Below are 72,089 nucleotides of genomic sequence, written 5' to 3' on the forward strand. Positions count from 1 at the left end.
TTTTTTTCTTGCTGGGATGGGAAATATTTAAATCTGAAGAATTTTTAGGCAACAAAATCTGTTTATGATTTATCTTTCTATAGCTATATATTAAATTAAGGATTAAATTAAAAAATTTTTTGAGTTTTTCAAGCAACATCAGTTACATTTTTAATTGAATCAATTAAAAAATTAATTGAAATTAATTAATTGAAAATTAATTGAAATTAATTTGTTTCTGATTTAATCAATTAATTTCGTGATTGAATCAGAAACAAATTTTGTGTGTGTGTGATGTTAGCATATACTCTGTAACAACCGTGCAAAAATTTGTCCATATTGGTTCATAATTACATATGGGACCCATATAAAGCGACCTCCAAGTTTGACTTATGGATTCTCATGGAGGAATAAATTTCATCCGATGCTGTTAAAATTTGGCTATCTAATAGCCATTGCCATTCATAATTATTTATAGACTACTTTTTAATGCCTTTTTATCTAACATAGACTCAATATGGACCAACATACATTATAGAAGACAATTTTAAGAAGGTTTCCTAAATCTTGCCATCGGTAACTGTTACCACAAACCAAAAAACTTCGATTGTGGATGACAGTCTTTAGTAGAACTCTGTACTCAATCCACGGATGTCAGAAAATTTAAATGTATATGCGAAAACTACGTCCAACAAAGGATTTTTGCTATATCACTTCAAAAGAACTTCTTGCGAAGTGAAAATTAAATCCATCTCTAGATGAGCATTTTGGGATGTACATAAAAATTAATGACTTTGGAAGTACTTCCAATTTTTTGCTGTGTTACCATACAGTCTGTGATGACTGCAAGGATATTTCCACCACTTGGGCCAATAATGACTATGTTGATGATATTTTCTCCCCAAATTTCAATTGTTGATGATGTTCATGTTGATGGTGTCTTCGTTGTCATGGGACTATGTTCGCCACTTGCTGTAGAATGTGAGAAGTAGAGCTCTGTAGTAGCAACAGGAGCATCAGATGCTTGATTCATTCATACCTAACCACAACAAGCAGCAAAACAGAACGCAGCAGTATGAGTCCCCATACAACCACCCCCCGCACATATAGCGGTTTGGTTGACAGTTTCAATGAAATTGCTGCTGCCTGTTGTTGGTAGACAATAGCAATCCCCTATCCTATACTAAGGTTTAAGAGTGTTGTGTGTCTATGTGAGTTTAGGAGTGTGTATAAGAAGAACATGACAAGTTAGTCTACTCTTTGCCTTAATAAAACACAACCATTAACCGCAGCAACAGTTTGACGGTGTTGTGTTGTTGTTGTTTTTTCATTTTTTTTGCCGTGGTTGTCTTTAGTTTTTCTTTTATCTTTGTGAAATACTTACATGAGCCCTCCCATCGTCTTTATCTCAAGTGCTCCATAAGCAATGCAGGTAGGGTGAGGATTGGCGGCTGATAATGTCTTACAGCTTTTATGCTTGGCAAATGAGAGAATCGAAAAAACATGTCCCGCACACCACTCGCACATCCATAACATACACACACACACACTCAACCTTACTTTATTCACATTCTTGTCATATCCTCTCACTTCGATGTTTGATTATGAATAGCAGAACAAGTTGAGCAGAAGGTTAACTCAATATCCATTCAACTTAAAAAGAATGAAAAACTCTGCAAATCAGACCATGGGAAAAGAGACATAAAACCATCTGAAATATTCCACAAGAATGTTGAGACTTTAACTTAAAGACTTTAATATAATGAAGAACGCAAACATAGGTAGAGAATGGCATTTAAATTCTAAGGAGTTATTTGAATAGTAGACGACAGTGCTTTTGAAAAATATTTTCTAGAAATAAAATTTTCATAAAATTTCCTATATGTCAGGAATGAAATTATGGCAAATTTTCTAGAGAAATAAATTTTTGACAAAATTTCTTATAGAAATTAAATTTTGTCAAAATCTCCTATAGAAGTGAAATTTTTACAAAATTTCCTATAGAAATAAAATTTTGACCAAATTTCCTATAGAAATAAAATTTTAACAAAATTTACTATAGAAATTAAATTTTGACAAAATATTCTATATAGATGAAATTTTGAAAAAAATTCCTATACAAATTAAATTTTGACAAAATTTATTATAGAAATGACGTTTTGACAAAATTTGTTATAGACATGAAATTTTGACAAAATTTCCTATAGAAATTAAATTTTGACCAAATTTCCTATAGAAATAAAATTTTAACAATATTTCCTATAAATATGACATTTTGACCAAATGTTCTATATAGATGAAATTTTGAAAAAAAAATCCTATAAAAATTAAATTTTGACAAAATGTATTATAGAAATGACGTTTTGACAAAGTTTGTTATAGACATGAAATTTTGACAAAATTTCCTATAGAAATGAAATTTTGACAATATTTTTATAGAAATGGAATTTTGACCAAATTTCCTATAGAAATAAAATTTTAACAAAATTTCCTATAGAAATGAAATTTTGAAAAAATTTCCTATAAAATTAAATTTTGACAATATTTTTTATAGAAATGGAATTTTGACGAAATTTACTATAGAAATGATGCTTTGACAAAGTTTCTTATAGAAATGAAATTTTGACCAAATTTCTTATAGAAAGAAATTAAATGTTGACCAAATTTCCTATATAAATAAAATTTTAACAAAATTTCCTATAAAAATTAAATTTTGACAAAATGTGCTATATAGATGAAATTTTCAAAAAAATTCCTATAAGAATTAAATTTTGACAAAGTTTCCTATAGAAATGAAATGTTAACAAAATTTAATATAGAAATGAAATTTTGACAATATTTCCTAAAGAAATGAAATTTTGACAAAATTTCTTATAGAAATGAAATTTGACAAAATTTCCTATAGAAATGAAATTTTGACAAAATTTCCCTATAGAAATGAAATTTTGAGCAAATTTCCTATACAAATGGAATTTTGAGCAAATTTCCTATAGAAATGGAATTTTGAGCAAATTTCCTATAGAAATGGAATTTTGACAAAATTGTCTATAGAAATGAAATTTTGACAAAATTTCCTACAGAAATGAAATTTTGACAAAATTTCATATAGAAATCAAATTTTGACAAAATTTCCTATAGAAATGAAATTTTGACAAAATTTCTTATAGAAATGAAATTTTGACAAAATTTCCTATAGAAATGAAATTTTGACAAAATTTCCTATACAAATGAAATTTTGGCAAAATTTCCTATAGAAATTAAATTTTGACAAAATTTCCTACAGAAATGAAATTTTGACAAAATTTCATATAGAAATCAAATTTTGACAAAATTTCCTATAGAAATGAAATTTTGACAAAATTTCCTATAGAAATGAAATTTTGACAAAACATCTTATAGAAATGAAATTTTGGCAAAATTTCCTACAGAAATGAAATTTTGACAAAATTTCCTACAGAAATGAAATTTTGACAAAATTTCATATAGAAATCAAATTTTGACAAAATTTCCTATAGAAATGAAATTTTGACAAAATTTCTTATAGAAATGAAATTTTGACAAAATTTCCTATAGAAATGAAATTTTGACAAAATTTCCTATACAAATGAAATTTTGGCAAAATTTCCTATAGAAATGAAATTTTGGCAAAATTTCCTATAGAAATAAAATTTTGACAAAATTTCCTATATAAATGAAATTTTGGCAAAATTTCCTATAGAAATGAAATTTTGACAAAATTTCCTATACAAATGAAATTTTAACAAAATTTCCTATAGAAGTGAAATTTTAACAAAATTTCCTATAGAAATGAAATTTTGACAAAATTTCCTATAGAAATGAAATTTTGACAAAATTCCCTATAGAAATGAAATTTTTGACAAAATTTCCGATAGAAATGAAATTTTGACAAAATTTCTTATAGAAATGAAATTTTGACAAAATTTCCTATACAAATGAAATTTTTGACAAAATTTCCTATAGAAATGAAATTTTGACAAAATTTCTTATAGAAATGAAATTTTGACAAAATTTCCTATAGAAATGAAATTTTGACAAAATTTCCTATACAAATGAAATTTTGGCAAAATTTTCTATAGAAATGAAATTTTGACAAAATTTCCTATATAAATGAAATTTTGGCAAAATTTCCTATAGAAATGAAATTTTGACAAAATTTCCTATACAAATGAAATTTTAACAAAATTTCCTATAGAAGTGTTGAACTCCGTTCCCCAAATATTATTTTTCTTTGAATTACTATTAAACTATTATCCATTTAATTGAATTGTTCTTTAAAATGAATTGTGAATTATAATATGAATTAATGAATTACTAGATACTATTGTACTTAGAAGATGGTAACCCTGAAGTTTTCTGAATACTTACTTAGATATTTGTCCTTTTCTGTATTGAATTCATTTATCTACGAATTTTGTTTTTATGTTCTAAAACACTATGTCGGAATTGACCTTTGATTTCTAACTTCACTTTGAATTCTGTCCTCCAGCCGGTAAGCAGCTCAACACACCAATAAATTGTACATTATATGAAATCTGAAACCTGCCATTCTTTTCTTTTGTTCTTGTTTCTTTATTGGTATCTTTTACATTTTCCTGAGCTGAACTAAATTACATACAGTCCACTTGCAGAAGGTCGATCAGGAAATTGTACATGGTCCTTCGAACCGGACCATTGGATGTCAAGACCCTAGCAAGAGCGGTGGGCATGAAGATATGGGTCTTAGTACGCTGACTTAGCCGCGTCTGCCACAGCAGGCATTTTCTGAAAGATTGTGCTGTCTTCTATCGCATGGACGTTGTTGAGCGTAGAAGTGCGGTAAAAGAAAAAGGATTCTGTTTCAGATGTCTGTGTTCCTCTCATACTCGAGACTGGTGCCGATCAAGAAAAACGTGTATGGTCTGTAATTATAATCATCATACGATGTTGCACGTTGACGATCATATGAAGCGCTCTGTTGATCGTGCTCACTCGTCCCGAAAAACAACACCTCTAACAACGTCAAATGGAATCTCCACTGTTACTCGATACCGGTTTACCCATAAAATACAGTCAACCTTACAGAAAAAACCTAGTGCTACCCGAAACTCCAACAAACGATCCGATCCATTAGTACATGAGCGGCTAAGTCAGCGTACTAAGACCCATATCTTCATGCCCACCGCTCTTGCTAGGGTCTTGACATCCAATGGTCCGGAAAAAGCGAGGCTATTGTTAAATTCTGCTGGTGTTGAGACTGTAATTCTTCAATCGCTGGTAGATCGCTTACGACTTCGCACAACTGTAACAAAGGGAAAAACTTATTGTACAATCAACCTTCAATCGTATCACGATCCGGCCGCCAAAGTACAGGTCACTGGGGTTGTGAGATCCAATTTAGGTACAGCCTTGCCGCAATCAACCGCAGAGAAGAAACTACAAAAAATATACGACCACCTGACGAATTTAGCCGATCCCAATTTTTTCAAACCTAGCAATGTGGAAATATGCATAGCGAACGACCAGCTCTCTAGAATTATCCTCCCTGGACTAGTTCAAACCTCTTCAACACAGCCGATTGCCCAAAGCTCCATCTTCGGTTGGATAATATCTGGGGTATGTCGATATTAAATTGCAATCCTGCAAAGGGGGCGGGATGTTGAACTCCGTTCCCCAAATATTATTTTTCTTTGAATTACTATTAAACTATTATCCATTTAATTGAATTGTTCTTTAAAATGAATTGTGAATTATAATATGAATTAATGAATTACTAGATACTATTGTACTTAGAAGATGGTAACCCTGAAGTTTTCTGAATACTTACTTAGATATTTGTCCTTTTCTGTATTGAATTCATTTATCTACGAATTTTGTTTTTATGTTCTAAAACACTATGTCGGAATTGACCTTTGATTTCTAACTTCACTTTGAATTCTGTCCTCCAGCCGGTAAGCAGCTCAACACACCAATAAATTGTACATTATATGAAATCTGAAACCTGCCATTCTTTTCTTTTGTTCTTGTTTCTTTATTGGTATCTTTTACATTTTCCTGAGCTGAACTAAATTACATACAGTCCACTTGCAGAAGGTCGATCAGGAAATTGTACAAGAAGTGAAATTTTAACAAAATTTCCTATAGAAATGAAATTTTGACAAAATTTCCTATAGAAATAAAATTTTAACAAAATTTCTTATAAAAATGAAATTTTGAGCAAATTTCCTATAGAAATGAAATTTTGACAAAATTTCCTACAGAAATGAAATTTTGACAAAATTTCTTATAGAAATGAAATTTTGACAAAATTACCTACACAAATGAAATTTTGACAAAATTTTCTATACAAATGAAATTTTGACAAAATTTCCTATAGAAATGAAATTTTGACAAAATTTCCTATAGAAATGAAATTTTGACAAAATTTCATTTCTATAGGAAATTTTGTCAAAATTTCATTTGTATAGAAAATTTTGTCAAAATTTCATTTGTGTAGGTAATTTTGTCAAAATTTCATTTCTATAAGAAATTTTGTCAAAATTTCATTTCTGTAGGAAATTTTGTCAAAATTTCATTTCTATAGGAAATTTGCTCAAAATTTCATTTTTATAAGAAATTTTGTTAAAATTTTATTTCTATAGGAAATTTTGTCAAAATTTCATTTCTATAGGAAATTTTGTTAAAATTTCACTTCTTGTACAATTTCCTGATCGACCTTCTGCAAGTGGACTGTATGTAATTTAGTTCAGCTCAGGAAAATGTAAAAGATACCAATAAAGAAACAAGAACAAAAGAAAAGAATGGCAGGTTTCAGATTTCATATAATGTACAATTTATTGGTGTGTTGAGCTGCTTACCGGCTGGAGGACAGAATTCAAAGTGAAGTTAGAAATCAAAGGTCAATTCCGACATAGTGTTTTAGAACATAAAAACAAAATTCGTAGATAAATGAATTCAATACAGAAAAGGACAAATATCTAAGTAAGTATTCAGAAAACTTCAGGGTTACCATCTTCTAAGTACAATAGTATCTAGTAATTCATTAATTCATATTATAATTCACAATTCATTTTAAAGAACAATTCAATTAAATGGATAATAGTTTAATAGTAATTCAAAGAAAAATAATATTTGGGGAACGGAGTTCAACATCCCGCCCCCTTTGCAGGATTGCAATTTAATATCGACATACCCCAGATATTATCCAACCGAAGATGGAGCTTTGGGCAATCGGCTGTGTTGAAGAGGTTTGAACTAGTCCAGGGAGGATAATTCTAGAGAGCTGGTCGTTCGCTATGCATATTTCCACATTGCTAGGTTTGAAAAAATTGGGATCGGCTAAATTCGTCAGGTGGTCGTATATTTTTTGTAGTTTCTTCTCTGCGGTTGATTGCGGCAAGGCTGTACCTAAATTGGATCTCACAACCCCAGTGACCTGTACTTTGGCGGCCGGATCGTGATACGATTGAAGGTTGATTGTACAATAAGTTTTTCCCTTTGTTACAGTTGTGCGAAGTCGTAAGCGATCTACCAGCGATTGAAGAATTACAGTCTCAACACCAGCAGAATTTAACAATAGCCTCGCTTTTTCCGGACCATTGGATGTCAAGACCCTAGCAAGAGCGGTGGGCATGAAGATATGGGTCTTAGTACGCTGACTTAGCCGCTCATGTACTAATGGATCGGATCGTTTGTTGGAGTTTCGGGTAGCACTAGGTTTTTTCTGTAAGGTTGACTGTATTTTATGGGTAAACCGGTATCGAGTAACAGTGGAGATTCCATTTGACGTTGTTAGAGGTGTTGTTTTTCGGGACGAGTGAGCACGATCAACAGAGCGCTTCATATGATCGTCAACGTGCAACATCGTATGATGATTATAATTACAGACCATACACGTTTTTCTTGATCGGCACCAGTCTCGAGTATGAGAGGAACACAGACATCTGAAACAGAATCCTTTTTCTTTTACCGCACTTCTACGCTCAACAACGTCCATGCGATAGAAGACAGCACAATCTTTCAGAAAATGCCTGCTGTGGCAGACGCGGCTAAGTCAGCGTACTAAGACCCATATCTTCATGCCCACCGCTCTTGCTAGGGTCTTGACATCCAATGGTCCGGTTCGAAGGACCATGTACAATTTCCTGATCGACCTTCTGCAAGTGGACTGTATGTAATTTAGTTCAGCTCAGGAAAATGTAAAAGATACCAATAAAGAAACAAGAACAAAAGAAAAGAATGGCAGGTTTCAGATTTCATATAATGTACAATTTATTGGTGTGTTGAGCTGCTTACCGGCTGGAGGACAGAATTCAAAGTGAAGTTAGAAATCAAAGGTCAATTCCGACATAGTGTTTTAGAACATAAAAACAAAATTCGTAGATAAATGAATTCAATACAGAAAAGGACAAATATCTAAGTAAGTATTCAGAAAACTTCAGGGTTACCATCTTCTAAGTACAATAGTATCTAGTAATTCATTAATTCATATTATAATTCACAATTCATTTTAAAGAACAATTCAATTAAATGGATAATAGTTTAATAGTAATTCAAAGAAAAATAATATTTGGGGAACGGAGTTCAACATCCCGCCCCCTTTGCAGGATTGCAATTTAATATCGACATACCCCAGATATTATCCAACCGAAGATGGAGCTTTGGGCAATCGGCTGTGTTGAAGAGGTTTGAACTAGTCCAGGGAGGATAATTCTAGAGAGCTGGTCGTTCGCTATGCATATTTCCACATTGCTAGGTTTGAAAAAATTGGGATCGGCTAAATTCGTCAGGTGGTCGTATATTTTTTGTAGTTTCTTCTCTGCGGTTGATTGCGGCAAGGCTGTACCTAAATTGGATCTCACAACCCCAGTGACCTGTACTTTGGCGGCCGGATCGTGATACGATTGAAGGTTGATTGTACAATAAGTTTTTCCCTTTGTTACAGTTGTGCGAAGTCGTAAGCGATCTACCAGCGATTGAAGAATTACAGTCTCAACACCAGCAGAATTTAACAATAGCCTCGCTTTTTCCGGACCATTGGATGTCAAGACCCTAGCAAGAGCGGTGGGCATGAAGATATGGGTCTTAGTACGCTGACTTAGCCGCTCATGTACTAATGGATCGGATCGTTTGTTGGAGTTTCGGGTAGCACTAGGTTTTTTCTGTAAGGTTGACTGTATTTTATGGGTAAACCGGTATCGAGTAACAGTGGAGATTCCATTTGACGTTGTTAGAGGTGTTGTTTTTCGGGACGAGTGAGCACGATCAACAGAGCGCTTCATATGATCGTCAACGTGCAACATCGTATGATGATTATAATTACAGACCATACACGTTTTTCTTGATCGGCACCAGTCTCGAGTATGAGAGGAACACAGACATCTGAAACAGAATCCTTTTTCTTTTACCGCACTTCTACGCTCAACAACGTCCATGCGATAGAAGACAGCACAATCTTTCAGAAAATGCCTGCTGTGGCAGACGCGGCTAAGTCAGCGTACTAAGACCCATATATTCATGCCCACCGCTCTTGCTAGGGTCTTGACATCCAAAAATTTCCTATAGAAATAAAATTTTAACAAAATTTCTTATAAAAATGAAATTTTGAGCAAATTTCCTATAGAAATGAAATTTTGACAAAATTTCCTACAGAAATGAAATTTTGACAAAATTTCTTATAGAAATGAAATTTTGACAAAATTACCTACACAAATGAAATTTTGACAAAATTTTCTATACAAATGAAATTTTGACAAAATTTCCTATAGAAATGAAATTTTGACAAAATTTCCTATAGAAATGAAATTTTGACAAAATTTCCTATAGAAATAAAATTCTAACAAAATTTCGTATAGAAATGATATTTTGACAAAATTTTGTATAGAAATGCAATTCTAATTGTGGTGGAAATCGTTTCCATGTATATGTTTCGGTATTTATGCACTTAAACGATTTGAATTTTATATACTTAGCTAATTGTTATCATTATTAGAACAAAGCTTGTTTACGAGTGCATGGCTAAAACGTAATCTCTTATCCCGCTTTTACTCACAAAGATTAAAATTCATTTGCCTGAATTTATCAACATTTTCAAATGCGATTACCATCATTAAGGGTTCAGTAACATTTGCACTTTCCATTGGTAAACAATGTTCATATATTTAGCGGTTGCTCTATTTCTAATATGGATTTGGAAAACATGTTGCACTCTCAAACGTTTAAGACAATCTGTAAGAAATATTCCGAGTACATTACCACCAAAAGAAATTTTAAAACTAATTTTGAGTTATAGTCCCCGAGGTATTGCCATGTTAATATATGCATATATTTTGAATTTATTTAAAACTAAATTTCAAATGTTATTCACCGCAGATGCATTACCTAATGCCCATGCTGCCTTTGCAAAATTTGGAAAAATCTTTAAAATATGGACTATGAACTCCTTAATTTTATTCAGTGCTGATATAGAATTAAATGAGCATATATTGGCTAGTCCTGTTAACACTTCCAGAGATTTGGGCTACAAAATGTTAGATGCATGGTTTGGTCGTACTATCAGTAGTGGTGACCAGATATGGCACACACGTCGCAAAATTGTTACCTCAGCATTTAATTTTAAAATTTTAGAGGGATTCCTTGAAGTATTTTATCGACAAGCAAATGTACTTTTGGAGTGTTTGACCGAGAAGGCAGATGGCAAGAATGGCTTTGATATTTATCCCTTTGTGAGTATGTTTACATTGGACGTCATAGCTGAAACATCTATGGGTATTAAATTGGCGGCTCAACCTAATAAAAATTCAATTTATACAACATCTGTCAAAGAGTAAGTTATAAAGGATATTTCAGTATAAAGTGAAACCTCTATTTAGTGCGACATTCGATTTTCTCCAAAGACTTTTACATGGAGTAACATTCATTGGAGATGTAGGCTCACTTAAATATAGTAGTGAATTTCTTTCTCACCACTGAATGCTGAGTGCCCGATTCCATGTAGCTCAATGACAAGCGACCTCCTCTTTATAGCCGAGTCCGAATGGCATTTAACATTGAGATGGAACGACTAAGAAAAGCTTTGAAACACTCAGAAATGTCAACAGCATTACTGAGAAGGGATAAACCATCGCCGAAAAGTGTATTGGTGTTCGTTCGAAACTGTGATATATTGGCCTTAACCCCACATTCTCGGTTGTGGTGAAATTCTGAGTCGATTTTACGACATCAACCCTCCTGATGGATTCACGCTAACTTCCGAACGAAACAAGCTATCGACTTGAAATTTAGCACTAGTAGTTGTTATTGATGAAGGTAGGATGGTTTTGCAAATGGGCCATATTGGATCTAGTTTAGATAAAGCCTTCATATAAACCGATAACCAAATTTGATTTCCGGAGTCTGGAAGAGCCAGGAAGAGCTCATTTCATGCTATGTTTTCGAAGTTTGATACGTGGTATTAACATATGTCTTCTAATTATCTTGCAAACATTTTACCACATTGGAACATAATACAGTGTGGCTGATATGTTGGTAGTAAAACTTCTGGTTATTCGGGACGAAATTCAAGCGTGATAGTGTAATTGCTCCATCGTTTAAATGTGACTAAATCTTTTGTTCCTCGTACCATTGACCCCTACAGTGATACTGACAGTTCTTCATCGTGGACAACATAAAACGGTAACAATACCAAAATCATCCGAAAATTGACGGCCTGATTTGATCGAAATCCAAGACGCTGTGGTAGCTGGACATACCTATGGCGAGAACGGTTGGAACGCGTATTACAAAATGAATTAGGACGTAAGCCATTGAAGTTCCAAAATGTGTAAGAGCTCAACGATGTCCAGAAAACACAAACCAAAGACTAGAAAGAGCTAACGAGTTTCTTCGATTGCTCAAAAGTGGGCAAAAGTTGAGCAAACCAAAGTTGAGCAAAGAAAGGAAAAGGGAGCCACCGTGGTGCAATGGTTAACATGCCCGCCTTGCATACACAAGGTCGTGGGTTCGATTCGAACACCAAAAAGTTTTTCAGCGAACACCAAAAAGTTTTTCAGCGGTGGATTATCCCACCTCAGTAATGCTGGTAACACTTCTGAGGGTTTCAAAGCTTCACGAAGTGGTTTCACTGCAATGTGGAACGCCGTTCGAACTCGACTATAAAAAGGAGGTCCCTTGTCATTGAGCTTAACATGGAATCGGGCAGCACTCAGTGATAAGAGAGAAGTTCTCCAATGTGGTATCACAATGGACTGAATAGTCTAAGTGAGCCTGATACATCGGGCTGCCACCTAACCTAACCTAACCTAACCAAAGGATCGGGTGAATTTGCCAAAGCGGTCACCTAAATATCTATACCTTAAAATTAGCCACCATGGTCCAAGCGTTGCCGCACAGTCATTCCAAATCGCTTGTTTTGGAAATAATGGCCCATTTGCAATACCATCCGACCTACATCAATAACAACTACTTGTGCCAATTTTCAAGTCGATAGCTTATTTCGTTGGGAAGTTAGCGTGATTTCAACAGACGGACGGACATGCTCAGATCGACTCAGAATTTTACCACGACCCAGAATATACATAAAGGGTGATTTGTTAAGAGCTTGATAACTTTTTTTTTTAAAAAAACGCATAAAATTTGCAAAATCTCATCGGTTCTTTATTTGAAACGTTAGATTGGTCCATGACATTTACTTTTTGAAGATAATTTCATTTAAATGTTGACCGCGGCTGCGTCTTAGGTGGTCCATTCGGAAAGTCCAATTTTGGGCAACTTTTTCGAGCATTTCGGCCGGAATAGCCCGAATTTCTTCGGAAATGTTGTCTTCCAAAGCTGGAATAGTTGCTGGCTTATTTCTGTAGACTTTAGACTTGACGTAGCCCCACAAAAAATAGTCTAAAGGCGTCAAATCGCATGATCTTGGTGGCCAACTTACCGGTCCATTTCTTGAGATGAATTGTTCTCCGAAGTTTTCCCTCAAAATGGCCATAGAATCGCGAGCTGTGTGGCATGTAGCGCCATCTTGTTGAAACCACATGTCAACCAAGTTCAGTTCTTCCATTTTTGGCAACAAAAAGTTTGTTAGCATCGAACGATAGCGATCGCCATTCACCGTAACGTTGCGTCCAACAGCATCTTTGAAAAAATACGGTCCAATGATTCCACCAGCGTACAAACCACACCAAACAGTGCATTTTTCGGGATGCATGGGCAGTTCTTGAACGGCTTCTGGTTGCTCTTCACTCCAAATGCGGCAATTTTGCTTATTTACGTAGCCATTCAACCAGAAATGAGCCTCATCGCTGAACAAAATTTGTCGATAAAAAAGCGGATTTTCTGCCAACTTTTCTAGGGCCCATTCACTGAAAATTCGACGTTGTGGCTCGTTAGTAAGTCTATTCATGATGAAATGTCAAAGCATACTGAGCATCTTTCTCTTTGACACCATGTCTGAAATCCCACGTGATCTGTCAAATACTAATGCATGAAAATCCTAACCTCAAAAGAATCACCCTTTACTTTATGGGGTCTTAGAGCAATATTGCGATGTGGTTCAAACGGAATGACAAAGTTAATATACCCCCATCCTATCGTGGAGGGTATAAAAATATAAAAAAGCGAGTTATAAACAAGTGTATACGGCCGTAAGTTCGGCCAGGCCGAAGCATATGTACCCTCCATCATGGATTGCGTTGAAACTTCTTCTAAACACTGCCATCCACAATCGAATTACTTAAGTTGCGGTAACGCTTGCCGATGGCAAGGTATCTTAAAACCTCCTAACACCATCTTCTAAATTGTATGTAAGTCCATACGTGGTATATATTAAATCAAAAAAGATCGATCCAATACGTATATAATTCAGTTTGACAAAGTAGACATAAAATTTTGACAAAATTTTCTACAGAAATAAAATTTTAACAAAATTTTCTATAGAAATAAAATTTTGGTAGACTATTTTTGGCTCTAGTGGCAACCATGATTATGAACCGATATGGACCAATTTTTGTGTGATTGGACCAATTTTAATATGGTTGTTAGCGACCATATACTAACACCACGTTCCTAATTTGAACCGGATCTGATGAATATTGCAACTCAAAGAGGCTCCGGAGGTCAAATCTGGAGAACGTTTTATATGGAGGCTATATATAATTATGGACTGATATGGACCAATTCAGGCACACTTGTTAAAGATCATATACTAACACCATGTTCCAAATTACAACCGGATTGGATGAAGTTTGCTTCTCTTGGAGACTTCATAAGCCAAATCTGGGGATCGGTTTATATCGGGGCTATATATAATTATGAACCGATGTGGACCAATTTTTGCATGGTTATTAGAGACCATATACCAATATCATGTACCAAATTTCAAGCGGATCGGATGAAATTTGCTTCTCTTTGAGGCTCCGGAACCCAAATCTGGAGATCGGTTTATATGGGCGCTATATATAATTATGGACCGATGTGGACCAATTTTTGCATGATTGTTAGAGACCATATACCAACACCATGTACCAAATTTCAGCAGGATCGGATGCAATTTGCTTCTCTTTGAGGCTTCGCAAGCCAAATATGGAGATCGGTTTATATGGGGTCCCTATATAATTATGGACCGATGTGGACCAATTTTTGCATGATTGTTAGAGACCATATACTAACACCATGTACCAAATCTCAGCCGGATCGGATGAAATTTGCTTCTCTTTTAGGCTCCGCAAGCCAAATCTGGGGATCGGTTTAAATGGGGGCTATATATAATTATGGACCGATATTCTTCTGTTAGAGGCTCCACAAGCCAAATCTGAGGGTCCCTTTATATGGGGGCTATACGTAAAAGTGGACCGATATGGCCCATTTTCAATACCATCCGACCTACATCGATAACAACTACTTGTGCCAAGTTTCAAGTCGATAGCTTATTTCGTTCGGAAGTTAGCGTGATTTCAACAGACGGATGGACGGACGGACATGCTTAGATCGACTCAGAATTTCACCACGACCCAGAATATATATACTTTAAGGGGTCTTAGAGCAATATTTCGATGTGTTACAAACGGAATGACAAAGTTAATATACCCCCATCCTATGATGGAGGGTATAAAAAACGAGTTATAAAAAATTAAATTAAAATAACTTCCTGAATAGTTAAAATAAAGAGCGTCTGTGGGAGAACATTTTTGGAAGTGCATTTAAAATTGTGTTTATAGAAGAACTTCCAAATTTTTTTTGCTGGGTATAGCTTTAGGTTTTTGCATTATGTTACATATCTGTTATCCTGTATTTTAAAATTTAAAGAGAATAATAAGTCCAACATAACATTTTTTCCTAATTCGAAATAAAATTTACAAATTTTATAATTTACGATTTAAAATTTATTTGACTTTTACCCTCCTGTAACTCTCTTTGGCAAACTCTTAAAACCTATTAAGACGTTTTCTAGGGCCCAAAGCTCATTAACACCATTTTCTTATATATGACATAGATCTTATATCTCACCAACGCTTGTCTAAACTAAAAAATTATATTTTTCAGATTAAACGAAATATTTGGATATCGAGTACCCAGATTTCATTTGCACTCCAACATTTCTTTCGCTCTACTGAAACCTCTATTGAAATTACGTCAAAGAAAATTGCTACGAATCGTTCATAGCTTCACCAGTAAAGTCATAGAGGAAAGACGAAGCATAGTGAAGAATATGGAAATGACACAATCAGTATATGAAAAACTACATGAAGATCTTGGTTTAAAGAAACGCTATGTACTCTTGGATACTTTACTTCAAGCCTCCGTAGACGGCAAACCCTTGACAGATAATGCGATACGTGAAGAAGTGGACAAAGTGATGATTGCTGGTAATGATACCTTGGCAGTGGCATTAGGGTTTACCCTCCATCTCTTGGCTAGACATCCTCGAGTTCAAAATAAAATTCTCAAAGAAATCTCTAAGGTATTTGGGATCGGTGATAACGAGATGCCATTCACATTGGCTACCCTAAATGAACTAAAATATTTGGAATGTGTTATACGAGAAGCCTTACGTCTTTATCCACCAGGACCAATGATTGGCCGTTTTATAGAGCAGGATTTGAGATATAGTAATTCAAAGTAAAGATATTAATTTTAATAATATTAATAATTCAATATCGGAAATTCCTTTCTTTATTCCTTAGAACACTCGACCTTGGGAGAAGGTTTAATACCACGTGGTACCAATGTCATTATGTTCCTCAATGGCTCTGGCGATATGTATGCTTATGCTAAAGAATTTATTCCTGAACGCTTTGAAGCCAATACGGGAGTTAATATTAATTATGGCAGACCGTTTAGTGCTGGCCCGAGAAATTGCCTAGGTCACAAATATGCCATGTATAGTATGAAATTGACATTAGTGAAGATTCTATCCAACTATGAGCTGTTACCTTTGGGCGAAAAGGTTCAACCTGTTTTGCATCTTGTCTTGCGTTCCGCTAATGGATTCCAATTAGGAATGAAAAAAAGATCTATATCATCTGCCTTGTAACTTAGACCCCATTAAAAAAAATGAAAATGAAATAAAGCCCCAAAATTATGTTATATTTCTCCATAAAATAAATTCTCATTTTAAGATATGAAATAAAAGTCCACAATATGAAAAACAAGCAAACCCCACCTACCCAAAAACTAACGCTACTTAATAACTGAAGGGTATTATTAAAATAAGTGCAAATTGCAAGCAAATCGAATAAAAATTGCAGTGTGCAGGAAGCTCCAGATATCAAATTTGTAGTTCGGGCAATATTGTGGCTATACCAAAATATATACCGAATCGCACCATATTCGGCGCACTTGTTTATAGACCTCTAGATTTCCAATTTCAGGCAAATCCGATAAAAAAATGGCAGTGTCGAGAAGCCCATATAGACTGATGTCCTGATTTGGCTTCTAGAGCTTCTAAGTGCCGCAATTTTGATCGGATTTACTTGAAATTGGAAATCCAAAAGTATTTAAAAATTAACATATTTAAGATAAAGACTTGAAACACACTTCTTTCTGTTCCTGAAAGGCACCTCCCCCTTGATTACAGATGGGACACATGTCAGCTACGCTGTCATTAATCAATGGGCCAAAACTACCTACAGGAAATTTACTAATTTCTATAGGAAATTTTCTCAAAATTTAATCTCTATAGGAAATTTTCTCAAAATTTCACTTCTAAAGGAAATTTTCTCAAATTAAATTTTTATAAGAAATTTTTACAAAACTTAATTTCTGTAAGTAATTTTGTCAACTTTTCTTCTCTATAAGAAATTTTTTCAAAATTTCTTTTCTATGGGAAAATTTGTCAAAATTTTATTTCTATAGGAAATTTTGTCAAAATTTTATTTCTATAGGAAATTTGGTCAAAATTTCACTCTAACATAATTTTTCCAAAAATTCATAGGAAATTTTGTCAAAATTTCATTTCTATACAAAATTTTTAAAAATTAATTTTTTATACAAAATTTTATCAATCTTTCATTTCTAACAGACATTTTGTCAAAATTTCATTTCTATAGGAAATTTTGTCAAATTTTCATTTCTGTAAGATTTTTTGTCAAAATTTAATCTCTATCGGAAATTTTTCCAAAATTTCATTTCTATAGGAAATTTTCTCAAATTGTATTTTTATAAGAAATTTTTCCAAAATTTAATTTCTGTAAATAATTTTGTCAACTTTTCTTCTCTATAAGAAATTTCATCAAAATTTCTTTTTTATGGAAAATTTTGTCACAATTTTATTTCTATAGGAAATACGGTAAAAATTTCGTTCTAATTTTTCCAAAAATTCCTAGGAAATTTTGTCAAAATTTCGTTTCAATACAAAATTTTTAAAAATTAATTTTTTATACAAAATTTTATAAAAAATCGTTCATTTTTAAAAGACACTTTGTCAAAATTTCATTCCTAAGGAAATTTTGTCGAATTTTCATTTCTGTAAGATTTTTTTGTCAAAATTTAATCTCTATAGAAATTTTTCCAAAATTTCATTTCTATAGGAAATTTTCTCAAATTTAATTTTTATAAGAAATTTTTACAAAATTTAATTTCTGTAAGTAATTTTGTCAACTTTTCTTCTCTATAAGAAATTTTTGCAAAATTTCTTTTCTATGGGAAATTTTGTCAAAATTTTTTTTCTATAGGAAATTAGGTAAAAATTTCATTCTAATTTTTCCAAAAATTCATAGGAAATTTTGTCAAAATTTTATTTGTATACAAAATTTTTAAAGATTAATTGTTTTATACAAAATTTTATCAAGCTTTCATTTCTAAAAGACATTTTGTCAAAATTTCATTTCTATAGGAAATTTTGTCAAATTTTCATTCCTGTAAGAATTTTTGTCAAAATTTAATCTCTATCGGAAATTTTTCCAAAATTTCATTTCTATAGGAAATTTTCTCAAATTGTATTTTTATAAGAAATTTTTCCAAAATTTAATTTCTGTAAGTGATTTTGTCAACTTTTCTTCTCTATAAGAAATTTCATCAAAATTTCTTTTTTATGGGAAATTTTGTCACAATTTTATTTCTATAGGAAATATGGTAAAAATTTCGTTCTGATTTTTCCAAAAATTCCTAGGAAATTTTGTCAAAATTTCATTTCAATGCAAAATTTTTAAATTTTAATTTTTTATAAAAAATTTTATCAAACTTTCATTTCTAAAAGACATTTTGTCAAAATTTCATTTCTATAGGAAATTTTGTCGAATTTTCATTTCTGTAAGATTTTTTGTCAAAATTTAATCTCTATAGGAAATTTTCTCAAAATTTCCTATATTCGGAAATATAATTTTTATAAGAAATTTTTACAAAATTTAATTTCTATAAGTAATTTTGTCAACTTTCTTTCTCTATAAGAAATTTTTGCAAAAGGTCTTTTCTATGCGAAATTTTGTCAAAATTTTATTTCTATAGGAAACTAGATAAAAATTTCATTCTAATTTTTCAAAAATTCATAGGAAATTTTGTCAAAATTTTATTTGTATACAAAATTTTTAAAGATTATTTTTTTTATACAAAATTTTATCAAACTTTCATTTCTAAAAGTAATTTTGTCAAAATTTCATTTCTATAGGAAATTTTTTAAAAATTTCATTTCTGTAAGAAGTTTTGTCAAAATTTAATCTTCCCAAAGTATCATTTCTATAGGAAATTTTCTCAAATTTAATTTTTATAAGAAATTTTTACAAAATTTTATTTCTGTAAGTAATTTCGTCAACTTTTCTTCTCTATAAGAAATTTTTTTAAAATTTTTTTTCTATGAGAAATTTTGTCAAAATTTTATTTCTATAGGAAATTTGGTAAAAATTTCGTTCTAATTTTTCCAAAAATTCATAGGAAATTTTGTTAAAATTTTATTTCTGTAGAAAATTTTGTAAAAATTTCATTTCTATAGAAAATTTGTCGAAATTCCATTTCCATAGGATTTTTTTTTTCAAAATTTCATTTCTATAAGATTTTTGTTTTTAATTTAATTTCTATAAGATTTTTTTTAATTTCATTTCTATAGTAAATTTTGCAAAATTTCATTTCTATAGAAAATTCTCCGAGAACGGGATTAATATTGCAGCTCTTCCGCTGCACCGCTCTGGTAAAACATTCTCATGAATCCTCATAAGACCTCCCTGGTATGCTGCCTGAACTAGATATTCTCTTTTGTAGCTTTGGATCTGGCGCTCCAGATGATGTAGATCAAACCTTACATTCCTGGGCAGTGGTTGTCTATCCATAAGATGGTGGTTTGAATGATTACTGCGATATCAACCCAGGAGATACGTCTTTGACAACACATACCTGGGGATGATCTTGGTCTCCACATAAAGGTGATCGAGGTGAGTACTGCCGAGACAACCTGCCGCAGATCTAAGAGCACCGTTCTGGCAGGTTTCTATGTTGTTCCACTTCGTATTAATTGTCTGAGGTGTGCACACTGGCACTGTATAGTTTACCACTGACCGGCCAATTAATTGCCTTATAGGTAGTCAAAAAAAGGTTTCTTTGTACGCACCCCAAGTGCTGCCGGCAAACGACATGAGGACATTGTTTTTACCGCGCAACTTATCACAAATTGCAGTGGCATGGGCAGACGACATAAAAAGGCTGTCGAATATAACTCGGGTAATAGACTCCTAAATCAACTGCTTGCTTACTTCTGTTGTAGATGTTTAATCGCTCGCAGACGTCATGAACTATGGGCCGGATACAATGCCATCGTCCACATATAATAAATCTGGACACTGTCCGTAGGGGGTGAAATAGAGAATAGTAACGGTTAGGTTAGGTTAGGTGGCAGCCCGATGTATCAGGCTCACTTAGACTATTCCGTCCATTGTGATACCACATTGGTGAACTTCTCTCTTATCACTGAGTGCTGCCCGATTCCATGTTAGGCTCAATGACAAGGGACCTCCTTTTTATAGCCGAGTCCGAACGGCGTTCCACATTGCAGTGAAACCACTTTGAGAAGTTTTGAAACCCTCAGAAATGTCACCAGCATTACTGAGGTGGGAAATTCCACCGCTGAAAAACTTTTTGGTGTTCGGTCGAAGCAGGAATCGAACCCACGACCTTGTGTATGCAAGGCGGTCATGCTAACCATTGCACCACGGTTGAACAGAGCCGGTGATATGAACCGCTTTAGGTCAAGTCCTGTTTCACTATACTCGCCTTAGAGAACGTCCTGTTTCACTCTACGGGGTTCTTGGCTTATTATCCTTAAATTCCACATGCGACAGGCGCCTGCACAGATGCTTTGTTTCTGCCGGTAGGTATGTATTTTCGATGTCCTCGAACAGTCTGGCATAAAGGACGGTATCGAATGCCTTCGATAGGTCAAGCTCAATGAGGACCGGCTTGGGCTGATTGAGTCATCTATTGATATATGCTAAAATGACATGCAAAGTTGTCGTTGGACTATGTACTTTGCGGAATCCATGTTGATGGTTGGCAGCTGGAAAATTGTTCACAAGGCTGGAGAGAAGTAGTGCCTCAAGAGTCTTGGCTACTAGCACTAGAAAGTGAATCAGTCTGTAGGATTCAGCTTTGCTCGATTCTCTTCTTCTCTTTGCCTGGTTTCAGTAGTGGAATCACCCTACGCATCTTCCATACATCGAGTTTAATGAGTGATTCCAAGGACAAATTGAGGAATCTGATCAAGTACTCAACTCTCAGTATTCGCAGATGCTTCAACATTGGCCACTCTGGCGGCTATTATAATTTAGTGCACGAAACGAAATACTCCTTTGTTATAAAGGATTTTCTACAACACCAACTAAATCGGAAATTATGGCAAGCGATTTAACGATTATTTCTAATCATTTTTATTTAAACAAAATGTTTGCTTTGTTTGTCAGATATGAAAACTTTTCTTTCAGTGTACATTTTTAATTCAAAAAATTTTATTTAGCCAACTACAGCTAATTACGATCTTTTCTTCATGCCCAATTGCATACCAGTGGCTGAGCACAATACAATGTTGGTGACCAGTGAGACGTCTGAACCTAATGGTAGAAGTTCATACATTCGGAGAATTCGTATTATGGCAACTTTCATTTCGTTCATGGCAAATTTTTGACCTATACAATTACGAGGGCCTGCACTAAAGGGACTTGCACTGAGGGAGAACTTTTCATCTGCATTTAAATGACGTTCTGGTATAAATTCATCAGGATTTGTATAAAGCTCTGGTTGCCGCAGTGTGTTACCCATGCCTATATAAAGTTCAGCTCCAGCTGGTATAATTCCATTACCAAGTTTCGAATGAGCTAAAAGGAAGATGAAAATTAATAAATGACCTTTGCAAATGACCTTGATCATGTGTACTCACTATATTTGAAATCATGTTTAAATTGACGCCCAAAAATTGGTACTGGTGGATAGAGACGAAGTGATTCTTTTATGGCACATTCCAAGTACTTCATATCTTTCAAATTAGCCAGACTGAAGGGTATTCCGTTAGTCTCCTTTTTCCCATAAATTTCATAGATTTCATCTACAATTTTCTGTTGTACCTTGAGATGTCTGGCCAAAAGATGAAGGGCAAAACTTAAAGCTGAAGCTGTTGTATCATGTCCCTCAAACATGAAGGTATCGACTTCTTCACGAATATCTTCATCCGTTAAGGGTTCTCCATCAATGGTAGACTGTAGAAGAACGTCTAACAAGGCCAAACGCTTCTTAGTTCCCACATCGATATTATCCGCAATAGTTGTAGAAGATTTCTCCCTCAATGATTTCTGTAATGCTATACGTCTCTCCTCTATAACACCTTTGGTGAATTTATGCATTATTTGAATAAGTTTCGTTTGACGCATTTTCAAAGATGGTTTGAGAATCGTAAAGACGACTTCACTTCTTATATACATGCTTGTAAAGCGTTTGGCCATAAGTGCTGTCATTCTGAAATTGGGATTTAAAGATATCAGTTATTTATCTATTTATAAACAGGAAAGAAATTGTGTCAACATTTTCTTTAGAAATAAAGTTTTGACTAAATTTTCTATAGAAAGAAAATTTTGACAATATTTTTTATAGAAATAAAGTTTCGACAAAATTTTCTACAGAAATAAACCTTTGATAAAATTTTCTATAGAAATAAAATTTGGATAAAATTTGCAATAGAAATAGAATTTTGACAAAATTTTCTACAGAAATAAAATTTTGAAAAAAAAAATTTAAAGAAAAAATTTAATTGACAAAATTTTCTACAGAAATAAAGTTTTGACAAAACTTTTTATAGAAATAAAGTTTTGACAAAATTTTCTATAGAAATAAAATTTTGACAAAATTTTCTATAGAAATAAAATTTTGACAAAATTTTCTATAGAAATAGAATTTTGACAAAATTTTCTACAGAAATAAAATTTTGGAAAAAAAATTTAAAGAGAAAATTTAATTGGCAAAATTTTCTATAGAAATAAAATTTTGACAAAACTTTTTATAGAAATAAAGTTTTGACAAAATTTTCTATAGAAAAAAACTTTTGATAAAATTTTCTATAGAAATAAAATTTTGACAAAATTTTCTATAGAAATAAAATTTTGACAAAATTTTCTACAGAAATAAAATTTTGGAAAAAAATTTTAAAGAAATAAAATGTTGACAAAATTTTATATAGAAATAAAATTTTGACAAAATTTGTTATAAAAATAAAATTTTGACAACATTTTTCTAGAAATCAAATGTTGACCAAATTTTCTACGAAAATAAAATTTTACATTGAGTTTTAAGCAATTTTCATGATTAGTGCGCCTTCTATACCCTCAAGAAGTGAAGTCGGTCTATATGGAGGCATTACCAAAAGGACCGATAAAAACTTAATCCGATACACGTTTTTGTGAGCCTAACCATTTGTGGCACACCTCTTTATGGTCCTAAAATACCTATAAATTTCAAATTTCAGACAAATTGTATATAAACTACGGATTCTATAAACCCAAGATGTAAAATCGGGAGATCGGTCTATATGGAGGCTATACCAAAACATGGAGCGATACGGACCACCTTTTGATGGTGCTCAAGTACCTCTAGATTTTCAATTTCAGACAAATTGGATAAAAACTACGGTTTCTATAAGCCCAAGACCCCAAAGCGGGAGGTTGGTTTATATGGGGACTATACCAAAACATGGACCGATGCTCACCATTTTTGGCACACCTCTTTACGGTTCTAAAGTACCTCTCGATTTCAAATTTCAGGTAAATTGGATAAAAACTGCGGTTTCTATAAGCCCAAGAAGTAAAATCGGGAGATCGGTCTATATGGGGGCTATACCAAAATATGGACCGATACTCACAATTTCAAATTTCAGGTAAATTGGATAAAAACTGCGGTTTCTATAAGCCCAAGAAGTAAAATCGGGAGATCGGTCTATATGGGGGCTATACCAAAATATGGACCGATACTCACAATTTTTGGTTCACGTATTTGTGGTCCTACAATACCTCTAGATTTAAAATTTCAGGCAAATTGAATAAAAACTGCGGTTTCTATAAGCCCAAGACCCCAAATCGGGAGGTCGATTTATATGGGGACTATATCAAAACCTGGACCGATATAGCCCATCTTCGAACTTGACCTGCCTGCAGAGAAAAGACGAGTTTGTGCAAAATTTCAGCACGATTGCTTCATTATTGAAGACTGTAGCGTGATTACAACAGACAGACAGCCAGACAGACGGACATCGTCATATCGTCTTAGTATTTCTCCCTGATCAAGAATATATTTACTTTATATAGTCGGAAATCGACATTTCGATGTGTTACAAACGCAATGACAAACTTATTATACCCCCGTCACCATTCTATGGTGGTGGGTATAAAAATAAAATTTTGACAAAATTTTCTATAGAAATAAAATTTTGGAAAAAAAATTTAAAGAAATAAAATTTTGACAAGATTTTCTATAGAAATAAAATTTTGATAATTTTTTTTTTATAGAAATACAATCTTGATTAAATTTTCTACAGAAATAAAATTTGGATAAAATTTTCTATAGAAATAAAATATTGACAAAATTTCCTATAGAAATAAAGTTTTGACAAAATATTTCATAGAAATAGAATTTTGACAAAATTTTCTAAAAAAATGAAATTTTGACAAAATTTTCTATAGAAATAGAATTTTAAAAAAAAATTCTACAGGAATAAAATTTTGCAAAAAAATTTAAAGAAATAAAATTTTGACAAAATTTTCTATAGAAATAAAGTTTTGACAAAATTTTCTATAGAAATAAAGTTTTGACAAAGTTTTCTATAGAAATAGAATTTCGACAAAATTTTCTACAGAAATAAAATTTTGGAAAAAAAATTTTAAAGAAATAAAATTTTGACAAAATTTTCTATAGAAATAAAAGTTTGATTAAATTTTTTATAGAAATAAAATTTGCTATAGAAATAAAGTTTTGACAAAATATTTCATAGAAATAGAATTTTGACAAAATTTTTTAAAAAACTAAAATTTTGACAAAATTTTTCTAGAAATGTTCTATAGAAATAAAATTCTGACAAAATTTTCCATAGAAATAAAATTTTGACAAAATTTTCTATAGAAATAACGTTTTGATAAAATTTTCTACAGAAATAAAAATTTGACAAAATTTTCTATAGAAATAAACTTTTATTAAATTTTCTATAGAAATAAAAATTTGACAAAATTTTCTATAGAAATAAACTTTTGATTAAAATTTCTATAGAAATAAAATTTGAATTCAATTTGCTATAGAAATAAAGTTTTGACAAAATATTTCATAGAAATAGAATTTTGAGAAAATTTTCTAAAAAAATTAAATTTTGACAAAATATTTCACAGAAATAGAATTTTGAGAAAATTTTCTAAAAAAATAAAATTTTGACAAAATTTTCTATAGAAATAAAGTTTTGACAAAATTGTTTATAGAAATAAAGTTTTGACAAAATTTTGCATAGAAATAGAATTGACAATATTTTCTAAAAAAAAAAATAAAATTTTAACAAAATTTTCTATAGAAATAGAATTTTGACAAAATTTTCTACAGGAATAAAATTTTGCAAAAAAAATTTAAAGAAATAAAATTTTGACAAAATTTTCTATAGAAATAAAGATTTGACAAAATTTTCTATAGAAACAAAATTTTGACAAAATTTTCTATAGAAATAAAATTTTGACAAAATTTTCAATAGAAATACAATTTTGACAAAATTTTCAATAGAAATAAAATGTTGACAAAATTTTTTATAGAAATAATATTTTATTTGTTGTTTTGATCTCAGCTTAAAAACCATTGCGTTGACTAAACTACAGGAGTAGCTTAACCAACAGAGGAAAATAATGTTTGTCAACTTTATTTGGGAAAAGCCCTATAGACTGCAATATGGTTGGATGAACGCACGTTTCGTAATTACCACATTCCTCATCAGCATCCTCTACTTGCAGCAAAACTATCAACCAATTATCAGAACAAATTCAGGTAGTTCACCAAACCCAAAGTGAACCACCCGTGAACCTTCCGAAAAAAGGTTTATGATAGTTGGCGTTTGCCAAAATAAATCTTTGTACAAACATTTCTCTTTTCCTTTGCCAATTTCAAATCATCGATTTGAGTGCAGTTGGCTGGGTTTTTTTTTCGAGCGCGCTTCCTTTTATTTCATTCGTTTTGTTTTGTTATCAGTCTATAGGGCTCTGCCCAAATAAATTTGACAAACATTCTTTTCCTCTGTTGGTTAAGCTACTCTTGTAGTTTAGTCAACGCAATGGTTTTCAAACTGATATCAAAACAACAAATATGATTGAAGTACAAACCAACAAACAAAGCAAAACTAAATAGAAAAAATGTTGACACAATTTTCTGTATAAATGAAATTTTGGGGAAATTTTCTATAGAAACAAAAATTTAGATAAAATTTTCTATAGAAATAAAATTTTGCTAAAATTTTCTATGGAAATAACACATTGAAAAAAATTTATATAAAAATAAAATGTTGATAAAATTTTCTATAAAAATAAAATTTTTACAAAAATTTCTTTAGAAATAAAATTTTGACAAAGTTTTCTTAAGAAAAGAATGAGAAGCTATATAGTTAGGTATTCACCTAACAAGGATCAAGGGGATTGTTATAAATTATCACCTACGTTTTTTTCTGTGTACCTCATTTCTCAATACATATCGTTATCATTTACAACTTACTCTCTAACAGCTGATGAATATTCCAACTCTTTATTGGTTTGTGCATTGACCTTAGTACCCATTGCCGTTTCGACAATTACATCGAGGGTAAACAAACACAAAAAGGGATAGATGTCGAATGCTGTACGGCCATCTGCTTTCGCTTCCAAACACTGCAACAGTATCGTAGCTTGTCGATCGAATACTTCGAGAAATTCTTCCAAAATTTTAAAATGAAATGCTGGTGTTATTATTTTACGGCGTGAATGCCATTTCTTGCCATCGCTGGTGAGTAAACCAACTCCAATCCATTTATGCAACAATCCATAGGAATCGATTTTTGTTATGTGCGTATTACTGGATAAAACTTGCTCATTGAATTCGGTATCACAACTCAAGATTAAGAGTCTATTTAAACCCCATAATCTTAAGACATTGCCATATTTATGGTGTAAAGCGCGGGCATTCTGTAAAACATCTGGAATATGCAAAAATACATGTGAATAGGTGAAAAAAAAAGATGTTCCAGAGTTTATTTTTCATACTTTTTGGTTGCAACTTAACCAATTCCTTCAAACAACCCACAAGAGGTATGACATAGGGCCCGGGTATATTATTTGTGACATCCCTTAAATAATTTGTGGAGGCATAGCGTTGGTAACACCAAACTAGCACCACCAAAATAAACGCCAACAAATACATCCTGATCCAAACAAACGTGTCGAACTACTGACCATTGGAATATAATGAAAATGTTTGGCCGTTGCACTGCATTTTAGATGTTTGGCTTAATCTAATCTCACTATTGCAAATCAATTTGGACACTAATCATTGCTGTTATCTTGGACAACATAGACCATACATGGCTCATAATCTCAATCGTTCGTAATCAACCACACTAAAATATAATAAGTTGATAATATTTTGTGCATATTAAATAGAGGATCATGAGATTCTATGTTAGGAAACCATAAAGGGAGAGAAAGAGAGTGAGATCAAGAGATGTTATTGAACCAATATCGACTCTCGAAGTTTCTCCCATTCGATAATAGATAGAGGAATAATGAAATAAAGCCCCAAAAAGAAATGCATTATGGTGCCAAAAGTTTATGCACGCAAAAAAAATAGTTCTAGGAAATAAGTCCCCATGAAATAAATTCTCAGAAATAACAAATATATACGGCCGTAAGTTCGGCCAGGCCGAAGCTTATGTACCCTCCATCATGGATTGCGTAGAAACTTCTACTGAAGACTGTCATCCACAATCGGATTACTTGGGTTGCGGTATCACTTGCCGATGGCAAGGTATCTTAAAACTTCCTAACACCGTCTTCTAAATTGCAAGGGAGTCCATACGGGGTCCATATTAAACTAAAAAAGGCCGATTAAATACGTATATAATTAAGTTTGAAAAAATTTTCTATAAAAATAAAATTTGACAAAAGTTTCTATAGAAATAAAATTTTGATCAACATTTTCTCTAGAAATAAAATTTTGACAAAATTTTCTATAGAAATAAAATGTTGTCAAAATTTTCTATAGAAATAAAATTTTGGCAAAATTTTCAATAGAATTAAGATTTTGACAACATTCTCTATAGAATTAAAATTTTTACAACATTCACTATAGAACTAAAATTTTGACAATATTTTCTATAGAAATAAAATTTTGAGAAAATTTTCTATAAAAATAAAATTTTGACAAAATTTTCAATAGAATTTTGGCAACATTCTCTATAGAATTAAAATTTTAACAACGTTTTCTATAGAAATAAAATTTTTCCAAAATTTTCTATAGAAATAAAATTTTGACAAAATTTTCTATAGAAATAAAATTTTGACAAAATTTTCCATACAATTAAAATTTTGATAAAATTTTCAATAGAATTTTGGCAACATTCTCTATAGAATTAAAATTTTAACAACATTTTCTATAGAAATAAAATTTTGCTAAAATTTTCTATAGAAATAAAATTTGACAACATTGTCTATAGAAATAAAATTTTGACAAAATTTTCTATAGAAATAAAATTTTGACAAAATTTTCTATAGAAATAAAATTTTGGTAGATTATTTTTGTGTGATTGGGGATCGGCTATATATAACTATAGACCGATATGGACCAATTTTGGCATAGTTATTAGCGGCCATAACAGCACGTTCCAAATTTCAACGGGATCGGATGACTTTACTTCTCCAAGAGGCTCCGGAGATCAAATCTGGGGAACGGTTTATATTGGGGCTATATATAATTATGGACCGATATGGACCAATTTTTGCATGGTTGTAAGAAACCATATACTAACACCACGTACCAAATTTTGAACCGAATGGGATGATTTTTGCTCCTCCAATAGGCTCCCGAGGACAAATCTGGGGATCGGTTTATATGGGGGCTATATATAATTATGGACCGATATGGACCAATTTTTGCATGGTTATTAGCGGCCATATACTAACACCACGTTCCAAATTTCAACCGGATCGGATGAATTTTGCTCCTCCAATAGGCTCCCGAGGACAAATCTGGGGATCGGTTTATATGGGGGCTATATATAATTATGGACCGATATGGACCAATTCTTGCATGGTTGTTAGAGACCATATACTAACACCACGTACCAAATTTCAACCGGTTCGGATGAAATTTGCTTCTCTTCGAGGATCCGCAAACCAAATCTGCGGATCGGTTTATATGGGGGCTATATATAATTATAGACCGATATGGACCAATGTTTGCATCGTTGCTAGAGGCCATATTACACCATGTACCAAATTTCAGCCAGATCGGATGAAATATGCTACTCTTAGAGGATCCGCAAGCCAAATCTGGGGGTCCGTTTATATGATGGCTATACGTAAAAGTGGACCGATATGACCCATTTGCAATACCATTCGACCTACATCAATAACAACTACTTGTGCCAAGTTTGAAGTCGATAGCTCGTTCGGAAGTTAGCGCGATTTCAACAGACGGACGGACGGACATGCTTAAATCGACTCAGAATTTCACCACGAACCAGAATATAATTTACGGGGTCTTAGAGCAATATTTCGATGTGTTACAAACGGAAATGACAAAGTTAATATATCCCCCATCCTATGGTAGAGGGTATAAAAATGAAATATGACACCATCTTAGCGGAAAAACTTCCCACTTCCTCGTAATGAAGTGTTTCCCTTTTATGACTTTGGGACTTTTTTCATTTTATTCATTCTACCCTCCACCATAGGACGAGGTTTACTTACTTTGTCAATCCATTTGTAATGCATCGAAATATTGACCTCAGACCCCATAAAGTTTGTGTATATATTCTGGGCCGTGGAGAAATTTTAAGTCGACCTGCAAATGTCCGTCCGACTGCTGAAATAACGGTAACTGGTAAAGGTCGCCAATTAGAAGAAACCTAAACTGATTTTTAACAAAGAACCAGATGAGGAGCGAAATTTATTAAAAAACAAGTAAGGAAAGTCTAAAGTCGGGCGGGGCCGACTTTATTATACCCTGCACCACTTTGTAGATCTAAATTTTCGATACCATATCACATCCGTCAAATGTGTTAGGGGCTATATATAAAGGTTTGTCCCAAATACATATATTTAAATATCACTCGATCTGGACAGAATTTGATAGACTTCTACAAAATCTATAGACTCAAAATTTAAGTCGGCTAATGCACTAGGGTGGAACACAATGTTAGTAAAAAATATGGCAAACGTTTAAATCTGAAGCAATTTTAAGGAAACTTTGAAAAAGTTTATTTATGATTTATCGCTCGATATATATGTATTAGAAGTTTAGTAAAATTAGAGTCATTTTTACAACTTTTCGACTAAGCAGTGACGATTTTACAAAGAAAATGTTGATATTTTGACCATTTTTGTCGAAATCGGAAAAACGTATATATGGGAGCTATATCTAAATCTGAACCGATTTCAATCAAATTTGGCACACATAGAAACAATGCTAATTCTACTCCCTGTGCAAAATTTCAACTAAATCGGAGTTAAAAATTGGCCTCTGTGGTCATATGAGTGTAAATCGGGCGTAAGCTATATATGGGAGATATATCTAAATCTGAACCGATTTCATCCAAATTAGGCACGCATAGCTACAATGCTAATTCTACTCCCTGTGCACAATTTCAACTAAATCGGACCAAAAACTTGGCCTCTGTGGTCATATGAGTGTAAATCGGGCGAAAGCTATATATGGGAGCTATATCTAAATCTGAACCGATTTCATCCAAATTAGGCACGCATAGCTACAATGCTAATTCTACTCCCTGTGCAAAATTTCAACCAAATTGGGGTAAAACTCTGGCTTCTGGGACCGCATTAGTCCATATCGGGCGAAAGATATATATGGGAGCTTTATCTAAATCTGAACCGATTTCAATAAAATTTGGCACACTTGACTATAGTACTAATTGTTCTTCTTGTGCAAAATTTTAAGCAAATTAAGGTCAAACGCTGGCTTCTGGGGCTATATAAGTCCATATCGGGCGGTATATATGGGAGCTATATCTAAAACTGAACCGATTTCTTCCAAAATCAATAGGGATCTATTCTGAGCCAAAACACATACTTGTGCCAAATTTGAAGTCGATTGGACTAAAACTGCGACCTAGACTTTGATTACAAAAATGTGTTCACGGACAGACGGACATGGCTGAATCGACTCAGGAGCCCACCCTGAGCATTTTTGCCAAAGACACCATGTGTCTATCTCGTCTCCTTCTGGGTGTTGCAAACATATGCACTAACTTATAATACCCTGTTCCACAGTGTGGAGCAGGGTATAAAGAGCAAGAAGAGTGGGTAAAGTAAAACTACGAGAATATATAAATTTGGGTATAATGGTTCATAAAGTGCATTTTTTTATGGTGGCTACACGCAAAAAATTAATTCTTTCCTCCCAAACGAAATTTTAGACAAACAAAGTTCGTTTCTCATTTGCTTTTCGTTGAAAGGAAGTGTATTTGCAGGGAGCCACCGTGGTGCAATGGTTAGCATGCCCGCCTTGCATACACAAGGTCGTGGGTTCGATTCCTGCTACGACCGAACACCAAAAAGTTTTTCAGCGGTGGATTATCCCACCTCAGTAATGCTGGTGACATTTCTGAGGGTTTCAAAGCTTCTCTAAGTGGTTTCACTGCAATATGGAACGCCGTTCGGACTCGGCTATAAAAAGGAGGTCCCTTGTCATTGAGCTTAACATGGAATCGGGCAGCACTCAGTGATAAGAGAGAAGTTCACCACTGTGGTATCACAATGGACTGAATAGTCTAAGTGAGCTTGATACATCGGGCTGCCACATAACCTAACCTAACCTAAGTGTATTTGCAAGAAAAGTATATACTTTTTGTGATAAACGTTTATTCTTTTCCAGGATGTAAAAACAATTTCATAAAGACTACCTCAAAAAATTTTTTTTTGGCTAATTGCATTTTCCCTCACATCTTTCTCACTTCCACGAAGTTTTTTAGTTCTTAGCACCTTTTTCTGTAACACAAACAATGTAGAAGAAATTATACGATTTTATAAATTTTTAAAAATTTTTTTTTTTTACCTTTAGCCTGGACGGAGAATCGAACCGCGGACCATGCAATTTGTAAGCCAACACACTATCCACTGAGCCATGTAGCCGTTATTGTCATCAATAGGCAATTACCCATATAACTAAGTTATATTTATATAGCATAGCTTGCGGCGCCCACGAGCCGATTAAACAAAGTTTATTTAACAGAAAAATACATTTAGTTGGGCACCGTGGAGCAGTGATTGCTATGTCCGACTTGCATGCCAAGGGTCGTGGGTTCGAACCCTGCTTCGACCAAAGTTTTTTTTTACATATATGCCAGATATGGTCGGAAGATTCCGAAAAATTTTCAACATTACATTCTACTATATTAAATTTTTACTATGAACTGTAAAATGTGTCTTATTAAAGACCTAACTTTATAAAAGAACAGTGTTTGATATAAACAAAATGGACTGTGTTGTTGGTTCAAAAATAACTTTTTTATTGAAAAAATAAAAATTTTGTAACAAACGATTTTTTTTTGTGATAAAAGTGTATAATTTTCGAAGCAATTCAAAAAACTCTAACAAAAGAAAAACGTTTTCGGTACACGTTTTCCAAACGTTTTTTTTTTCTTTGCGTGTATCTCTCGCCAAAAGTCTTCTGCATCAACTATTTCATAAATTGATTTGTGTTCATCACTTTTCAAGAAACAATGACAAGGTCATCCGGATTCTTTACAACGAAATGCGGACACAAGTTCAAAACAATTAATGTCTTCTATTCATATAGCATTCAGTTTTTCGTAATTTATATCGAATCTAACATATTTAATAATTGTACGCAGAAGATTTGATAACCTTTAGAATATCTTTGGTTGGTCTAACGATTTTATGTTCTGGGACTTCGAAAATGTTTTTTGGAGCCGTGATTGGCGTTTATAACTTTTAAATTATTTAAAAAGATTTCGTGTTGCAACCACGGTTGCCACTCGTGCCAAAAATAATCTACCAAATTTTAAGAAAATTTTACCAAAAATCTACAATTTAAAAAAAAAATCTCGTTTTGAAGTTACTTACTCAAAACTTACTCAAAATTGTATTTCTTTAGAAAATTTTGTCAAAATTTTTTTTCTACAAAGATGTTGGAAAATTTTATTTCTTAGGAAATTTTTGAAAAATTGCATTTCTATAGAAAATTTTTCAAACATTTCAAAATGTTATTTTTATAGAATATGTTCGCAAAATTTTATTTCTACAAAAATGTTGCAAAATTTTATTTCTATAGATGATTTTGTCAAAATTTTATAAATCTGGAAAATTTTGTCAAAATTTTAAAACACTAGAAAATTTTTGCAAAATTTTATAACTCTAGAAAATTTTCTATCGCTAGAATATTTTGCAAAATTTTATATCTCTAGAAAAGATTTACAAAATTTTATTTGTATGGAAAATTTTGGCATACATTTATTTCTAAAAATGTTCAAATAATTTTATTTCTGTACAAAATTATGGTAAAATTTTATTTCTTAGAAAATGTTTGCGAAATTTTATTTCTTTACAAAATTTTACTTTTTTAGAAAATTTTGGTAAACTTTATTTCTACAGAAAATTTTTGAAAAATCTTATTTCTATAGAAAATTTTTGAAAAACTTTGTTACTGTAAATTTTTTTGAAAATTTTATTTCTATGGAAAATGTTTCCAACATTTTATTTCTAAAGAAAATTTATGCAAAATTTTACTTCTAAAGAAAATTTTTGCAAAATTTTATCTCTCTCGAAAAATTTTGCGAAATTTTATTTCTACAGAATATGTTTGCAAAACTTTATTTCTACAGAAAATGTTGCAAAATTTTATTTCTATAGAAATCTTAGACAAAATTTTATTTCTATAGAAAATTTTGTCAAAATTTTATATCCGCAAAAAATTTGTGGAAAATTTTCTATAGCTAGAATATATTTGATAACTTTAGAAATTTTTTGAAAAATTTTACTTCTGTACAAAATTTTTGCAAAATTTTGTTTGTATAGAAAATTTTATTTCTATAGGAAATTTTTTTCAAAATTGTTGAAAAATTTTATTTCCAAAGAAATTTTTTGCAAAATTTTATTCATTTATTTTATTTTTGCAAAATTTTATATCTCTAGAAAAATTTTGTCAAAATTTTATTTCTATAAAAAGTTTTTGACAAATTTTATTTCTACAACAATGTTCGAAAAATTTTATTTCTAGAGAAATTTTTTGCAAAATTTTATTTCTATTGAATGTGAGTTCCAAAATTTTATTTGTGTAGAATATGTTTGCAAAAGTTTATTTCTATAGAAAATGTTGCAAAATTTTATTTCTGTTTCTATAGGATTTTGTCAACATTTTATAACTATAGAAATTTTTTGCAAAATTTTATTTCTATAAAAAATTTTTTGCTAAGAAATGTTCGAAAAATTTCATTTCTATAGGAAATTTTGCCAAAATTTTATTTTCATTGAAAATTTTGTCAAAATTTTATTTCTATTGAATATTTTGGCAAAGTTTTATTTCTATAGAAAATTTTGTCTAAATTTCATTTCTATGGAAAATGTTGTCAAAATGTTATTTCTATAAAAAATTTTTTGCTAAAATTTATTTCTACAAAAATGTTCGAAAAATTTCATTTCTATAAGAAATTTTGCCAAAATTTTGTTTTTATTAAAAATTTTTCTAAATTTTATTTCTATGGAAAATGTTGTCAAAATTTTATTTCTATAGAAATTTTTTGGTAAATTTTTCTTTAGACAAGTTTTACAAAATTTTATTTCTATACAAAATTTTGGAAAATGTTATTTCGAAATAAAATTTTTGCAAAATTTTATTATAAAGAAATTTTTTGATTTTTTTTCTATGGAAATATTTTGCAATTTTTTTTCTATAGAAAAATTTTGCGAACTTTTATTTCTGTAGAATGTTTTTGCAAAATTTTATTTCTGTAGAAATGTTTGTCAAATTTTTATTTCTATAGAAAATTTTGTCAAAATTATTTCTGTAGAATGTTTTTGCAAAATTTTGTTTCTGTAGAAATGTTTGTCAAATTTTTATTTCTATAGAAAATTTTGTGAAATGTTTATTTCTATTTCTATAGAAGTTTGTCAAAATTTTATAACTCTAGAAATTTTTTGCAAAATTTTATATCTCTATAAAATTTTATTTCTATACAAAATTTTTTGCTAAAATTTATTTCTACAAAAATGTTCGAAAAATTTCATTTCTATAGGAAATTTTACCAAAATTTTATTTTTATTGAAAATTTTGTCAAAATTTTATTTCTATTGAAAATTTGGTCAAAGTTTTATTTCTATAAAAATTTTTTGGTAAATTTTATTTCTACAGAAATGTTTGAAACATTTTATTTCTTTAGACAAGTTTTGCAAAATTTTATTTCTTTACAAAATGTTATTTCGAAATAAAATTTTTGCAAAATTTTACGTGTAAAGAAAAATTTTGATTTTTTTTCTATAGAAATTTTTGCAATTTTTTTTTTCTATAGAAAAATTTTGCGAAATTTTATTTCTGTAGAATGTTTTTGCAAAATTTTATTTCTTTAGAAATATTTGTAAAATTTTTATTTCTATAGAAAATTTTGCCAAAATTTTATTTTTATTGAAAATTTTGTCAACATTTTATTTCTATTGAAAATTTTGTCAAAGTTTTATTTCTATAGAAAATTTTGTCAAAGTTTTATTTCTATAAAAATTTTTTGGTAAATTTTATTTCTACAGAAATGTTTGAAACATTTTATTTCTTTAGACAAGTTTTGCAAAATTTTATTTCTTTACAAAATGTTATTTCGAAATAAAATTTTTGCAAAATTTTACGTGTAAAGAAAATTTTTGATTTTTTTCTATAGAAATTTTTGCAATTTTTTTTTCTATAGAAAAATTTTGAGAAATTTTATTTCTGTAGAATGTTTTTGCAAAATTTTATTTCTTTAGAAATATTTGTAAAATTTTTATTTCTATAGAAAATTTTGTCAAAATTTTATTTTTATTGAAAATTTTGTCAACATTTTATTTCTATTGAAAATTTTGTCAAAGTTTTATTTCTATAGAAAATTTCGTCTAAATTTTATTTCTATAAAACATTTTTCAAAATTTTATTTCTATAAAAATTTTTTTGCTAAAATTTATTTCTACAAAAATGTTCGAAAAATTTCATTTTTATAGAAAATTTTGCCAAAATTTTATTTTTATTGAAAATGTTGTCTAACTTTTATTTCTATGGAAAATGTTGTCAAAATTTTATTTTTATAGAAATTTTTTGGTAAATTTTATTTCTACAGAAATGTTCGAAACATTTTTTTCGTTAGACAAGTTTTCAAAAATTTTATTTCTTTACAAAATTTTTGGAAAATGTTATTTCGAAATAAATTTTTTGCAAAATTTTACTTCTAAAGAAAATTTTTGATTTTTTTTTCTATAGAAATTTTTGACATTTTTTTTTGTCTATAGAAAAATTTTGCGAAATTTTATTTCTGTAGAATGTTTTTGCAAAATTTTATTTCTGTAGAAATGTTTGTCAAATTTTTATTTCTATAGAAAATTCTGTCAAAATTTTATTTGTATAGAAAATTTTGTCAAAGGTTTTTTTCTATTTCTATAGAATTTTGTCAAAATTTTATAACTCTAGAAATTGTTTGCAAAATTGTATATCTCTAGAAAATTTTATTTCTATACAAAATTTTTTGCTAAAATTTATTTCTACAAAAAATTTCGAAAAATGTCATTTCTATCGAAAATTTTGTCTAAATTCTATTTCTATAGAAAATTTTGTCTCAATTTTATTTCTATAGAAAATTTTTAAAAATTTTATTTTTGAAAATTCTAAATTGATTTTCTATAGAATATTTTTCCAAAATTTTATAACTCTAGAAATTTGTTGCAAAATTTTATTTCTATAGACTATTTTTACTAAATTTTATTTCTACAAAAATGTTCGAAAATTGTTATTTCTATACAAAATTTTTGCAAAATTTTATTTCTAAAAAAATGTTTAACAATTTTATCTCTTTAGACAATTTTTGCAATCATGTATTTCTATAAAAAATGTTCGCAACATTTTGTTAGAATTCTACCAACTGTGGTAACCGTGGTTGCAGTTGCTCCATCGCCAAAAATTGAATTAAGTTCATCTTCAAAATTTGTAAAAAATAATCGTAGACCCCATATAAACCGGTCTCCAGATTTGGCTTTTAGGGTCCAATGGAGTAACAAATTTCATCCTATCCCATTGAAAGTTTGTACGTGATATCAGTATATGCCTTCTAACAATCATGCGTTCATACCATACCGTTCCGTAATCACATGTAGCTGGCATATAAAATTATCAACACTGAAAAAAATATTGTCATGCGGCCAAAGATTTGAACGTCTTTAAAATACGAATGCGAATTTTGCTGAGCATAGAAGACACATTTCTCTAATATAAAATTGTTTTCCTTATCCAAAGTCGATAGACTTTTCAATTTGTCCTTAGATCTTAGTGATTCGACTTAAAATGGGTATCTTAACATGAAAGATTTTTTTTGAGTGAGGTCAATTTGGCTTTAATAATTCGAAAAAAAAATCTTCCAAATTAATTAAATCGTCTATAAATTTGTTGACTTTTTGTACCTTGAGTACAGTTGGAAATACTTCTCTTAACTTAGATTTATTTATTCTTAGCCAAGTTTTTGTCGTTAATATATCGTAAAAAGAACGTGAATGCTTCCTAAAAAATGTCTTAATTTTAAAAAAGACTCATCCCTGGCTCGGCATAACATCAAAATCCTCAAGTGAAGGTCAAAATCTACAATCTTATACGCATTTCAAAGTCAAGAAATCTTTCTGCTTATGACTATATTTTTTTTAAGTGTATGCCTTATCAAAATACATCCTTACTTGCGTTTCCACTCTATTGTTCATACATTCACACTTGACAGACCGGTTTTCTGGATTGTAATTTATATCATTAGTTGGTAGTTGGCCTTTGCGGTCATTCTGACACTCATAGCTCATTAACAATTTGTCAACATAGCCTAAAGGCGTTTCTCTGGAAATTTTATGCTAATATATTCCATGATACAGGAAAGGGATGAGAATTAGTACGGCCATCCATACAAAAGGATTTTTCAGATTTGATGATAAGGCCTAAAATATAATGCTGAAGTAATTGCTTTAATTTATGGAAATTGAGTGGTAATCAGATTCTCCACAAACTCACTCCTTTAGCATATTCATAACCAAGAAGTGAAATCAGTATAACCGTTGAGGTTTCATCGTAGAATAAAAGTTCGTTACCTGTTCAGTTTCAGATAAAGAAAATCACGAATTGCATTTGCGAAAAAAATAATGTTACCCTTAAACTGTCTCCATACATTCCATTGATTTAAAATGTATGTCCAGTCTGCATCGTCAACAAGATTTAGAAAATATTCAGATTGGAGCAACAAAATCGAACAGATCAAAAATGAAAAATCTTATTTCAAATGAAGAGACCCTTGGCATTAGCGTAGTACAGCTTTTCATACGAATGTAATAGAACGGACCACATAGATCCTCGTTGACCATAATAACACCCTACTGCAGGACGTTCACATCATTGCGATTTAGGTTCGAAGGTGGAGTGTACCCTACAATGGCGAGCACAGTTCTCTGGATTTCATGGTCAGATTGGGAAAAAGCCTTCATGACACTATGGGTGTGGACACCCTAATGAAGACGATGCTCGAAGTTTTGCCCAATAGACAGTTCGTGTGGTACATAACACCACAAAACACTAATTTATCAGTAACGCGTTCAGGGATGAGTTTTTAAAATTCTTCCTGCCACCGCCTTCCATCTAGAATTTAGAAAATGAAGTAAGGAAGCACCGACAGAAGCCCCGCTAGTCCTGTGCGAGAACTTCGCTCTCGATTACCAGCCTTTGTGTGTCAATGCCAAGGACGAGGGGGAGTGAATCAGCAAATCTATCAAGAACCCCCCAGTAAGAACATCGCTACGAGTAGAGCCCGGCAACCTTTGGGGTAGGATATCAACAGACTCCTCAATGTCGGATTACTGGCCCTGGTTATCAGCGCCTCCCTCTGACGGCTCACACGATGTCGACAACGCAGGTGGCGAAGAAATCCACTGCGGAGGACCCAGCCAGAATTACGAGCTGCAAATACAGAGCCTTACGCATTTTCTCACCTTGAGGACATCATCGTTATTCTGAGAACACTAGAGGAACACTTGTAAACACAGCGGAGAAGGAACCGAACACATTTAAGGAGCTACGAGGCGTGTCCTGTATTGGCAATGGACCGAAGATCAAACAACCGCTAGCTAATCAGTCAGTGGGATAACTACTTACCCGAAGTTGGATTAGCTTTAAATTCGGCCGTTACAGATTCCACAGGATAATATATTTAGAGCAGTGCCGTCAATTATGTGGACCACGGGCATTATATGAAGAAGTCGCCACGGCACTGGAAGCAGGTCGAGGAAACCTGAGTATAGGACCAACGAATTGTGGGATGTATTCCAGATGGAGCACATGCATCGGAGGATCACTATTGACAATTGAGAAATACTTATCTATTCCAACTTCTAAAGTTAATTGTAACACTATTTTCCCTTCTACCACAGACACAAAAAAATCATATTCGACATGGATAAACTAGAATCTGCTACCTCACTGCCTTTCCACACAAACAACTACTACAAACAATAATACCCAAACCACTCGGACTACGAACCACCCGCCTTTAAAGAGTTACACAGTTCGTCTTAATCAAATGTCCATTGGAGAGAGTCATCATTCAAACAGAAGAGAGCCCGGCCAAATCGTTCAATAGCTTTTGTTAAACCCTAACTGGAAACAATTTGTATCTGTTTAGACAGCGACGAGTCCTACACATCACGACGCCTGCGGCACAGACGCCAATCCCATAGCCAAATCTTGACATCCTCACCAGAGAGTTCATCCCGGAAAGCCCGACCGCAAATACAAACTTACAGCATTTCCTCATCGTTAGGCCCAATAATTATCAAACAAGGGTCTAGTCTAGAGGCTTTCTAGCAGTGTTGCCAACTCCCCAAGGCCAAAAAGCACCAAAAATATATTATAAATTCTAACATACCACCTTTCACCACAAAATCGAAAATTAAATGCCCTACTAAAAAAAAAAAAAAAAAAAAAAAAAAACTTCCGAAGATGTATTATAGAACTTTTGTGAATTGAATTTTAAGAAGTTAAGGTGGGTATTAAGATCGAGTTTACTTGCTAAAATAGTCATTTTTCACAATTACTTTTCTTTAATAATTAATTTTAAGGAATACAAACTTTGTGAAAATTTGCTTTTGCCCTGCCAACATTTTTTTAATTTGGGGGCGCTTCTGAGAATCCCCAGTACGTCGAAAACAATCATATACGATATCAAAAACTCGTCGGAAAAGCGCCGTCACTATTGAGAAGTTGTACCACGCCAAGTTACTACAAAAAGGTTTCGCATGAGTGCAATTATTAGGTGCCTTTATAGATCAATTTAGAACGACGCCAATAAGAGACCCTCCAAACAATCAGAAAAAGCACATTTTAAGATAGTGGTAAAAGAATCATTGTGGTCGAGTAAAACACGTTTGTTTAGATATTTATTAATTTGATTAATCATTTACAAATTCTTAAAAATATAACATTTATACCACTATCACATCACATTTAACATAATTTTTTGCATTAATTATGATGTAGAGTTACAAGTACATGTTGCAGCGTCTATCAGCCAGTGTTTTTATTCGATGGAGGCAGCGTGTCTGTAAAATATTTGAAAAACAATCACTTTATTCCATTTGGAAAATCAAAAATTGTTCACCAATATACCTTTCACAATTTTAAGGCCGGTATGCACCTCTAGCGAAAATTTTCATTCCCATAAGAAATGCATTGCTATTTATGCTAACGAAATTTTCGGTAGCGTTCAATTTCGTAAGCTGGTACGCACCTCTAATGAAAATAACAGGGTTGTCAAAAGCATATTTTGGCAGCAAACATTTAATTTATTACAATCATTGTGTGCGTACAAGTTTTAAAAGGTCTGTAAATAATAAACAATTTATTTGAGGAATATTTGGAACATATATTAACAATTTTTAAAAGCGATTAGCTGGTTTAAAATTTGTTGTACACAGCCCTGTTTTTTTGTTGTAGACTTAAATGAATTTTTGCTACCGAAAATTTCGCTAGAGGTGCATACCGGCCTTTAAGCGTAAAATCTATGTTTTCAGAACTTTATTTTCGCTTTTATTTAAATAAAATATAACAAGCTGGTTGCGCTTGGCGTTTCACAAAAAATAAAATGGCTTTTGTAAAAGTAGTGATGGCAAACTGCATGTATGAAGAACATTTTGTACTTTATGATATGCTGCCCCCTATCACAGTAGGATGGTTGTAGTGACATTTACGAGTCTGTGGTAGCGATGAAGATGAAATGGAACTTTGAAATGCTGGCAGGGTGGCTATTCCCCATCAAGTTATAATAAAATTTGCAGCAAATATGCATAATTTAATGCCTTTTTTACTGATATAGTTTTCACTTTAGCGGGAAAACTCGAACTTAGTACTCACCATTATGAACCGCTATTCAAGTATACACTTTTGATCAGTTTTAATACTTTCCTCCAATTCATTTTGATCAGTGATGTTTTTCAGCTTTTATATGGAAGGAAGGAGTCTATTGCTTATTTCAGTTGTGCGTGCTTTTGTGAATTTAGTACAAACGTTTTTTAAGACATCTTTACCAAATTCAAAAATTCGACACTCATCGCTCGACTTTCCTACAGAATACCCTAAATAACAATATTAATTAAAAAATAATCAATACCAACTTCATAACAAACGAATTCTATATTTGGCAATAAATTTGAGTTTCTTCGGCTCTTTAAAGTCTAAACAACATTTTTGTATCAATTAAACTTAATACTGTTCAAAATAAAAAAAGCACCAAAAGCACTAAATGAAAATGCCAGAAAGCACCAAGTTGGTGCTTTTTTTGAAAAGGCACCAAAAAGGCAATTTGGTGCTTTTTAGAAATCAAAAAGCACTAAATTTGGTGCTAAAAGCACCAAATTGGCAACACTGCTTTCTAGAGAGCATCATTCCGACTAACACCGCCGTATTATATTGATGTAACTACGGATGATATCATGACGACTCCCGGGTCGGCCATCCATGCACGAACGTCCAATCATACGGAACCAGCGATGTCGGACCAGCAGAAGTGCAAATGCGCACGTCAAAAATAATGATATCCTGCCAGACGGCCCAGTCACCTCAGGTGCCTCGCCTTCACATCCATCCCCGTCCAAAGTGGACCGCGAAAAAAACACCCGTTGATCCTAAACCGCGACCCATCTTCAAAGAGACAACTGACAATCACGCTAGTTGTACTGCTAAAAACACTACATTATAAATGCCGTGAAGAGCTGTCGAAAGAAGTATTGGAGGAGCTGTAACCTTATTTCGAATACTGCCAGGAGTATCCATCGGCCTTATAAGTATACCACAGCCATTAATGAGCAGCGCGATCGCATTACCATCAAACATGGTGACATGGTGATAATATAGGTGGTTCCTAGTCGCCGTTGAGGGAAGACAGTGTAACGAAGAAAGTCATTTCACTCTTTTTGGCCTCACCATTCCTTTCGGATGTTCTTTATTTATTTTTTATTTTATTTTGATGTACATTATCAATCCAATCTACGTCACCCAACATTCAACCAAACACACACTTCCACAGGAACCACAAACAGGCATTATGAAGAATCGCTTAATGGCTGTGCGTTACTGCATAGGGGTGATTTCTGGTAGGTTAGGCTAGGTTAGGTGGCAGCCCCATGTATCCGACTCAGACTATTCAGTCCATTGTAATACCACATTGGGGAACTTCTCTCTTATCACTGAGTGCTGGCCGATTCCATGTTAAGCTCAATGACAAGGGACCTCCTTTTTATAGCCGAGTCCGAACGGCGTTCCACATTGCAGTGAAACCACTTAGAGAAGCTTTGAAACCCTCAAAAATGTCACCAGCATTACTGAGGTGGGATAATCCACCGCTGAAAAACTTTTTTGGTGTTCGGTCGAACCAGGAATCGAACCCACGACCTTGTGTATGCAAGGCGGGCATGCTAACCACCGCACCATGGTGGCTATGGTAAAAAAAAAAACAATTCGTGGAAGGAAAGACAATTCTCAGTCAGTTCATTGCATGGATTAGGTTAGGGTAGGATAGGTGGCAGCCCGATGTATCAGGCTCACTTAGACCCACCACATTGGTGAACTTCTCTCTTATCACTGAGTGCTGCCCGATTCCATTTTAGGTTCAATGATAAGGGACCTCCTTTTTAAAGCCGAGTCCGAACGGCGTTCCACATTGCAGTGAAACCACTTCGTGAAGCTTTGAAACCCTCAGAAATGTCACCAGCATTATTGAGGTGGCATAATCCACCGCTGAAAAACTGTTTGGTGTTCGGTCGAAGCAGGAATCGAACCCACGACCTTGTGTATGCAAGGCGGGCATGCTAACCATTGCTCCACGGTGGCAATGGTTAGTATGCATGGATTACTTATGTTGTGGATCTTTTCTAACCAAAGGCAGACTCGGATAGGCGACTGACTGAGACATTGGACGAATACCTGCACCTTACTGTATACAGATAAGTGCGTATCGTGTCCACTCAGCCGACTGTCGATTGGACTCAGGAGTTTAGTGATGGAGCCATGTTTCATCCATTGTCACATATCGACGGAAACACTCGGGTGTATTACGAGTTAACAGCTGCAAACACCGTTCAGAATCATCAACACGTTGTTGTTTTTGGTCAAATGTGAGCTCGCGCGGCACCCACTTTGCACAGAGCTTCCGCATATCCAAATATTGATGAATGATATGACCACCACGTTCCTTTGGTATCTTGAAGGCCTCTGCTATCTCGATCAACTTCATTTTACTGTCATTCAAAATCATTTTGTGGATTTTGTTTGATGTTTTCGTCGGTAACCACCTCTTTCGGGCGTCCACTGGTTCACCGTTCTCCGTGCTCATTTCACCACGCTTAAATTTTGCATACCAATCAATTATTGTTGATTTCCCTGGGGCAGTGTCCGGAAACTCATTATCAAGCCAAGTTTTTGCTTCCACCGTATTTTTCCCATTCAGAAAACACTATTTTATCAAAACTGGAAATTCCTTTTTTCCATTTTTTCACAATAACAAAAGTTGCTTCACAAAAGACGCTCTATCTCACAAACTAATTGACTTACAGACGTCAAATTTTGACACGAAGCATTTGAAGGTTGGTACTATATAAAAACAAGTAAGTAAAGTAGAAAGTCGGGCGGGGCCGACTATATCATACCCTAAACCACCATTACAGAATTAGTAATCATAAGCATTTGTGGGGTAACATAGATGTCTGGGAGATAAACCGCAGTTGCATATTTAAGAAAATTAAGGGGTAAATGTCTATGGGTGCTCTGTGTCAATCTGACTATAGCTCATAGTCAATGTTGCCACGGAAAATGTTCGGTTTACCCTACAAGTACAAAAAAAGTTCCCTACTTTCCCATACATTCCCAAACAATTTTCCCTACTATATTTTTCGTTAAATTTAAAAAATTTTACAAAACAAAAATGGTTCTAAGTACTTTATTATCTTAAAACATGAATATGCAACGTATATAACTTAGAATATAAATTTGTATTACCACCACGGTTGCCACAGTTGTTAGAATTCTACCCAAATTAGTAATATTTTTTGTTAAATCTCTATAAAAATAAAATTTTGGAAAAAGTTTCTATAAACAAATTTTTGTGAGAAATTTTTCTATAGAAATAAAATTTTGACAATAAATTCTATAGAAATAAAATTTTGAGAAAAAATTCCACAGAAATAAAATTTTGAGAAATTTTTTTATAGAAATAATATGAAAAAATTTTCTATAGAAGTACAATTTTGACAAAATAGAAAAAATAGAATAGAAAAATAGAAAATAGAAATAAAATGTTGACAAAATTCTCTAAAGGAATAAAGTTTACCACACATTGTTAAAGATCAAGCCTTGCCGGCTTCTAATTTCCTCCTCTATAGCCACCAAAATGTAAAAATTATTACAAATTGTGTTGAGTGAAAATGTCCTACATTGTGGCCCTACGTCCCTACAAGACGCTAAATATTAGAAAAACCCTACATATAGGGAATTTCCCCTACTTCTAGCAACACTGGCTGTGTTGATATTGCGCCTACGCAGTTAGTATGCCACTAATATTGAGCCCATTATTAAAAAAGAGAAAATCGTTAAATTAGTGTGGGTAATAAATACAAATTTGTAAAAATCGAGCAATATTCTTATGTAAGAGCTACAAGTACGTATAAGTACGATGATTTTTTGCACATATAGTTAGTGTTATAGAAGACTATATTTAGCAAAATTTGGGTAAGATCGGGTGATAAATAAGGGTTTTATGGCCAAATTTTAGAAAAATCGGGCGGTACATTTATATGGGAGCTATAGCTAAATCTGAACCGATTTCGATGATTTTTTGCACATATAGTTAGTGCTATAGAAGATTATATTTAGACAACTTTGAGTAAGATCGGTTGATAAATAAAGGTTTTGTGGCCAAATTTGGGAAAATCGGGCGATACATATATATGAGAGCTATATCTAAATCTGAACCGATTTGGATGAAATTTTGCCGACTTGAACGGCGATGGAAAAGAATACCTTTTGCCAAATTTGTTGACGATCCATTTGAAAAAACGCGCAACGTGACCCCATTTGTCGAAATCGGGCGATACATATATATGGGAGCTATATCTAAATTTGATCCGATTTCTTCCAAATTCAATAGCGTTTGTCCTTGTGCCCAAAAAACTCCCTGTACCAAATTTCATCAAAATCGGTTAATAATTGCGACCGGAATCCTGTGAACAACAAATACATGGACAGACGGACGGACACCAAGCGCTACATCGACTCAGGAGGTGATTCTGAGTCGATCGGTATATATTTTATGGGGTCTAAAATCAATATTTGTGGTAGGCACATTTTTTGACCGATCAAACTTATTATACCCCGACCACTATGTGGTTTAGGGTATAATAATATGCATTTAATACTAGCGACGCCATCTATGTGTCAGACCGCGGACTTATCAGACAACCTGTTCGCTCGTAAATTAGTTAGTAGTTACAGTAGTAGTTTGCATGGTAGTCGTCAGTAATACTAAACACCGACATTGACCGATTACCGACCCCAAGCTGATCCCGACACCGGGACAACTATCACGCCACTGCCAGATCGCTTCTACAATAACCAACTGTAACAACACTGAAACCCGAAGGTCTCATCAACAATTCCCGATCACCTGCAAATCGACGAAAAACAAGTACCCGATCGACTACAAATACGAAGATGAATACACAACTTTACAATCAACCGAACTATTCAACAACGACCAATCATCTACGTTTCAATGAATACAATAGCCTCCAATTGCAAACGAAACATCACCAACCAACCGATGTTCTCTTCAACTACTGATTATAAACGAACCGAACTTTCAGTCAACTACCGAATATCAAAACTTTACAATCAACCGAAGTATTCAGCAAATACCAATCATCCACGTTTCAACGAATACAAAAGCCACCAATTACAAAAGAATCATCAACTACCGAGCATCGACCAACCGATGTTCTCTTCCACTACTGATTATAAATGAACCGAACTTCCCGTCAACTACCGAATATCGATAAACCGAATCGAATTTCTCGCTGACTACGAATTATCAACGAACCGAATTCCTCATCAATTAACGAATGTCTACGACTCGATGTTCCCATCCTTCATCGATCAACAACAAACCAAATTCTCAACAACCACCGATCATCAAGAAACGGACGCACTCATCAACGCACAGAATCTCTCATCATATACCGATCATGAAGTAACCGAAGATTAGAATTACTTCCAACCTGTCGAATATATACGAACCGAATTCTTTTTTCATCTTAGCGAATATACAAGTTGCCGATTATCTACAAATCGACAAATACCTGGTCACATCACATTCTGATCATATTAGGGATATTGTCAAATATCAGACAAGTAGATTTTAAAATTGTGTTAATTAATATTTACCTCGAAAGAGGTAAACACTTGTGTTCTTATTCTAAAAGGATCCTTAGGGACCTTAGTGTGTCCTTTCGGAGACCCTAGTGGCAACTGAGTTTAGATCAACCGACGAGGAAACCACGTTACACCTTTTTTTAAGTTCAGTCTAACTTAACATTTGACCAAAATTGTATTCGATCTATAATCGAGCCATATCATCCCGTGTAAAAATTGGAGGATCTAATTAGATATGATTAGATCTCGAAATTGGCCACCTTAGATCTAAGCAGATTTACCCAGATGAGATGAGACAGAATTAGATATAATTAAATATAATTCCACAAATGACGAGATCTAACATCAGATCCAACTATATATAGGGATAGATATAATTATATCTAAGACATTAGAACTAGGCCAATATTGAGATCTGATCAGATCTAATTCCATAGTAATTAGATATGATTATATCTTACCATTTTTCGGATCTACTCATATCTAATTGTATCAAATTAGATCCCTCATTTTTTACTCGGGATATTAACCTATAAAAAAGATTACAAAAGTTTACTATATAAATTGTGTTTAAATAAAAAATCGGACCTTCAAATTTAACCATCCTTAATGCAGGTTTATATCACCATGTATTTGTGAATTATTGTACAATAAAACTGTGTTGTCCTGCATTCTTTAAATTGTTCTCTTTTATCTTCAAGTAATCCTCCTACAAATAGTCAACTTAAAGATGGCCACAATCTTTCACTGCAGTGCGTGTATACATGTTTAAGGAATTTTGGAAAACATGTGACATTATACTCTTTATCAGATGGACATCTAGAGTGCTGGAGAAGGATACTTCAAAATAGCCCAAAAGGGAAGTGGTTAAGGGCCATAAAGGATAAGTGGAGAAAACATTAAGAACATTGTCGTATACTTACGTATGATCATCAGAATGCCTATGTAACAAGGAAGAGTTTGAAGCTACAATGGACATGCCAATGTCAATGGTGGTCGTAATGGTCAAGTTGGTGGAAATGTTACCAATTCGGGGTTATGGTGTGGACATTATGAACATGGTCAACAATTTACAAACCTTGCCATTTGTAATTTCAAAGGAAAGATGTCTTCAAAGTACCATAAATGTTAAGACAAAGATACAGTATTCATAAAATTTAAGAAATATAATTTTAATAAAAAATTAATCAAACTAAATTAAATCTAACAACAAAAGACAAAGAAAAACAGGTAAGGAAAATCTAAAGTCGGGTGGGGCCGACTATATTATACCCTGCACCACTTTGTAGATCTAAATTTTCGATACCATATCACATCCGTCAAATATATTGGGGGCTATATAACGGTTTGTCCCAAATACATACATTTAAATATCACTCGATCTGGACAGAATTTGATAGACTTCGACAAAATGTATAGACTCAAAATTTAAGTCGGCTAATGCACTAGGGTGGAAAACAATGTTAGTAAAAACTAGTAAGTAAAGTCTAAAGTCGGGCGGGGCCGACTATATTATACCCTTCACCCCTATGTAGGCCAAAATTTGTGTTATCATCTCAACTACTTCACATTTGCTGGAAGCTATATAACATAAAGGAGACAATTTTTTTACTTCTAAAAAATCTCTAGAATTAAAATTTAAATCGGCTAACGCTATCCAGTTAATTGGAGGACACTTCCATTGAAAATGGGTCTAAAATGTGTAACAGTCTACCATATTTCCTCAACTTTGGTGTACGTATATATGGGAGCTATATATAATCTGAACCGATTTTGACTAAATTTGACATGTATAGTTAGAATAATAATTCTACTATCTATGCGAAATTTCACGTAAATGGCAGTATAACTTTGGCCCCCTGGTCATATGAGTGCAAATCGGACGGAAAATATATATGGGAGCCATATCTAAATCTGAACCGATTTCAACCAAATTTGGCACAATTACCGATACTACCAAACGTACTCCTTGTGCAAAATTTGAAGCAAATCACGGCGAAACTCTGGCTTTTGTGGCCATATAAGTTCAAATCGGACGAAAGATATATATGGGAGCTATATCTAAATTTGAACGGATTTCAATCAAATTTACCAAGCATTGGTAGAATATCAATTCTACCCTCTGTGCAAAATTTCACGAAGATAGGTAGTAAACTTTAGCCTCTGTGGTCATATGAGTCTAAATCGGACGAAAGATATATATGGGAGCTATATCTAAATCTGAACCGATTTGGCTGATATTTTGCAAGATTTTCGAAATTCATAAAATATTTGGATGTACGGTATTTCAAGAATATCGGTTGATAAACACGCTAAATATGACCAAATCGGGGATAAATATATATGACAGCTATATCTAAATCTGAACCGATTTTTTCCAAAACCAATAGCGATTGTCTCTGTCTCAAGAAACGGCCCTGTGCCAAAATTGAGGACGATCGGACTTAAATTGCGAGCTGTACTTTGTGCACAAAATTACATATACAGACAGACAGACAGACGGACATCGCTAAATCGACTCAGAATTTAATTCTAAGCCGATCGGTATACTAAAAGATGGTCTATGACCACTATTTCTTGGCGTTACATACAAATGCAAAAACTTATTATACCCTGTACCACAATAGTGGTGAAGGGTATAAATATGGGAAACATTTAAATCTGAAGTAATTTTAAGGAAACTTCGCAAAAGTTTATTTATGATTTATCGCTCGATATATATGTATTAGAGGTTTAGGAAAATTAGAGTCAGTTTCACAACCTTTCGACTAAGCAGTGGCGATTTTACAACGAAAATGTTGGTATTTTGACCATTTTCGTCGAAATCAGAAAAACATATATATGGAAGCTATATCGACATCTGAACCGATTTCAACCAAATTTGGCACGTATAGCTACAATGCTAATTCTACTCCCTGTGCAAAATTTCAACTAAATCGGAGTTAAAAATTGGCCTCTGTGGTCATATGAGTGTAAATCGGGCGAAAGCTATATATGGAAGCATATCTACATCTGAACCGATTTCAACCAAATTTGGCACGCATAGCTACAATGCTAATTCTACTCTCTGTGCAAAATTTCAACTAAATCGGAGTTAAAAATTGGCCTCTGTGGTCATATGAGAGTAAATCGGGCGAAAGCTATATATGGGAGCTATATCTAAATCTGTATCGATTTTAACCAAATTCGGCACGCATAGCTACAATACTAAATCTACTCCCTGTGCAAAATTTCAACCAAATTGGGCCAAAACTCTGGCTTTTAGGACCATATTAGTCCATTTCGGGCGAAAGATATATATGGGAGCTGTATCTAAATCTGAACCGGTTTCAATCAAATTTTGCACACTTCACTAGACTACTAATTGTACTTCTCGTACAAAATTTCAACCACATTCGGCCAAAAATCTGGCTTCTGGAGCCATATAAGTCCATATCGGGCGAAAGATATATATGGGAGCTATATCTAAATCTGCACCGATTTCAATCAAATTTTGCACACTTGACTATACGACTAAGTGTTATGTTTGTACAAAATTTCAAGCAAATCGGTATAAAACTCTGGCTGCTGGGTCCATATTAGTGCATATCGGGCGAAAGATATATATGGGAGCTATATCTAAATCTGAACCGATTTCTTCCAAAATCAATAGGGTTCCATTCTGACCCAAATTAGAGGCATTTGCCAAATTTGAAGGCGATTGGACTTAAATTGCGACCTAGACTTTGATCACAAAAATGTGTTCACAGACAGACGGACATGGTTATATCGACTCAGGGACCCACCCTGAGCATTATTGCCAAAGACACAATGTGTCTATCTCGTCTCCTTCTGGGTGTTACAAACATATGCACTAACTTATAATACCCTGTTCCACAGTGTGGCGCAGGGTATAAAAAATCTATAGAAATAAAATTTTGCCCAATTTTCAATAGAAATTGAATTAAAAAAAACTTTTGGAAATAAAATTTTGACAAAATTTCTATAGAAATGAAATTTTGACAAAATTTTCTACAGAAGTAAAATTTTGACAAAACTTTTTATAGAAACAAAATTTTGACCAAATGTTCTATAAAAATAAAATGTTAAACAAAATTTTCTATAGAAACAAAATCTTGACAAAACTTTATATAGAAATAAAATTTGGACAAAATTTACTACAGAAACAAAATTTTGAGAAAATTTTCAATGGAAACAAAATTTTGGCAAAATTTTCTATAGAACTAAAATTTTGACAAAATGTTCTATAAAAATAAAATGTTAACAAAATTTTCTATAGAAACAAAATTTTGACAAAATTTCCTATATAAATAAAATTTTGACAACATTTTCTATATAAATAAAATTTTGACAAAATTTTCTATAGAAATAAAATTTTGACAAAATTTTCTACAGAAACAAAATTTTGACAAAATTTTCTATGGAAACAAAATTTTGACAAAATGTGCTATCAAATGTTAACAAAATTTTCTATAGAAAAAAAATTTGACAAAATTTTCTATGGAAACAAAATTTTGAAAAAATTTTCTATAGAAAAAAAATTTTGACAAAATTTTCTATAGAAATAAAATTTTGGCAAAATATTCTATAAAAATAAAATGTTAACAAAATTTTCTATAGAAACAAAATTTTGACAAAATTTTCTATATAATTAAATTTTGACAAAATTTCCTATATAAATAAAATTTTGACAAAGTTTTCTATATAAATAAAATTTTGACAAAATTTTCTATAGAAAAAAAATTTGACAAAATTTTCTATAGAAATAAAATTTTAACAAAAATTTTCTATAGAAATAAAATTTTAACAAAATTTTCTATAGAAATAAAATTTTGGTAGATTATTTTTGGCTCGAGTGGCAACCATGATTATGAACCGATATGGACCAATTTTTGTGTGATTGGAGATCGGCTGTATATAACTATAGGCCGATAAGGACCAATTTTTGTATGGTTGTTAGCGGCCATATACTAACACGACGTTCCAAATTTGAATCGGATCGGATGAATTTTGCTCTTCCAAGACGCTCCGGAGGTCAAATCTGGAGAACGGTTTATATGGGGGCTATATACAATTATGGGCCGATGTGGACCAATTTTTGCATGGTTGTTAGAGACCATATACCAACACCATGTACCAAATTTCAGCAAGATCAGGTGAAATTTGCTTCTCTTTCAGGCTCCGCAAGCCAAATCTGGGGATCGGTTTATATGGGGGCTATACATAATTATGGACCGATTTGCATGGTAGTTAGAGACGATATAACAACACCATGTACCAAATTTCAGCCGGATCGGATGAAATTTGCTTCTCTTAGAGGCTCCGCAAGCCAAATCGGGGGATGGGTTTATGTGGGGGCTATATATAATTATTGACCGATGCGGACCAATTTTTGCATAGTTGTTAGAGATCATATACTAACACCATGTAGCAAATTTCAACCGGATCGGATGTATTTTGCTCCTTCAAAAGGCTCCGGAAGTCAAATCTGGGGATCGGTTTATATGGGGGCTATATATAATTATGGACCAATTTTTTCATGGTTATTAGAAACCATATACTAACCCCACGTACCAAATTTCAACTGGATGGGATGTATTTTGCTGCTCCAAGAGGCTCCGCAAGCCAAATCTGGAGGTCGGTTTATATGGGGGCTATACGTGAAAGTGGACCGATATGGCCCATTTGCAATACCATCCGACCAACATCAATAACAACTACTTGTGCCAAGTGGCAAGTCGATAGTTTGTTTCGTTCGGAAGGTAGCGTGATTTCAACAGACAGACGGACGGACATACTTAGATCGACTTTGAATTTCACAAAAATTTTCTTAAATGATTTTTGACAAAGTTTTCTATTGAAGTTAAATTTAAAAAAATCTATAGAAATAAAATTTTTATAAAATTTTCTATAGAAATAAACTTTTGACAAAATTTTCTCTAGGCATAAAATTTTGACAAACATTTTTTTGAAATAAAATTTTGACAAAATTTTCTATAGAAATTAAATTTAAAAAAATCTATAGAAATAAAATTTTGACAAAATTTCTATAGAAATAAATTTTGACAAAATTTTCTATAGAAATAAAATTTTGACACTTTCTACAGAAGTAACATTTTTACAAAATTTTCGATAGAAAGAAACAAAATGTTCTATACAAATATATTTTTTTTTAATTCTATTAAAATATATATATTTTTTTTAATTTTCTATAGAAATACAATTTTGGCATAATTTTCTATGGAAATAAAATTTTAACAAAATTTTTTATAGAAATAAAATTATGATAAAATTTTCTATAAAATAAAATTTTGTCAGAAATTTTATTGCAAAATACTTCTGTTCTTGATTAGTTGGCAGGAATGTTAATGACACAGACAATAAATTAAAATATAGTTTTTATTATAATATTAATTTATTGAAAATTTACTAAGGATTTTTTGTTATCATTTTAATACTGTTCGACTGTAGGAATATTGTAGACAATATGTAAGTATACCTGTAAACGTGAGTCGAATACAAAGGATAAAGATCCTTAGAAAGATACACCAGAATCTGTATGCCAATGGCTAGCAGTCGTGATATAAAAATAAAAGCTTTGGAAGCAAATGAAATGATGGTCACTAGAAATACAATTACCTTCGACAAAAACGACAACGACTACGATTCTGATAACGAATTCAGAGTAGTTTTCTTGATTCCTTTTGTGTCTCCGAAAGGCAGTTTTCCATGAAAGTTGAATGTTTAAAGTCCTCCACCACCCATCATTCTTCTTTGATTTATTGTTGGTGTCTTGGTTATCTTATAAAAAAAAGGATATGAAAATAAAATAAATGCTAACGTTTTGCAAAGGGACGATAAAAAACAACAGCTTCCAGTGGTGATGGTTAGCACACATAGGCAAAGGCCTTTTTATGGCCTGAAGAAATTTTTTTCATTCAGCTAATTCAAACATCGGTAATGCAATGAAAGACGTTGTTATAGAAATTATTTTATGATATGGTTACGAACAGGGTGGTTGATATTTTATGCAACAAAGTAAAACGTTATATTTTTAAATTTTAGTTCCAAAAAGTATATATTGTTATTCAGGGTCGTGGTCAAATTCTGAGTCGATCTATGGAATTTCGTCCGCCCGTCCGTCTATTGAAATCACTGTAACTTCCGAACGAAAAAAGCTAACGACTTGAAACTTGGCAAAAGTATTTTTTATTGATGTAGGAAAGAAGATATTGCTAATGGCCCACTTTAGGCATAACCCGCATAAAAATCGACCCCCAGATATGATTTCCGGATTCTCATGGAAGAGCAAATTTCATCCAAACCGATTTTATTTGGGGCTGGATGTTACTATATGCTCTCTAATAATCACGGAAAAAATTGGTAAAATTTGACCCTTAAATAACCATACAAGAAATGCTTCACATCGGTTCAAAATTATTTATAGCCTCCTCTTACTATTTATTTATTTTTATACCATAAACTGCCAAAAAAATGTGCCTACAAGAAATATTGATTTTAGACCCCATAAAATATATACCGAACGACTCATAATCACCTCCTGAGTAGATCTAGCGCTTGGCGTCTGTCCGTCGGTCTGTCCATGTATTTGTTGTTCACAGGATTCCGGTCGAAATTATTAACCGATATTGATGAAATTTGATACAGGGTGTTGTTTGGGCACAGGGACGAACGCTATTGAAATTGGAAGAAATCGGATCAAATTTTTATATAGCTCCCATTTTATCTCTAATGACCTTATTTTACCAGTGATATCCCACAAATGTTTATGTGTACTAGTTCAGTAGGGTTGGTTTAGGGTATGATATAGTCGGCCCCGCCCGACTTTCTACTTTACTTACTTGTTTTAATATGAGACAAGGCCATCTATAAAAAAAGCCTATTTTATTTTTCCTCTTTATCCGGGTTTCATACTATGTGAAACTAAAAGTGTAAATGAGTGAGGAGTATGTGTGAGATTGTGTGTGATTATGTGTGATTGTGTGTGTGTTTTGTTTTTTTATCTGCGGATGGGTAGGCATTATTTATTTATTTAACATGAAATGAAAATCATTTAAACGGATGTCCTATGAAAGCCCAGGAAACTGACTGTTTTATGGTGTGTCATTAGGACCAACGTCATTGACCTCGAAAGGCATGCGGTCGAGTGATTCGTAGATGGCTATGCTATGGGGCCAACCACATTGTCTCCTTCGTCATACTAAATAGCACAATATATATTGGGTCAAAGGAGCCTCAATTTAGGATTTCTGCCAGAGGGCAATTGATGGTGGAAAACCTGTTGATAGATTTTCAATTTTGTTTGATTGCCAGTGAGCACTTTATTATTGGCCTTTATCGATTGGTAATAAATTGCGATTGTTTTTTTTTATTTTGGCCATCAACCGAAAAGATACATTAGTAATGAAGGCAAAAGTGAGAATTGATGTTGTATCACTTTTTACTTTGAGATAGCTTTAACTTTAGTTAGAGTTTCATTTTGTTATACAAAATATTTAAGGTATTTGTTTGGGATACGAAAAATAAAATACCGTAATTGGTTGAATATTGTTTGTTCTATTTTGTATTACTTTTATCAATTAAAGCTTCATTCAAATGACACTTTTATTGAAATGTGATGTAAAGGGTTATGAAGAATACTTCCTATTGAGCGATAAGCCAGATGTAAAGCAATAGCTATAATAAAAGACTATAGGACAACGGACCTGATTATGATACTATGGAGCAAGTAAAAAAGATAGAAGATGCTTCAAAAACATTTATTATACCATTAGGGTCTAAGCACACAATAATACTAAAATAATTCAGCAAATAAAATACAAGCCAATCCAAACCCTGCCAACATTTGGGTGATAGTTTTATCGTCTTTCGCTAAGATGTCACTATTTCGGATCGCTAGGAAGTTTTCTGGTAGTAAAATCGCAAGCACAGCAACAATAAAAACAACTATCGCGTGGGGTGTTTCCGTTTCGAAACAAATTCGACTCTAACAGCGATCAAAACTCTAAATATAGACTCCATACATCGACATAGCTAATTTTTCAATAGCACCTCTCTGAGAGTACATGTGTGTAAAAAGCCACTATCAACCAACGAGCGTGGGTGGCACAGAGGGAGAGCCTCTGACTTGAAAACGAGAGGTTCCGAGTTCAAAGCTCGGTGCGGCCGATCGTCATTTTTATTTTTTAAAAAATAACTATCGCTTTTTTGACTTCTTTTAGTCACTGGTTTGATTCCCCGAGAGCACTATCGCGTAGTGGGACATTTGTTCCCGAATGGGGACACTTACTCGATAAGAAAATGATATCGCCTATGAAAGTTTTATCTTCCAGGGTGAATCTACTTCGATACACTTTCGATAGAAAATGTTTGCAGGGCATAGTCGACTTAAGATAGCAAACGAAATGGATGCCACTACCATTACAAGCAAAGCCGTTTTTGGGGGTTGAAAATCGATGAGAGCATCGAGGAGAAAAAAACTCTATTTTGTGCTCTCATTAGCTAAGTCTCACTGGCATATTAAGTAAAAATTTTCTTGTTTTAATCCAAAACAAGCTTAATTCAAACTTCAAGTACTTGAATTACACAAACAAGCACACTTTGTACTTAATATGAGTATAACTTAGTAATTGCGTACTTAAAATTTTAAGTGAGAATTCAGGCTAAAAATAGGGATTTGAAACTTGATTTAAGAAGACCCCTTTTCTTTGGGTGTAGAGACTATATTTTCTAGCCGATTTGCTTGAAATTGAAAATCTAGAGGTATTTTAGAGGAATATATGGCCGTAAGTTCGGCCTGGTCAACTGACTCTGATGAAATTTGCTCCTCCAAGAGGCTCCAAAACCAAATCTCGGGATCGGTTTATATGGGGGCTATATATGATTATGGACTGATATGGACCACTTTTGGCATGGTTGTTAAATATCATATACTACCACCACGTACCAAATTTCAACCAGATCGGATGAATTTTCCTTCTCCAAAAGGTACCGGAGGTCAAATCTGGGGATCGGTTTATATGGGGGTTATATATAATTATGGACTGATATGAACCAATTCCTGCATTGTTGTTGGATACCACATACTAACATCACGTACCAAATTTCAACCGAATCGGATGAATTTTGCTATTCTAAGTTGGTCCGGAGGTCAAATCTTGGGATCGGTTTATATGGGGGCTATATAAATTTATGGACCGATTTCGACCAATTTTTGCATGGGTGCTTGAGGCCATATATTAACGCCACGTACCAAATATCAAGAGGCTCCGGAGGTCAAATCTGGTGATCGGTTTATATGGGGGCTATATATAGTTATGGACCGATGTGGACCAATTTTTGCATGGTTGTTAGATACCATATACTAACGCCATGTACCAAATTTCAGCCGGATCGGATGGAATTTGCTTCTCTTAGAGTCCCAGCAAGCCAAATTTGGGGGTCCGTTTATATGGGGGCTATACGTAAAAGTGGACCGATATGGCCCATTTGCAATTCCATCTGACCTACATCAATAGCAACTACTTGTGCAAAGTTTCAAGTCGATAGCTTGTTTCGTTCGGAAGTTAGTGTGATTTCAAAAGACGGACGGACGGACATTGTCAGATCGGCTCAGAATTTCACCACGACCCAGCATATATATACTTTATGGGGCAATATTTCGATGTGTTACAAACGGAATGACAAAGTTAATATACCCCCATCCTATGGTGGAGGGTATAAAAATTAAAAAAAAAAACAAGTATATACGGCCGTAAGTTCGGCCAGGCCGAAGCTTATGTACCCTCCATCATGGATTGCGTAGAAACTTCTTCTAAACACTGCCATCCACAATCGAATTACTTAAGTTGCGGTAACGCTTGCCGATGGCAAGGTATCTTAAAACCTCCTAACACCATCTTCTAAATTGTATGTAAGTCCATACACAGAAAAAAATTTCACGAAAAATTTTCCAATTAAAATTTTAATTGAGTTTTAAAAAATTTTCAATTAAAAATTTAATTGAGTCAACAAATTTGTTAATTGAAATAAAAATCAATCACACAAATTAATAGTATCAATTAAATATTTAATTGGATCAATTAATTTTTTAATTGACTGTCAATTAATTTTTTAATTGATACTATCATTTCTGTGATTGAAGACATTTCAATTAAAAAATTAATTGGATCAATTAATTTCGTGATTGAATCAGAAAAATTTTTTTTTGTGTGTACGTGGTATATATTAAATCAAAAAAGATCGATCCAATACGTATATAATTCAGTTTGACAAAGTAGACATAAAATTTTGACAAAATTTTCTACAGAAATAAAATTTTAACAAAATTTTCTATAGAAATAAAAATTTTGACAAAATATTCTATAGAATGAAAATTTTGACAAAAATTTCTACAGAAATAAAATTTTAACAAAATTTTCTATACAAATAAACTTTTGACAAAATTTTCTATAGAAATAAAATCTTGGTAGATTATTTGTGGCTCGAGTGGCAACCATGATTATGAACCGAATAAAATTTGAACAAAATTTTCTATAGAAATAAAATTTTAAAAATGATGAAAATTTTATTATGAACCGAATAAAATTTTAACAAAATTTTCTATAGAAATAAAATATTGACAAAATTTTCTATAGAAATAAAATTTTGGTGGACCATTTTTGCTCTAGTGGCAACCATGATTATGAACCGATATGGACCAATTTTTGTGTGACTGGACCAATTTTGGTATGGTTGTTAGCGACCATATACTAACACCACGTTCCTAATTTGAACAGGATTGGATGAATTTTGCTCCTCCAAGAGGCACCGTAGGTCAAATCTGGAGAACGTTTTATATGGGGGCTATATATAATTATGGACCGATATGGACCAATTCGGGCACGGTTGTTAAAGATCATATACTAACACCATGTTCCAAATTACAACCGGATTGGATGAAATTTGCTTCTCTTGGACACTTCGCAAGCCAAATCTGGGGATCGGTTTATATGGGGGCTATATATAATTATGAACCGACGTGGACCAATTTTCGCATGGTTGTTAGAGACCATATACCAACATCATGTACCAAATTTCAGCCAGATCGGATGAAATTTGCTTCTCTTTGAGGCTCCGCAAGCCAAATCTGGGGATCGTTTTATATGGGGGTTATATACAATTATGGACCGATGTGGACCAATTTTTGCATGATTGTTAGAGACCATATACCAACACCATGTACCAAATTTCAGCCGGATCGGATGAAATATGCTTCTCGTAGAGGCTCCACAAGCCAAATCTGGGGATCGGTTTATATGGGGGCTATATATAATTAAGGACCGATATGGACCAATTATTGCATGGTTTTAGAGACCATATACCAACACCATGTACCAAATTTCAGCCTGATCGGATGAAATTTTCTTCTCTTTGAGGCTCCGCAAGCCAAATCTGGGGATCGGTTTATATGGGGGCTATATATAATTATGGACCGATGTAGACCAATTTTTGCATGGTTGTTAGAGTCCATACACCAACACCATGTACCAAATTTCAGCGGGATCGGATGAAATATGCTTCTGTTAGAGGCTCCACAAGCCAAATCTGAGGGTCCCTTTATATGGGGGCTATACGTAAAAGTGGACCGATATGGCCCATTTTCAATACCATCCGACCTACATCGATAACAACTACTTGTGCCAAGTTTCAAGTCGATAGCTTGTTTCGTTCGGAAGTTAGCGTGATTTCAACAGACGGACGGACGGACGGACATGCTAAGATCGACTCAGAATTTCACCACGACCCAGAATATATATACTTTATGGGGTCTTAGAGCAATATTTCGATGTGTTACAAACGGAATGACAAAGTTAATATACCCCCATCCTATGATGGAGGGTATAAAAAAAATGGGTGTTCGGTCGGAGCAGAGATTGAAGTCAGGACCCCTTGCAAGCAAGACGGACATGCTAACGATTGCTCCACGTGGCAATGCAGGCTCGTGGGCGCTGCAAACTATGCTACATAAATGTAACTTATAATGATAATTGTCTATTGGGTTTCTAAGCCAACTCAGTGGATACTGTGCTGGCTTAGAAACTGTATGGTCCTCGGTTCGATTCTCCCTCCAGGCGAAAGGTTAAATTTATAAAATTGAATAATTTCTTCAGCATTGTTTGTATTACAGAAAAAGATCCTAAGAACCAAAAAATCTTGTGGAAGTGAGAATGATGTGCGGGAACATGCAATTAGGCAAAAATATATATTTTTTTTAGCACAATCTTCTTTGGGAGAAAATTATTCCAAGCATATAATATTTTTGGGCTCAAAATGCTTCCAAACATATTATATGTTCACATAAAACAAATCTAATAATGTTTCGACAATATCCAATAATATATGTGCTTCCGGCAAAAAATGTTTGGAACATAAAACAATTCAGTTCATGATCGGTTTATATAGAGGAGACCATAAATAATTATGAACCCATATGAACCAATTTTCGTACGGATATTAGAGGTCTCAATTTCAAGCGGATCGGATGAAATTTGCACATGCTAGAGGAGTGGGAAATCAAATCTGGGGATCGGTTTATTGGGAGTCTATATATAGTTAATATCGATTTGGACTAATGCTTGCATGGTTGTTAGAGACCATATATGTTATAAACATCACACAATAGGCTCCGAAAATCAAATCTGGTGATCCGTTTATTAGTGGAAAGCGTATCACGCACCAACTTTCAATCGGATCGGATGTAATTTGCTTTTCCAAACGGCTCAAGAAGTAAAATCTGGGGATCGGTGTATATGGGGGTTATAAATAATTATAGATCGATATGGACCAATTTTTGCATTGTTGGTAAAGGCCATACACCCTCAAAAAATTTGCTTCTGTAACATATACTCCCACGGGACCCACCGTGGTCGTGGTCGTGGGTTCGATTCCTGCTTCGACCGAACACCAAAAAGTTTTTCAGGGTGGATTATCCCACCTCAGTAATGCTGGTGACATTTCTGAGGGTTTCAAAGCTTCTCTAAGTGGTTTCACTGCAATGTGGAACGCCGTTCCGACTCGGCTATAAAAAGGAGGTCCCTTATCATTGAGCTTAACATGGAATCGGGCAGCACTCAGTGATAAGAGAGAAGTTCACCAATGTGGTATCACAATGGACTGAATAGTCTAAGTGAGCCCGATACATCGGGCTGCCAACTAACCTAACCCAACCTAACCTACGCACGACATATTTATTTTAGTCCCATTCACACACATTCACCAGAGCTGCTTTGGACTTTGTTCACGACTCACGTGATTCACGCGTGTCACGAGAATTTCGTGTCACGCACACACCTCTACTTGCAGCATACTCTTCGGTCGCGCTTTCTAAACACATATATGTTTATAGAAAATTTCTAAATTAATATATATTTACATGCACACATATTATATTTAAAAAATCGTATGTCCCAAACATGTTATGCTAGTTTATGAGCATTGTATACTTGCACTTAAAAATAATGTGCTACAAATTTGAGTTCCAAACATATAATTTTTACACCCAAATAATCTTTTACGTCCTTGTAGACTAGCACAATGTGCAAAATTTCAATAGGATCGCATAAAATTTTTACATTCAGGAAACTCCGAAAATCAAATCATTTCATATATTCCAGAAGCCATTGTAATATAATTTGAGTTTAAAAAGTCCAATTAAAATGTGGGTGTTGCAAAAACTAATCTGCTAATTCGTTGACTACAACGTAATAATTTACTTTCGCTGAATGTTTCTCTAGTCATTACAATTGTGTTAATTTCACACAATCTTCTGACCCCTGAAAATGACCATAATGTCCTTCGTATAATATGGCTCAAACTCAGGCAAACATTTCAAGCTTCATTCCAACTATCGACCAATAGGGATTATCGTAAAGCGATTACAGCGTTGATATCAAACAATTGAGCTCACATTCGAAAGGATTCGCCTTTCTACCATTCTTTCTACTAACCTAAACTTCTAACAGCATACTAACATAAAGTGGAAAACACAAATACTCGTAAAGGAAAATGACAATGGTGGGCCAAGAGAACTATTGAAGTTTGAAGCAACCTTAACCCTTTCACTACCGAAATATGCCTAATGTTAAAAACATTAATTTTTCTTTCTCCTTTTTTTACTTGTACTAAAACCAAGTAAAAAAAATTGTAATTCATTTTCTACATTTTTTTAACCAAAATAAGCGATATTTCGTACTCTATAGAAGTGTGAGTAAAAATACATAAAGCATCCGGAAAAATATAGGCTATAGTTCTTTATGAATGTCAATTTACCAGAGACATGCAATAGTATAGTACCAGAGACATGCAATAGTAGTAGAAATTCTAAAATTGGGCGGGGCCGACTATAATATACCCTGTACCATTTTGTAGATATATATTTTTGATACCATCTCAAGTTATCAAATTTGTTAAAGGGTTATGTTCCCATATATTTAAATCTGACCCGATTTGGACAAAATTTTGTTAGACTTCAACAAAATCTCTACACTTAAAATTTAAGTCGGCTAATGCCCTGAAGTTAAAAGCACAATGGTAGTAAAAACAAGTATAAAGGCCGTAAGTTCGGCCAGGCCGAATCTTATGTACCCTCCACCATGGATTGCGTAGAAACTTCTACGAAAGACTGTTATACACAATCGAATTACTTGGGTTGTGGTATCTTAAATCGTTTTCTAAATTGGGAGTTAGTCCACACGTGGTATATATTAGACAAAAAGGTATGTATAGGTAAGTCTACAAATAACTACGAATCGATTTGGACTTTTGCACGGTACGTAGGGAGCCAGAATTGAAATATGGGGGTCGCTTATATGGGGGCTATATACAATTATGAACTTGATATGGACCAAGTTTTGTGTGATAGGGGATCGATTTATCAGAGGGCTATATATAAATACAGACCGATATGGACCTATTTAGGCATGGTTGTTTATGGCCATATACTAGCACAATGTACCAAATTTCAACTTACTCAGAGGAAATTTACTCCTCCAAGAGGCTCCAAAACCAAATCTCGGGATCGGTTTATATGGGGGCTATATATGATTATAGACTGATATGGACCACTTTTGGCATGGTTGTTAAATATCATATACTACCACCACGTACCAAATTTCAACCAGATCGGATAAATTTTGCTTCTCCACAAGGCACCGGAGGTCAAATCTGGGGATCGGTTTATATGGGGGCTATATATAATTATGGACTGATATGAACCAATTCATGCATGGTTGTTGGATACCATATACTAACATCACGTACCAAATTTCAACCGAATCCGGTGAATTTTGCTCTTCCAATGGGCTCCGGAGGTCAAATCTGGGGATCGGCTTATATGGGGCCTATACATAATTATGGACCGATTTCGACCAATGTTTCAATGCGTGTTTGAGGCCATATATTAACTCCACGTACCAAATATCAACTGAATCAGATGAAGGTTGGTCTTCCAAGAGGCTCCGGAGGTCAAATCTGGCGATCGGTTTATATGGAGCTATATATAATTATGCACCGATGTGGACCAATTTTTGCATGGTCATTAAAGACTATATACTAACACAATATACCAAATTTCAGCCGGATCGGATGAAATTTGCTTCTCTTAGAGGCTCCGAAAGCCAAATCGGGGGATCGGTTTATATGGGGGCTATATATAATTATGGATCGATGTAGACCAATTTTTGCATGGTTGTTAGAGACCATATACTAACACCATGTACCAAATTTCAGCCGGATCGGATGAAATTTGCTTCTCTTAGAGGCTCCGCAAGCCAAATCGGGGGATCGGTTTATATGGGGGCTATATATAATTATTGACCGATGTAGACCAATTTTTGCATAGTTGTTAGAGACGATATACTAACACCATGTACCAAATTTCAGACATATCGGTTGAAATTTTCTTCTCTTAGAGGCTCAGCAAGCCAAATCTGGGGATCGGTTTATATGGGGGCTATATATAATTATGGACCAATGTGGACCAATTTTTGCATGGTTGTTAAAGAACATATACTAACACAATGTACCAAATTTCAGCCGGGTCGGATTAAATTTGCTTCTCTTAGAGGGTGTGCAAGCCAAATTTGGGGGTCCGTAAAAGTGGACTATACGTAAAAGTGGACCGATATGGCCCATTTTCAATACCATCCGACCTACATCAATAGCATCTAGTTGTGCCAAGTTTCAAGTCGATAGGTTGTTTCGTTCGGAAGTTAGCGTGATTTCAATAGACGGACGGACATACTCAGATCGACTCAGAACTTCACCACGACCCAGAATATATATACTTTATGGGGTCTAGAGCAGTATTTCGATGTGTTACAAACGGAATGACAAAGTTAATATACCCCGCATCCTATGGTGGATGGCATAAAAACTGCATTTATGATTTATCGGTCAATAGATATCGGTCAATAGAAGTATAGGGAAATTTAAGTCATTATCGACATAGATTTGGCGATTTTACTAGGAAAATTTGCCATTTTTGCCCAAAGCGGAAAAACATATATATAGGAACTACTCGTATATATAAATCTGAACTGATTTCAACCAAATTTGGCACGTATTGTAAGAATATTAATTATACTACTTGTGCAAAGTTTCACGAAAATCTGAGTTAAAATTTAGTCTCTGTGGTCATATGAGTTGAATTAGGCGCAAGATATATATGGCAGCTATATCTTAATATGAATTAAATTCAAATTAAATTAGCATAGAATCCAGAATGTTAATTCTACTCCCTCTGCAAAGTTTTAAGTAAATCGGATTACAATTTTGACTTCTGTGGTCATATGAATATAAATCTGCTAAACGATATATATGGAAGCTATATCTAAATCTGAACCGATTTAAAACAAATTTATCATGTATAGTAAGGATGTTAATTTCTACTCTCTGTGCAAAATTTCAAGTAAATGGGAGTGAAATTTTGGCCTCTGAAACCATATTTGTGCAAATCGGGCGAAATATATATATATGTAAGCTTTATCTTAAACTGAATCGTTTTCTTCAAAAATCAATAGAGTTCTATTCTGACCCAAAATACATACTTGTGTCAAATGTGAAGTCGATTGGGCTAGAACTGCGACCTAGACTTTGATCACAAAAATGTGTTCATAGACAGACAGACGGACGGACGGACATCACCAGATCGACACAGGGGCAAGCCCTGAGCATAATTGACAAAGACACCATGTGTTCATCTCGTCTCCATTTGGGTATTGCAAACATATGAACTAACTTATATTACCCTGTTCCACAGTGTGGCGCTGCGTATAAATAGTCTCAAAATTTCGTATTTTTCGCTTATTTTTATAGAAGTTTATAAAAATACATTTTAGTTCTCACCAATATGGGAAATATTTATATCTTATTTAAATTAAAGCCTCTACTTTAAAATAACATCGAGAAATAAATCGAAAATAAGTGGGGCATAAAGTTTGTTATCGTTTTCGAATGCCCTTCCAAGTTGTACATTGGTAGTCAAAGGGTTAATAATGGTTGTCATTGTCAGTAATTTCGGTCGGGACGACTCTTAAATACCCACCACCATGAATCAAATTTAATAGTTTGCTTTGAAAACTCTTCGTCTTAGCGGCTTACTTGATAATATATATAGAATTTCAGGGGGTTTGATGACATATTTTCTCCAACGCAGACCAGTACGCTGCCCGAAGAGAATTTTAAAGATCCTACCTATGAAGACCAGATCACATTCCGGATTTATAAGAACCATTTTTGTTTGAGTTTTTTAAGGAATCATAAACATCTAGGGTAAGTGTGGAAGAAAATGATGAAATGACGCCTTGATTTGTAATCTAAAACAATGGATTTACCGCCATTATAAAAATGATTACGCGAATTAAAATCTTCAAATATTTCTTTCCGTTTCAATAAAAGTTCGTGATCAGTGCGCCTTCTATACCCTCAAAAAGTGTAAACGATCTATAAGGAGGCCTTCCAAATGGACCCATAAAAATAAGTCCCATACAGGTTTTCGGGGGTCTAAAATACCAGTACATTTACACTTTCAGGAAAATTTAATAAAAACTACGGTTTTAGAAGCCCAAGGAGTTAAATCGGAAGATCGGTATATAGCCCCCATATAGACCGATCTCGCGATCGGACCGATAGGCTCCATATTGAGAACACCAAATTGTGATCCTTTAATACTTCTAGATTTCCAATTACAGGCAAATTAGATAAAAACAACGGATTCTACAAGCTTATTATTCAACATAGTTCCCGTCAAGAGCGATACAACGAGTATAACGACCTTCCAATTTTTTTATATCATTTTGGTAGTACTCCTTCGGTTTTGCATCAAATTAGGCCTCAGTTTCGGCGATCACCTCTTCATTGCAGCCAAATTTTTTCCCTGCGAGCATCCTTTTGAGGTCTGAGAACAAGAAAAAGTCGCTGGGGGCCAGATCTGGAGAATACGGCGGGTGGGTAAGCAATTCGAAGCCCAATTCATGAATTTTTACCATCGTTCTCAATGACTTGTGGCACGGTGCGTTGTCTTGGTGGAACAACACTTTTTTCTTCTTCATATGGGGCCGTTTTGCCGCGATTTCGACCTTCAAACGCTCCAATAACGCCATATAATAGTCACTGTTGATGGTTTTTCCCTTCTCAAGATAATCGATAAAAATTATTCCATGCGCATTCCAAAAAACAGAGGCCATTACTTTGCCACAATTTGAATACATATACATAAAGTATATATATATTCTGGGTCGTTGTGAAATTCTGAGTCGCTCTAAGCATGTCCGTCCGTCTGTTGAAATCACGCTAACTTCCGAACGAAACAAGATATCGACTTCAAACTTGGCACAAGTAGTTGCTATTTATGTAGGTCGGATGGTATTGCAAATGGACCATATCGGTCCACTTTTACGTATAGCCCCCATATAAATGGACCCCCAGATTTGGCTTGCGGAGCCCCTAAGAGTAGCATATTTCACACGATATAGCTGAAATTGGGTACACGGTGTAAGTACATGGTCTGTAGCAACCATGCGAAAATTGGTCCATATCGGTCAATAATTATATATAGACCCCATATAAACCGATCTCCAGATTTGGTTTGCGGATCCTCTAAGAAAAGTAAATTACATCCGATCCGGCTAAAATTTGGTACATGGTATTAGCATATGGCCTCTAACAACCGTGCAAAAATTGGCCCATATCGGTCCACAATTATATATAGCCCCCATATAAACCAATCCCCAGATTTGATTTCCGGAGCCTCTTAGAGGAGCTAAATTCATCCGATCCCGTTGAAATTTGGAACGTGGTGTTAGTATATGGTCTATAACAATCATGCAAAAATTGGTCCATATTGGTCCATAATTATATATAGCCCCCATATAAACCGATCCCCAGATTTGTCCTCCGGAACCTCTTGGAGGAGCAAAATTCATCCGATCCGGTTGAAATTTGGTACGTGGTGTTATTATATGATCTCTAACGACCATGCAAAAATTGGTCCATATCGGTGCATAATTATATATAGCCCCCATATAAACAGTTTCCCAGATTTGATCTCCGGATCCTCTTGGAGAAGCAAAATTCATCCGCTCCGGTTGAAATATGGAACGTGGTGTTAGTATATGGCCGCTAATAACCATGCCAAAATTGGTCCATATCGGTCTATAGTTATATATATAGCCGATCCCCAATCACACAAAAATTGGTCCACATCGGTTCATAATCATGGTTACCACACGAGCCAATAATAATATACCAAAATTTTATTACGAAAGAAAATTTTGTCAAAATTTTATTCCGTTTTGTTATTGTTGGTTTTGTTCTTTAAGCATTGTTGTTGTTTTTTATTTCAGCTTAAAACCATACATTGACTAAACTACAAGAGTAGCTTAACCAACAGAGGAAAAGAATGTTTGTCAAATTTATTTGGGCAAAGCCCTATAGACTGCAAGATAAACCCAGCCATGTGAATTCAAATCGATGATTTGACAGTGGCATAGGAAAAGAGATATGTTTGTTTCGAATTTATTTCGGTATAAGCCGGCTATCAATGTAAAACCTTTTTTCGGAGGGTTCAAGTGTGGTTTTTGTTGGGTTTAATAAACTGCCTGAATTTATTCTGATAATTGGTTGATAGTTTTGCTGCAAGTAGAGGATGCTGATGAGGAATGTGGTAATTCCGAAACGTGCGTCCATCCAACCATCTTGCAGTCTATAGGGCTTTGCCCAAATAAATTTGACAAACATTCTTTTCCTCTGTTGGTTAAGCTACTCTTGTAGTTTAGTCAATGTATGGTTTTAAGCTGAAATAAAAAACAACAACAAAATTTTATTCCTATAGAAAATTTTGTCACAAAATGTTTCTTCTATAGAAAATTTTGTCAAAATATTATTTCTATAGAAAATTTTGTCAAAATTTAATTTCTTTAGAAAATTTTGTCAAAATTTTATTTCTATAGAAAATTTTGTCAAAATTTTATTTCAATAGAAAATTTTGTCAAAATTTTATTTCTATAGAAAATTTTGTCAAAATTTTATTTCTATAGAAAATTTTTTTCCAAATTTTACTTCTGTAGAAAATGTTGTCAAAATTTTATTTTGTCAAAATTTTATTTCTATAGGAACTTTTGTCAAAATTTTATTTCTATACAAATTTTGTCAAACTTAATTATATTCGTATTTAATCGGCCTTTTTTAGTTTAATATATACCACGTAAGGACTACTTTGCAATTTAGAAGAAGGTATTAGGAAGTTTTAAGATACCTTCCCTTCGGCAAGTGTTACCGCAACCCAAGTAATTCGATTGTGGATGACAGTTTTCAGTAGGAGTTTCTACGCAATCCATGGTGGAGGGTACATACGCTTCGGCCTGGCCGATGTATTTGTGGTTGTATTTATGGTTTTAAAATACATCAAGATTTCTAATTTCAGGCAAATTAGAAAAAAACCAATTCACATCATTTTCGTCACACTGTACCAAAATATGAACGAATAGTCACTATTTTCGGCAAACCTGTTTATGGCCCTAAAATACCTCTAGATTTATAATTGCAAACGGTGTCTACAATCGCAAGAAGTAAAATCAGGCCATCAGGGTAGATGGAGGCTATATCAGAAAGTGGACCGATATGCACCACATTCGGCATACTTACTTGTAGACCCAAAATACTTCCAGAAAATTAGTATACCCCCATCACCATTCTATGGTGGGGGGTATAAAAAAATAATTGTTGAGTTAGTTTTGGGACATGGAGAATGGAACATATCAGCCGCAACCATGTTATTTTATCGAAAATTATGTTTCTAATTTCGGTAACCACGTATATGTTTGGCGAAAAACCAAATTTTTTGCACCAAAATATTCCATGTTCTCCAACCAAAAATAACATTTTGCCCTTGAAACTTGTTTGAGGCACCCAGAGAAGGAATATGATCACCTCAACCATGTTTCGAGAGCAAAATGTTTTTTTGGACGGAGAACATGTAACATGTTTGCGGCAACCATGTTATTTTCTCAAAAAGTATATGTCTGATTTCGGCAACCATTTTAAGAGCAAAAAATAACATTTTGCCCTTAAAACATGTTTGGGGTGATCATATTCCTACTCTGCGTGGGTGATCATATTCCTTTTCTGCGTGTGGTTTCACCTCAATTTGGAACGCCGTTCGGACTCGGCTATAAAAATAAGCTCCATTGTCACAGAGTTAGCATGATAAGAAAGAAGTTGACCATTGTGGTAACTCAATGTACTTAATAATTTAACCGAGTTTGGAGACATTCTTGACAGTGAGCAGCGTTGCCACACCGAAATTTTATTTTGGGCCAAAATCAGACCGAAATTCCCACCAGCAGACTATTTTTCAAAATTCTAGGAAAAGTTCATTTAAAAGCGAGTTGTAGACTTTTCGTGAGTGAGTTGTACCAAAAATATCATTCGTAAGTGGGAGTGAGTAACAATTTTCCTTCGTGCGTGAGCGTTAGTGCAATATTGCCCTCTAATGTAGAGACTATCTCCAAGATGGCCAATACTTCTACTCTCCAAACTCGCTTCTGAGCCCGCAAGACATCATGTAGAAATATCGGTTTATTTATATGAAGCCTACATCGAACAGACTAATAGCCCAATAACCTTAAAAGGATTTCCTAACACTTTTTGTGATCTCTGCAACATTTTCTCTCCCCTTTTTTAAATGAAGATAAGCAGGCCAAAAGAACATCGTACGCCATCAATTGTTGCAGAACACATTGCCCGTTAATATGACCTAGAGATAAACAAACCAATAAAGAAAACTACCTCGCTATCTTGAGTTTAGGTGTTGGAACACATTGGTGTGGCCCCTGTGGTCATTGCATTCCAGCCATTGGCGAATAATACCATTAGGAAGGATATACGACTTTGTCAACCAAAAGTGTTGAGGTAGAAAAACACACATAGTGGACAAAAGAAACTTTCTTATCATTTGACACAGAAAGTTGGCCAAGTAGAGAGGGAGAGAGAGAGAAAAAAAAACAAGCGTAGCTCTATTATACGCCAATGGCAAAGGATAACTATGACGACTACAACGCAATGTCCGTTATTCTTTTATGTGGTCATTTGATGAGGTAAACGTTAAAGTCGTGGAACTATCTACACTGAAAGAAATTTTATCATCAGCACAAGGATTTCTTTTCTTTAAAATACTAATGTGATTTTTACTCAAGATTGCAGAAATATTTTTTTTCATACAACGATTTTCTATTTGACCAAATAGAAAGGCGGAGTTGGGGGGTTTCGACCCTAAAATGGGTATCCACTCTAACTTCCGAACGAAACAAGCTATTGGCTTGAAACATGTCACAAGTGGTTGTTAGTAAAGTAGGTGGAATGGTATTGCAAATAGGGCATATCGCACCACTTTAGGGTATATCCTACATATAAACCAATCCACCAATTTGAATTCTTGAGCCTCATGCAGGAATAAATTGCATCCGATCCGGTCGAAAATCCGATTTATGTTTGTTCGTTTGTATGTTCCATGTAAGCTCAGAAACGGCTGAACCGATTTACTTGAAATTTTCAGAGAACGTAGAGATTTTTTTATATCTGGTTGGGGAGTAAGACCCTTACCCGTTTTTTTGAAAATTGGAACAAAGTTGTCCGATGTGCTTAAAATTTTCAGGGAAGGTTGGAGGTATCATCTGCACAAAAACACGAACATTTTTATCGATATTTTGTCGGAGATAGGAAACTTCCCTTTGCCCGACTTTTTTAGGTACAGTGAACAAACTAAACTTCCCCGATTAAATTTAAATTTGCAGATGGCGTAGAGGAGACTATGAAATTAATATTGGGCACCTAATTTTTTTATATTAGGACGGGATGCAAGATCTACCCGTGGTCCGACTTTTTAAATTAGGCTTACAATGAGATCTTTGTTTGTTTGAAATTTTCGCAGAAGCTTTGGGGTAGTTTATAGACAAAGATCCATCACTTTTTAAATTCGATACTTGCTCGGAGCGGAGGTCCCTCTCTGCTTTGCCTTACTTTGTTTTTAAAGTCTTATTCCTTAACCTCATACACCGATAAATTGAAATCTGTATTCATGCGAATTTCCAAAATATCTTCAAAACCTTTGGGTTTTGCTTTCAGAAGGATATGGTTGACTCAGTTAAAGCAAAATCTTTCTTAATAATGCGTCATTTTCTCTCAGTCTT

General features: G+C 33.5%; 2 protein-coding genes and 1 long non-coding RNA gene across 3 annotated transcripts; 1 reads left to right on the forward strand and 2 right to left on the reverse strand.

Moving 5' to 3' along the window:
• Positions 1 to 10,392: 10,392 nt before the first annotated feature.
• On the forward strand, positions 10,393 to 16,552 carry LOC142233519 (cytochrome P450 4d8-like). Its single transcript, XM_075304487.1, has 3 exons — positions 10,393 to 10,801; positions 15,514 to 16,079; positions 16,155 to 16,552. Exons 1-3 carry the CDS (start codon positions 10,410 to 10,412, stop codon positions 16,502 to 16,504), a joined length of 1,308 nt encoding a protein of 435 aa, XP_075160602.1. The 5' UTR covers positions 10,393 to 10,409; the 3' UTR covers positions 16,505 to 16,552.
• A 4,744-nt stretch (positions 16,553 to 21,296) lies between these two features.
• Positions 21,297 to 27,358, reverse strand: LOC142242944 (cytochrome P450 4d8-like). The gene is made up of 4 exons (XM_075314416.1): positions 27,186 to 27,358; positions 26,662 to 27,118; positions 21,827 to 22,398; positions 21,297 to 21,764 (listed from the first exon to the last, which is right to left on the reverse strand). Exons 1-4 carry the CDS (start codon positions 27,340 to 27,342, stop codon positions 21,421 to 21,423), a joined length of 1,530 nt encoding a protein of 509 aa, XP_075170531.1. The 5' UTR covers positions 27,343 to 27,358; the 3' UTR covers positions 21,297 to 21,420.
• A 13,414-nt stretch (positions 27,359 to 40,772) lies between these two features.
• Positions 40,773 to 41,995, reverse strand: LOC142242945 (uncharacterized). The gene is made up of 2 exons (XR_012724264.1): positions 41,779 to 41,995; positions 40,773 to 40,967 (listed from the first exon to the last, which is right to left on the reverse strand). It is a non-coding gene; the product is annotated as an uncharacterized LOC142242945 (long non-coding RNA).
• Positions 41,996 to 72,089: the final 30,094 nt, after the last annotated feature.

This window comes from Haematobia irritans, chromosome 1 (genome assembly GCF_050003625.1).
Source record: "Haematobia irritans isolate KBUSLIRL chromosome 1, ASM5000362v1, whole genome shotgun sequence".
In the NCBI taxonomy this organism is placed as follows: Eukaryota; Metazoa; Arthropoda; class Insecta; order Diptera; family Muscidae; genus Haematobia; species Haematobia irritans.

Bases quoted from the DNA above. Each gene is read 5' to 3' on its own strand.
- LOC142242944 (XM_075314416.1), bottom strand. From the start codon at position 27,342: ATGTATTTGTTGGCGTTTATTTTGGTGGTGCTAGTTTGGTGTTACCAA. The intron at 27,119-27,185 runs GTATGAAAAATA...TGCATATTCCAG, and splicing joins GGTTAAGTTGCAACCAAAAA to ATGTTTTACAGAATGCCCGC. The intron at 21,765-21,826 runs GTGAGTACACAT...TCTTCCTTTTAG, and splicing joins TAAACATGATTTCAAATATA to CTCATTCGAAACTTGGTAAT.
- LOC142233519 (XM_075304487.1), top strand. From the start codon at position 10,410: ATGAACTCCTTAATTTTATTCAGTGCTGATATAGAATTAAATGAGCAT. The intron at 10,802-15,513 runs GTAAGTTATAAA...TATATTTTTCAG, and splicing joins TATACAACATCTGTCAAAGA to ATTAAACGAAATATTTGGAT. The intron at 16,080-16,154 runs GTAATTCAAAGT...TTTATTCCTTAG, and splicing joins AGAGCAGGATTTGAGATATA to AACACTCGACCTTGGGAGAA.